This window comes from Pelophylax lessonae (assembly GCF_965119305.1).
Source record: "Pelophylax lessonae genome assembly, chromosome: 1".
Classification (NCBI taxonomy): Eukaryota; Metazoa; Chordata; class Amphibia; order Anura; family Ranidae; genus Pelophylax; species Pelophylax lessonae.
This window is the reverse complement of record NC_138768.1, coordinates 332,757,210-332,829,298: the sequence shown is the minus strand read 5'-3', so window position 1 is coordinate 332,829,298 and position 72,089 is coordinate 332,757,210. Positions and strand designations below refer to the sequence as shown.

The 72,089-nt window shown below is 43.4% G+C and overlaps 1 protein-coding gene across 2 annotated transcripts; it reads left to right on the top strand.

Moving 5' to 3' along the window:
- The first annotated feature begins 28,466 nt into the window (after window positions 1-28,466).
- Window positions 28,467-71,869, top strand: TM9SF1 (transmembrane 9 superfamily member 1). Of its 2 annotated transcripts, none has more exons than XM_082265733.1 (7): window positions 28,467-28,520; window positions 31,536-31,616; window positions 34,140-34,456; window positions 62,680-63,280; window positions 63,366-63,551; window positions 66,474-66,747; window positions 70,856-71,869. In XM_082265733.1, exons 3-7 carry the CDS (start codon window positions 34,142-34,144, stop codon window positions 71,247-71,249), a joined length of 1,770 nt encoding a protein of 589 aa, XP_082121859.1. In that variant the 5' UTR covers window positions 28,467-28,520; window positions 31,536-31,616; window positions 34,140-34,141; the 3' UTR covers window positions 71,250-71,869. The 2 variants fall into 2 exon arrangements, with proteins under 2 accessions (XP_082121859.1, XP_082121860.1); XM_082265734.1 differs by lacking the exon at window positions 28,467-28,520 and adding an exon at window positions 28,661-28,812.
- Window positions 71,870-72,089: the final 220 nt, after the last annotated feature.

Genomic DNA, 72,089 nt, shown 5'->3' with positions numbered 1-72,089 from the left:
TGATGATCACTGTTGTAAGTAATAGTGTTACCTGTCATGAATGGCTTTCATTCATGACAGCTTGCTTATGATTGGGATGTGATTCGCTACAGCTAATCACATGGTACAGGGTGCCAGTTACCGTGTGATAGCTCTGGGCCAATCGCAGCATCACAATAGTAAGCAAGCTGTCATGAATGGAAGCCATTCATGACATTTTTGCTTACATATAATCATGTGATCACTATGATTGGTCATGGCAATCGCAATACCCCAGCTGCTCACAGTGATCCGCTTTGTCCACCGAACACAGTGGTTACTGAATCGTGTCTGTGTGTGCCCCAGGGGGGGTGCACCAGTGCACATATGCTGAGCGACGTACTAGTACATTGCTTAGCCTGGTGCTGCTTCCCACCCACAGTAAATACACTGTTGGCAGACAGGAGGCAAGTGGTTAAAGTAGAAATAAAGGCAAAATGTATTTATTTTTTTCCATTTTGGATAAAGGGAGGGTTAGAACCCATGTCAGGTTTATTTTTGCCATCTGTATTCCATTGAGGAGATTTCACTTCCTGTTCATAGCCAAAACAGGAAGTCTGAGAAAATCCACCTAAAGTAAGGAAATCCCCGGTTTTAATCAGAACTAGTGTCCCCATTGGAAGATATCCCCCCACTATTCCTGTACTAAAATTTGGGATTTTAATTTCACTTGATAATGCTAAACAGGACAGCTTACAGTGTCTTGAAAAAGTATTCATACCCCTTGAAATGTTCCACATTTTGTCATGTTACAGCATAAATATATTTTATTGGGATTTTATGTTCTAGACCAGCACAAAGTGGCACATAATTGTGAAGTGGTAGAGAAATGATAAACGGTTTTCACAATTTTTTTACAAATAAAAATGGGAAAAGTGTGATGTGTATTTTTATTCAGCCCTCCTGTGTCTATGCTTTTGTAGAATCACCTTTTGCTACAATTACACCTGCAAGTCTTTGAGTATGTCTCTACCAGCTTTTGACATCTAGAGGGTAAAATGTTTGCTTATTCTTCTTTGTATAAGAGCTCAAGCTCTGCCAGATTGAAAGGAGAGCTTCTGTGAACAGTAATTTCAAGTCTTGCCACCGATTCCCAATTGGATTTAGGTCTGGACTTTGGCTGGGCCGTATTAACACATGAATATGCTTTGATCTAAACCATTCCTTTGTAGCTCTGGCTGTATGTTTAGGGTCATTGTCCTGCTGGAAGGTGAACCTCCGCCCCAGTCTTGAGTCGTTTGCAGACTCTAAAGGCCCGTACACACGATAAGAAAATCGGAAGTAAAATTTCGTCCAACGAATGATCTGCCAATTTTCAGATTGTTAGTATAGTGCTTTCAACAGCGATTTACGAATTTTTGTACGACACAAACTGGATGTGTGGGCTATAAAATTTTTATTGTACATGAACACATTCCAATGTTTGTTTAATTAGTACGAGCAAGATTATGCATGCTTGGAAACGAAAGAATACAAAAAAAAATTCAACACATGACATCACTGCTGAAGTTGAATTCTGTCATGAGAATTTTCATATGAAAGTAACCTCTTCACTTTTGATATGAAACTAGCATGCAACAAAAACGGACGAAAATTAGTCCAATAATCTGATCGTGTGTACGAGGCTTTACAGGTTTTCTTCTAAGAATTCCCTGTATTTGGCTTCATCCATCTTCCCATCAACTCTGACCAGCTTCCCTGTCCCTGCTAAAGAAAAGCATCCCCACAACATGATGCTGCCACCACCATGTTTCACAGTGGGGAAAGTGTGTTCAGGGTGATGTGCAGGGTTAGTTTTTTCCACCACACAAAGCATTTCAATTTTGGTCTCATCTGACTAAATGTTTGTGTCCTCCACATGGCTTCTCACGAACTGCAAATGGGACTTCTTATGGCTTTCTTCTTGCCACTCTTCCATAAAGGCCAGATTTGTGGATTGCATGATTAAAGGTACATACACACGATAAGAAAATCGGAAGTAAAATTTTGTCCGAAGAATGATCTGCCGATTTTCAGATCGTTGGTATAGTGCTTTCGACAGCCGATAACGAATTTTCGTACGACAACTGGATGTGCAGGCTATAACATTTTTATTGTACGTGAACGCAAAGTCCGATTTTTTTTTTTGTTTAACCACTTAAGCCCTAGAGGATTTGGCTGCTCAAAGACCAGGCCCTATTTTGCGATTCGGCACTACTTGACTTTAACGGACAATTGCGCGGATGTGCGATGCTGTACCCAAATGAAATTGACGTCCTTTTTTTCACCACAAACAGAGCTTTCTTTTGGTGGTGATCACCTGTGCGATATTTTTTTTTTTGTTTTTTTTTTTTTTTTGTTTGCGGGACTGCGACGTTGCAGTGGACAGATCGGACCCCTGACTGACACTTTTGGGAGTACCAGTGACATTACTACAGTAATCAGTGCTATAAATATGCACTGTTCCTGTCAAAATGACACTGGCAGGGAAGGGGTTAACTTTACTGGTGATCAAGGGGTTAAGTATGTCGCTAGGGGTGTGATTCTAACTGTGGGGGGGGCGTGGCTTGAGATGTAATCACAGAGACATACGATCCTACATAGCAGGATTGTATGATCTCTGCAGTTACATCAGGGAGAATGACAGGCGGCTGTGTTTACATCAGCCGTCTGCCTTTCTCCTTCTCCTCTGGAAGATCGTGATTGGCCGGCGGAGATTGGAGCCGCTGGTCAGGCAGGGAACGAGCAGGAGAATGCCGGCGTAGGTCTACAAGACGTAGCTTTGCCCAGGAGAGGCTGACTGCGGCAGTAAATAGTCGTGCGGCGGTCGGCAAGTGGTTAATTAGTACAGTTTTCGTCCTAAAAAAAAAAAATCATAAGACTAGGCATGCTCAGAAACTAAAGAATACATACAAAACAATTCAACACATGACATCACTTCTGAAGTTGAATTCTGTCGTACAAGAATTTTCATATGAAAGTAACCTCTTCATTTTCCATATCAGACTAGCATGCAACAAAAAAAACTAAACAAAATTTGTCCGATAATCTGATCGTGTGTACGAGGCTTAATAGTTGTCCTGTGGACAGATTCTCCCAACTGAGCTGTGGATCTCTGCAGCTCCTCTGGAGTTGCCAAGGGGCTCTTGGCTGCTTCTCTGATTAATGCTCTCCTTGCCCAGCCTGTATGTTTAGGTTGGACGGCCATGTCTTTGGTAGGTTTGCAGTTGTGCCATACACAGTTTTTGGATGATGGATTGAGCAGTGCTCCGTGAGATGTTCAAAGCTTGGGATATTTTTTTTAAAACCTAACCCAGCTTTAACTGCTTGCCGACCGCCGCAAGTAGATTTACTGCGGCGGTCAGCCCCTGCCAGGCAGAGTGACGTTAATTAACGTCACTAGCCTGAGAGGGTCTGGGGAGCGAGCGCGCGCCCGCGGAGGCGCGCTCCCGCGCGGTCACGCACCCCCCCGCGCGTGTGACCAGCGGACCCGATGTCCGCCGGCCACTCGGCGATCGTCGGGGGAAGAGGGAGAATGTCAGGCAGCTTGTGTAAACAAGCTGCCTGTCATTCTCATTGCTGTAAAGACACTGATTACTCGGATCTAGTATGTAGATCCGTTGATCAGTGTCCTTACAGCTAGAGCCACAGCCAATCACAGTAAGAATCACGCCCCTAGGGACACACACAGCCCCTCCCTCCCAAATAAAGTTAACCCCTTCACTGCCAGTGTATTTTTACAGTAACAGTGCATATGTATAGCACTGATTACTGTAGAAATGTCACTGGTAACCCCAAAAGTGTCAAAAATGTCAGTCAAGGGTCCGATCTGTCCGCCGCAATGTCGCAGTACCGCAAAAAAAATCGCAGATCGCCGCCATTACGCGTTAAAAAACAACAAAAATGACAAAAATCTTTCCCTTTGTTAGTAAACGCGATAACTTTTGCGCAAACCAATCAAAATACGCTTTTTGCGTTTTTTTTTTACCAAACATAGGTAGCATAAAACAAATTGGCCAAAAATGTTAAAAAATTTTGATTTTTACATTTTTTTTTTGGGGAATTTCATATAAAAAAATGTGAAAAATATTGCTATTTTTGCAAAATTGTCGCTCTTTTTTTGTTTATAGCGCGTGATCAAAAAATCGCACAGGTGATCAAATACCACCAAAAGAAAGCTCTGTTTGTGGGAAAAAAAGGACGTCAAATTCGTTTAGGTACAGCGTCGCACGACCGCGCAATTGTCCGTTAAATTCACGCAGTGCCGAATCGCAAAATACCCCCTGGTCTTTTAGCAGGAAAATCCTCCGGGGCTTAAGTGGTTAAACTTCTCCACAACTTTATCCTTGACCTGGCTGGTGTGTTCCTTGGTCTTCATGATGCTATTTGTTCAATAAGGTTCTCTAACAAACCTCTGAGGGCTTCAGAAAACATCTGTATTTATACTGAGATTAAATTACAAACAAGTGGACTCTATTAATCAGATGACTGCTGAAGGCACTAGATGTTAGTTAGGGGTATTCGAGTAAAGATGGCTGAATACAAATGTACACCACACTTTTCAGATATTTATTTGTAAAAAAAAATATGAAAACCATTCATTTTCCTTTCACTTCACTCACAATTATGTGCCACTTTCTATCGCAAACAATCCCAATAAAATACATTTACATCTTTGGTTGTAACATTATATTGTGGAAAATTCCAAGGGGTATGAATACTTTTTTTAAGGCAGAGGGTGAATCTTCGTTATGAAGTCACAGACAGCAAGAAAGACCTGACAGAAATTCTAGTCCCTCTCCACTCTATACAAAACTACACAAAAAGTTGTGCCTATATGCAAAACGTTGTTTGACTGCGTGCTTGTAAATTTGTGTAGAGTAAAGCCCCGTACACACGCACAGATCGTCGTCATACAAATGTTCGTCTTTTCTCCCCGGGATGTCGGTGTCTGTTGAAAAGTGCAAAGACAGCACAAGAATTTTGTCCGCAGACTTCAGCTGACTGCAGAAGTGATGTCATGTAATGGTTAACTTTCCCTGTGTTTTTTATTTTCTGAGCATGCCCAGTCTTGCAAATCTGCGGTCTGTCGGCTGATTTCTGTACTGACAGGCGAACAATCGTCCGTTCTGGTGTCCGCAGACAAAAATTTTCATGTTTGCAAGAAAGACTCTTGTCCGCGGATTGTGTGCAGACAGCTGTCGGAGGCACCATACTAACACGCGTACAATCGGCAGATCCTTCGTCCACCGACGTTTGTATGACGACGATCTGTGCGTGTGTACGGGGCTTAAGAAAGGCTTAATACCTCTGTCAGGGTTTTGTTTTTTACCCTATATGCTACATTAGTCACCAGAAAAAGAAAGGGGAAATTTTTCAATGAAGAACACCTGTTCCAGGAACAACTGCCTAGGAGGAGAATGACACTCACTTTAGAGATTTCCAGTTGTCTCAGGGATTGGAAATCCCCCCCCCAACTGACAGCAAAAAAAAAAAAAAAATTAGAACACCTGCCAGGTGTTTATCGCTGAATGAAACCCCTTAATGGAGATTTACCCTTTCAATTTGTCCTGTTTACCATTATCACAGAGAGTAATGCCACGTACACACGTGCAGATTATCTGAAGACTTTTGTCTTCAGATTTACCTTTTCTATGTAGTGCAAGGGCCTGCCGGATTGCAAACAAATTGAAAGTGTTTAGGTTTGACCTCATATTATATGGTTTTGGTAAGTCTGCAGACAAAAGTCTTCAGATAATCTGCACGTGTGTACGGGTCATAAAAGAAAATCTAAACATTTGGGTTTTCACTGGAAAAGTAGAGGGGGAAGTCCTCCGATTAGTACAGCCAGGGATTCCCTGACTTTAGATGGATTTCCTTTTATTTCCTGTTTTTGGCTAGGGGACCGGAATGAAGGGAAATCTCTCTAATTTTATCCTGATGCAAAATAAAAAAGAAACTCTAACAGGAGTTATAACCCTACCATACTCTATCCAAAAACGGGAATAAAAAACTTTGGTCTTTAGTTCTACTTTTATTTATTTATTTTTTATGGATCTTTAAAAAAAAAAAAAAATCGATGTCGCCTGCACAGAGTCCTGACCTCAACCTGATAGAACACCTTTGAGATGAATTGAAGTGAAGACTGCGACCCGAACCTTCTCATCCACATTAGTACCTGACCTCACAAATGCGCTCCTGGAAGAATGATCAAATATTCCTATAGACACACTCCTAAACCTTGTGGACAGCCTTCCCAGAAGAGTTGAAACTGTTATAGCTGCAAAGGGTGGGCCAACTCAATATTGAACCCTACAGACTAAGACTGGGATGCCATTAAAGTTCATGTGCTTGTAAATGCAGGTGTCCCAATACTTTTGGTAATAGTGTATTTGTGGGCTGGTTGTGGTGTGAAAATAAAAAAGGGTCCTGCCTAGTTCAGGTGCGATATACAGCTGCAAGAAAAAGTATGTGAACCCTTTGGAATGATATGGATTTCTGCACAATTTGGTCATGTGATCTGATCATCATCTAAGTCACAACAATAGACAATCACAGTCTGCTTAAACTAATAACACACAAAGAATAAAATGTTGCCATGCTTTATTGAACACACCATGTAAACATTCACAGTGCAGGTGGAAAAAGTATGTGAACCTCCTTTGGCAGCAATAACATCAACCAAACGTTTCCTGTAGTTGCAGATCAGATGTGCACAATGGTCAGGAGTAATTATCGACCATTCCTCTTTACAGAACTGTTTCAGTTCAGCAATATTCTTGGGATGTCTGGTGTGGATCACTTTCTTGAGGTCATGCCACAGCATCTCAATCGGGTTGAGGTCAGGACTCTGACTGGGCCACTTCAGAAGGTGTATTTTCTTCTGTTTAAGCCATTCTGTTGTTGATTTACTTCTATGCTTTGGGTCATTGTCCTGTTGCAACACCCATCTTCTGTTGAGCTTCAGCTGGTAGACAGATGGCCTTAAGTTCTCCTGCAAAATGTCTTGATAAACTTGGGAATTAATTTTTCCTTCGATGATACCAATCTGTCCAGGCCCTGATGCAGCAAAGCAGCCCCAAACCATGATACCCCCACCATCATACTTCACAGTTGGGATGAGGTTTTGATGTTGGTGGGCTGTGCCTCTTTTTCGCCACACATAGTGTTGTGTGTTTCTTCCAAACAACTCAACATTGGTTTCATCTGTCCACAGAATATTTTGCCAGTACTGCTGTGGAACATCCAGGTGCTCTTGTGCAAACTGTAAACGTGCAGCAATGTTTTGTTTGGGCAGCAGTGGCTTCCTCTGTGGTATCCTCCCATGAAGTCCATTCTTGTTTAGTGTTTTACGTATTGTAGATTCGCTAACAGGGATGTTAGCATTTGCCAGTGACTTTTGTAAGTCTTTAGCTGACACTCTAGGATTCTTCTTCACCTCATTGAGCAGTCTGTGCTGTGGTCTTGCAGTCATCTTTACAGGACGGTCACTCCTAGGGAGAGTAGCAGCAGTGCTGAACTTTCTCCATTCATAGACAATTTGTCTTACCATGGACTGATGAAAGGCAAGGCTTTTGGAGATACTTTTATAACCCTTTCCAGCTTTATGCAAGTCAACAATTCTTATTCGTAGGTCTTCTGAGAGCTCTTTTGTGCGAGGCATCATTCACATCAGGCAATGCTTCTTGTGAAAAGCAAACCCAGAACTGGTGTGTGTTTTTTATAGGGCAGGGCAGCTGTAACAAACACCTCCAATCTCATCTCATTGATTGGCTCCAGTTGGCTGACATCTCACTCCAATTAGCTCTTGGAGAAGTCATTAGTCTAGGGGTTCACATAATTTTTCCACCTGCACTGTGAATGTTTACATGGTGTGTTCAATAAAAACATGGCAGCATTTCATTATTTGTGTGTTATTACTTTAAGCAGACTGTGACTGTCTATTGTTGTGACTATGATGATCAGATCACATTTTATGACCAATTTGTGCAGAAATCCATATCATTCCAAAGGGTTCACATACTTTTTCTTGGAGCTGTAAGTGTCCTATTCGTATCAAAATAAGAACCGCTGAATGGTAACCGCCCTGGACTCTGCACAGAAACCAGCCCCGCATATGTGTGAACCCAACCTTAAGAAAGTGGTTTAGGGCCTGGAGGATGTGGTGTGTGATATTTGCTTCACAGAAGCATATTAAAATGTATACAGCATTTTCCCAGAAGCTACTTGACTTGTAACCACATTACTTGCTGTCTGTACAAATACAGTTGATTTTCAAGTGATGAACATGTGACAGGTAAACTATTGAGAACAAGACTGTCAAAATGTGAATTACCTAGTTGCAGGTATTTTTTTCTCTAAAACTACATTAAATATTATGCAAAATCTTCAGCATCAACCATATTTGGATTAGGATGTACTGTATAATTAATCTAAATCATTAGGTAGTTATGTGTCAAAGAGTTTCATTGTGAGGATATGACTTCCTAAGCTATCACATGTGCAATTTACACCTTCTCATCTCATAGTACAGAGCCTTAAAAAAGTACACCTTGAAATTTTCAAAATTTTGTCATGTTACAACCAAAAAAGTAAGTGTATTTTATTAGGACAACACAAAGTGGCATATAATTGTGAAGTGGAAGGAAAATGGTAAATGGTTTTCATTTTTTTTTTTTTTTTTTTTTTACAAATAAATATCTGAAAAGTGTGGCGTGCATTTGTATTCAGCCCCCTTTACTCTGATACCCTTAACTAAAATGTAGTGGAACCAATTGCCTTCAGAAGTTACCTAATTAGTAAATAGAGTCCACCTGAGTGTAATTTAATCTTGGTATAATAAATACAGCTGTTCTGTGAAGCCCCCAGAGGTTTGTTAGAGAACCATAGTGAACAAACAGCATCATGAATGCCATGAAACACACGACAGGTCAGAGATAAAGTTGTGGAGAAGTTTAAAGCAGGGTTAGGTTATAAAAGTAAATATTCCAAGCATCTCACGGAGTATGGCACAACTGCAAACCTACCAAGACATGCCCGTCCACCTAAACTGACAGGGCGGGCAAAGAGAGCATTAATCAGAGAAGCAGCCAAGAGGCCCGTGGGATCTCTGGGGGAGCTGCAGAGATCCACAGCTCAGGTGGGAGAATCTGTCCACAGGACAACTATTAGTCATGCACTCCACAAATCTGGCCTTAATGGAAGAGTGGCAAGAAGAAAGTCATTATTGAAAGAAACCTGCAAGAAGTCCTGTTTGCAGTGTGCAAGAAGCCATGTGAGGGACACAGCAAATGTGGAAGAAGGTGCCGTGAGACCAAAATTTAACTTTTTGGTCTAAAAGACAAACGTTGTGTGTGGCAGAAACCTAACACTGCACATCACCCTGAACACCCCATTCCCACTGTGAAACATGGTGGTGGCAGCATCATGTTGTGTAAACACCCGTGACCCAAAACCAGCAAACATTAGGAAAAATCCTATTGATGGCTGAAGTCACAGAACTGCTCCAGACTCTGGAGAGATTCTGACATTATTATTACAGACAGCTGGCTCAGCCGCTGAGAGCCTGAGCCAGCCTCCCACCCTCTCCCCAACCCTGTGTTCCAGTAAGCACTGGAGGGGCAGATCACAGAGTGGTGACTGACAGTCATTGCTCTGTGCTCAGAGGGGGCCCTAAAACTGAGCAATCAGTGTTTTTTTTAACATTCCCACACTTCTCCTTTAACATAATTACTGTCTTTGCTGTCACTCTTTGAAATTTTGGGTTGAGGCTCTAGCAGTGTTGCCTACCTACCAGATTGAAATTTACTGACACAACACCCAAAATGTACTGGCACAGCCAAGTTTTTACTGGCATTACCAAATGTTACAAAATTACAGTTTTAGGTGCAAATTTCAGTATTTAGGCTACAAACAAGTACAATATGAAATTAGTAATGTTATTTAAGGTAGATATTAAGGCAAAAAACATATTTCTTATTTTATTTTGGATATAGTAAGTAAATAGCTCAGAGACAGGGAAATAAATTAAAATGGGTAGGCACACACACATGAAATTGACTCTGACAGTGACACTGACAGCAGTGTGCATCAGCACAGATGATGATGTCACCTCACTGACTCAATATGTCCCCTCCTGAGTCATAATGACAGTCTCTCTTCATGCCAGGTGGCCCTTCAGTCCACTCCAGTCCAAATAGCACTGAAAGTCCCGCTCCAGGCCCGCAGACCCGCACACAAGACTCCCGCAGCTCCACTCGGCTCTCTTGCACCATGACATCACACAACACACTCGGGCACCATATCCGCCAGACCCGCTGCCCGAACACCCTGGAGCAGGTACTTGAATAGTCTCGGCTGGCTCTGGACCATCACTGCACATATGCATTTCCGAGCTAAGCGTCACAGTCATAATTTTAAGTGGCAACCTTTTCCTGTCACTGGCATTTACTGGCAGGAGAAAAGTGACAGTTTTTTACTGGTTGCCAGTAAAAATACGGCTGATCTAAGGAAAATAGTAATGTTCTAGGATGTACTTTGTACTATCAACCTGAAATTGTGCTTGTTGCTGAGCTCCAGACCTTGCTTCAGTCTTGTAGGGTAGTACAGGCTCCTATTCTGTACTGAAATTGCTCACTCTGATTTAATTGAATACTGTGAGCTTCTCCTAGTGTGCAATAAAAGCTGCAGCAAGTCAGAAAAGGCCCACCTCATATCCTGGCTAGTGGAAGACAGAAACACCACAGTTATGGCTGCAAAAGTCTGTGGTTAAGTAGCCCAGGTGAGAAAAGACACCTCATCTGAGTACTGGGGAATCTATCCAGACAATATCACCCAGTGTGACTCAGACTCAGGTTTGTTCTGCATTGTCGTATGCCCTTTGATGGCCCATGCACTAATTTGACATGAGAGGTCCCTGTACCTGGTCACAGGTAGCTAGCCCAGTTATGGCTGCTCCATCAGCAGCAGTTTCACTGAGCACAAAGGGCAAAAGGGGTTGCAATTTATAATTTTGCATTAAATTACTGTTCTAGCAGCAGGTAGAAAGTGTCAGACCATTCGTATTTTGACATTTTGATCGAGTCTGGGAACATGGAGTGGTAGAGAGATTGGTGTTGGGGATGCTAGTACCAGTGCTTTTGGTATAAATTAGGAGAATTGTTTCCCAAAACTGTTCAATAGGAGCACATGCCCAGTGTGTCATTATTCTAGGGTGACTTTGGCATCTCCAGCATAGATCAGGGAACAAAAAATAAAATTGGTGCAAAATAGTAGAATAGTGTAAATTCAGGAAATTACATGTTGTGGGGGGAGACCTGGAAGGGAAGGTCAAACGGGGTTGGTTGAGATGAAAGCTTGGTTTTGTCAAGTAATGCGCTAATAAATAATTTTATATGCTGATATGCCAACCATTGAAGATAATTGGGGAGGATACATGAGATATTTGCATGCTTAGGTGGTAATGATCCATTGCATAGGATTTCTGTCAAGCAGCAGCGAGTCATTTTTTTTCCCAAGTCATAAAGTGAGATTGTGTTAGGGCTGGAGGAAAAGCAAGGTTACCAAAGATACAAGTCAATGGTCCTATAAAAGCAAAATTTGGTCTTATCCCGAACAGTGAGGAAGTAGTTGATTCTTTCTGAATTTAGAGTGTTGTCACAGTAGGGTTTGGAGTGCAAAGCGGGCAAGAGAGACAAGGACCCATCGTTTGAAGAACTGTTTGTGAAATCAGTCCACCAAAGGATAGATGCTGTATGGTAGGGGGATATTGCTGAAGTGTTTACTACTTCTTCAAATTTCTAAAGAGAATTAGTACTGTGCAGTTCTTTAGGCACAGTATACATTTTTAGGATGCTTATTCTACCACTCTGAAAGTACAGTTTTTGGTCATAGGCTATGAGATCTGAAAGGGTTTTCTGTAGGAGGGTCAGTTTTTTTAATAAAAAATAAATGGTAAAGATCTGCAAAGATATGAGTCACCAAATATGTTAAGGACTGGAGGGAATATTTGGTGGAGGAGGGTGTTTTAGTTGTGGGAAAGGGAAGTATTAAAAATTTCAGATGTAGTTTTTGAAGTTGCTTTACATACCAAAACATTTGTACTTGTTTATGATGGGTGGCATGGTAATGTGGGGTCTGGTAACTTATGATAGGAGATCATCTGCCAATCAGGATAATTTGATATAGTGAGGACCAACACTGACAGCAGGTATTGTTTAAGGGTAATGGCTAACTGTGTCCCATTATCAAAGCATAAAGTGGTGGGGATAGGGGGAAGCCCTGGTGGGTGCCTTACTGGGTGTCATTGAGTCATTGACCTGGACTCTGCTGGAGATGGGGGAGGGGAGATAATGGGTAGCCCAGTCTTGTTCCCTGCATACTGTTGCTTGAACAGGATTGAAAGCCTTCTTAATTATGTGGGCTGTGGGGGATCAGTAAAGGGTGGTGACCCAGTTGCAGAATTTGGGAGTGAAGCCGCATTTCTGCAAGATAAAGAATAGGTATGACCATGATAGTGAGTCATGGTGAGAGTAAATTGAGTTGCATGTTGTGATACTTTGCTGCATCTGTTAGGAGGGTAATTTGACAAGCGTCCCTTGCTTGCCTGAAGATCATAAAGCCCAAATGGTGTTTTCACCTATTTTTCTTCTTTTGTTGCATCATTGCTGTGTATCCCCTGCAGTCTCTTGTGCTTTAAATGCACTCCAAAAATAGCTGCATGGCATTTCTTAGGGCAGGTTTCTGATAGTGACAACAGTGGATCATGCGTATATATTACTGTATGTGTTGAAACTGCTACATGTAGTCTCTGTTGGAAGCCTATGTAAAATGTAGCAATGCAGGATAACAACTAGGACACAGGGACAGAGTGCTATCACCCTAAAACAGATTTCCTGAACAAGGATCTTCACTGCAGGATCACCAGGAGTTATTTCAATAAAAGCTGCAGATACAAAAATATTATAAGTTACATACAGTATATTTTGAAGTGACTCTGTTGCAGACATTTTCTGTGGTGACATAGAGGTCCGTATATGGAACCACAGTACGTAGTGAAGAATCGGGCACTCGACACTCCCAGAAGTGTGCTGGATGGATATGATTCTTTGGTGGCTGTAGTGTGACAGATGCTAATGTTCCCTGCTGTACTTTGTGGTTTTATCTGCTGAACTTTACATTACCCTACAGCAGTGGTCTCCAAAATGCGGCCTGGGGGCCAGATATGGCTCTTTGCTTGCTCTTATGTGGCCCTCAGGGCACTATTTCATTAACTGATACCAACAGTGGGGCATAATTTCTCTCACTGACACCAATAAAAGGGTACAATTCCTCTCAATGATACCAACGATGGGGCACAATTCCTCCCAATGACACCAATATTAGGACACAATTCCTCCCAATGACACCAACAACGAGGCTCAGTGACACCAACGATGGGACACTAATGATGGGGCACGATTTCTCACAATGACACTAACAATGTGACCCAATGATGAGACACATTTCCCCCCAATGACACCAATAATGGGGCCCAGTGACACCAATGATTGAACACAATTCCTCCCACTCTCACCAATGATGGGGCACAATTCCTCCCACTGACACCTATGATAAGGCATTGTTTGTTACCACTGCTGTTGGGACCTTTTCTACTCCCAATGACCACAGTCTGGCCCCCCTAAAGTCTGAATGACAGTAAACTGGTCCTTTTTTTTTTTTTAGAAAGTTTGGAGACCCCTGCCTTATAGGATACAGTCAGCAGAAGAAACCACAGAGTGCAGCAAGGGACCAGGCATTTAACACACCAGGAAATGTTAAATGTAGAAGAACTTTAGTGCAGCAGAATTTGGTGATGCAGGCAGTGAGAGTGGTAAGTATAAACTGTTACTTTGCAGGGGGCAGCTAGTTTAAGGTTCTAAAAATCCTGACAGGGTAGGGCCAATGATCAATAAAATGTTACAATGGTGTTTCATTGTTCTGACATAGCTCTCTGAGCTGTGTTCTCTCAGAGTAAAGAAGTCATGCGTAAACAGAAGAAATCATGTCACTTTGACCCTTATGTAGAAAATCACCATGTATTATGACCTAAACTTTTAAGACAAAGGGCGCCAGCCAAAATAGAAAGTGACATCAGTTAACACACTTAAAAGCTGCAGGGATATGCCAAAGATGTCTCATTTGGATTACACAATTTTTGCCTTCAGCCGTTTGAAGCTATTTTAAATTTATTTTAAAAAACAAACTTTCTTGTTGGGGCAAGTAAATCAAGGTGTAAAGTGTGATAATCCACAATGGGATATTCAGTTCAAGTATACCATATTATAGAGGGTCTGTAAAAGGGAACCTGTGCCGAGAAAGTATGGAGGTTGTCAGCCCTCACTTTTCCTAAAACATGTTTGTTGCCAGGCTGTCAGACTTATTCCTCTTTCACACTTATGCGACTTGTCCTGCAACTTGAGACTGCAAAGTCGCATAGCAAGTTGTACCCCATGATTTCCAATGCTTATCATTCATATCTGTGCGACTTCATAGACCATTCACATCTGCACTACTTTGGTCTGACTTTGATGGGACTTGAGGTCCATAGACCTCATGATTACACAGGCATTGCTTCAAGTCATGTCAAAGTCGCGTAAAAGTCACAACACTTTCAGGTTGTACAAATGTGAAAGGGGCCTAAGGGCTGGTTCACACTTGTGACAACACTGAAGAAATGACACTTTGCTACAATGTAAAGTAGTGAGTGTACAGCTTGTATAACCGTGTAAATTTGCAGTCCCCTCAAAATAACTCAACACACAGTCATTAATGTGGAAGTAAGTATCCCTTTTCTAAAAAAAAAAAAAGGTTATACTCCCCGCGCCTAGGAGTTTGTAAAAGCTTGTATAACCGTGTAAATTTGCAGTCCCCTCAAAATAACTCAACACACAGTCATTAATGTGGAAGTAAGTATCCCTTTTCTAAAAAAAAAAAAAAGGTTATACTCCCCGCGCCTAGGAGTTTGTAAAATCTTATTATAAATTACCTTTAAATATGTGAAAAATATGTTTAAAATATAAATATAGTGAAAAAATATGTAAGAAATAGCAGCAGCAGTAGTATAAAAAATAGAGAGGTTTGGTACAAAATAGTCCTAATATTAGGGCTATCTACAGCGCTTGCTAAAGAATTAAATATTAACTAATAATATGTGAGTATAAATTATACATATAAAAATAAAGGCTGTCAGCACAGCCTTTGAAAACGTCACCGGATGTGACGAAACGCGCCAGGACGTGGACCGCACAACGTAAGTCACGTGACTATTGGAACGCAAGCCGGATTTACCTCTGCTCGCCACTCTGCACACTCTGCAGTGAATGTCACGGACACCAGCACTTTAGCTCCTTGCCGGAGCCTGCTACTAAAACGTTGTAAAAACCTTATTTTTTGGATTAAACCGTAATCCCAACAATATCACACTATCTGGAGTTTTTTTCTTCCTCTTTACTTCCATTGGAACGGCCCTATAAAAACGCTGGGGACAGAGACCACGGCACAGGAGAGGCTTAAAGGGAACTTACCACTAAGCGTTTTTGGTCTCAATATTATAAGATATGTGAGACCCACTTCATTTGGTAAGTTACCCAACTTATAAATTACTGCACGGGAAGAAAGTTTTGAAGCACCTGCACTTTATTAGTCACCATATCATAAACGTATTTAAGAGCACGTTGCACACCATTTTTAAGGAGAACTTATTTGCACAAAAGTTTTTTCTTCAGGAAATATTTTGTTGGACTTTCTTTTTGAATTTTATCTGATATATATATTGCACAATAGAAATTTTTTTTTTTATTGATTTATGCATGGACTTGAAATATTGACTATTGATTTGTACACTTATTGGCACATTGGCACTTTTATATGTATTATTTTTATATGTATAATTTATACTCACATATTATTAGTTAATATTTAATTCTTTAGCAAGCGCTGTAGATAGCCCTAATATTAGGACTATTTTGTACCAACACAGTCATTAATGTCTAAACCACTGGCAACAAAAGTGAGTACACCCCTAAGTGACAATGTCCATACATTATACCACGTTCTTGTACAATTTCCTTTGGATTTACCAAAATTATATAATATGAGGTCAAACCTAAACACTTTCAAGTTGTTTGCAATCAGACAAGCCCTTGCACTACATAGTTGAAGGTAAATCTAAAGGAAATTGAATAAGAAAATTGTATAATGTATGGCCAGCTTTAGTAGCTTACCTTGATTGGAACTCCAAGCTTTGTCCCAATAACTTGCAAATTAGATTTCTGTTCCCAATAATCAATCACATCCACAAAATATAATACAGTATAAATCACTCACAGCATTATCAAGATACTTCACACTTGAACCAAAATGTGGAAAAAAAAAAAGTTTCAGTTTACTTCTTTTAGGTTAAAGCCATTGATAGGTTCGCACTGCTACTACCTGTAGAAGAAAAACTTTAAATTTTTCTTTGCAGATACTGAATGCAGCTGCCAACAAACATGGATTGGTGCACTGTTTCCTCCTTTTTCATTCATTTCCAAGCATGGCAGCAGTAGCAGAGACTTGCGGAGCAGTGCGGTGCAGAAAAATGCAGACACGTTACATTTTTTTTGCACTGCTCTACCCCGCAGCTGACAGCTGTGAGGAACTGCAAATGGGGAACAAAGAAAACTATTGCTTTCTGTGTACCCTTGTGGATATAAGAAAAATGCAGCACACAAGTGATCATATGATGACGCTGTACTACACTGGCGACAGTATGACCCCTTTTAGAAGGTATTTAGTAGGGGGCATGGCAAGTTTTTTTGAAGTTGTAATTTTTTGTCACACTTTCGTGGAAAATTAACAAATAATTTTTTTTTTTTTTTTTCATACTGTCGCCAGTGTAGTACAGCGTCATCATATGATTTGTTTGGCAGTTATCAGGGATATTAACTGGTGATTGTATGTTAAAATTCAAATAATATTTTTATCCCATTTTTTATTTATTTTTTTAAAAATCCATAGTGACACTGCATTGTTTTGGGAGGAGTGATGATTGGGGATTTTTTTTTACACTGTGATTGCTTGTTACAGTGATGATCACTGTAAAAGCATCATTTGAACTGGTATGAATGGCTTTCATTCTTGACTCATTGTTTACTGTTGTGATTGGTCACAGCTATCGCATGGTACAAAGTGCCGTGATTGGCCAGGACCAAACCCAGATCACACACAGTAGTAAACATTGATGTCATGAATGGATTCCATTTATGACTGTTTTTTACTAGGTGTCACGTGATCGAACAGTGATCACGTGGTATCTGGATCAATCACAGCGGCTTGATACAGAGCACCACAACTCGAACACAGCGACTGGAGTTTGTGCTGCTGCAGGCCCCAGGGGGCAGCATGAGCATTGAAAAATACAGGTACATCGCAATGCCTGCTCAACCCACTGGCCAGCAGTTAAATTACTGTTGGGCGGTCAGCAAGCGGTTAATGCTGAAGTTTAGTGTAAATTGTTGGTCCGGAGACAGTGGACTGCATAATACACAGAGTGCTGGGCACAGGACTGCATAATACACAGAGCTCTGGGTATAGGACTGCATAATACACAGAGAGCTGGGCACAGGACTGCATAATACACAGAGCGCTGGGGACAGGACTTCATAATACACAGAGCGCTGGGCACAGGACTGCATAATACACAGAGAGCTGGGCACAGGACTGCATAAAACACAGGGACCTGAGCACAGGAGTTCATAATACACAGAGCGCTGGGCACAGGAGTTCATAATACACAGAGCGTTGGGCACAGGACTTCATAATACACAGAGCGCTGGGCACAGGAGTATATAATACACAGAGCGCTGGGCACAGGAGTTCATAATACACAGAGCGTTGGGCACAGGACTTCATAATACACAGGAAAAGAAAAAGAGAGAGAGCGCTCTAAGTGCAGACAGTCTTTATTAATAACAAGGCATAGGTGATATAAACTCACTAGAAACCAAAGTCATCGAGCTGTGTCAAGTCATGGACATCAGGAATTCCTCTGGGAGGTGCCATCCACTCGTGTGCAGCAATTCAGAAGCTTGATCGCTGATCAGAGGAGAAAAGGAAGCCGGCTACCTCCTCCAGCAGTCGGCGGTCAGCGTCTAAGGCAGCGGCTGCGATGTGCGGTGGAAGCTGGAACGCGGCCTCGTCACCAGGGAATGTATGGTGTGTGGAATATGCACGGTATGCACGGCGCGTTTCTGAGCATGCGCTGGGTCACGTACGGCCCTGCGCGCTCTTTCTTCAGGTGCTGTGAAGCCGTGTTTATTCCAGGGAATATATATGGTGCACAATAAAAGATAATTGGACACAGCCCAGGAGAAAGGGAACCTGCTAGTGATTTAAAACGACATATAGACAGGCAATACTATATAAAACTGCAATTAATCACTACATTAATATAAAACAAAAAAATTGTTGTTGTTTTTTTCATAATACACAGAGCCCTGGGCACAGGAGTTCATAATACACAGAGCGTTGGGCACAGGACTTCATAATACACAGAGCGCTGGGGACAGGACTTCTTAATACACACAGCGCTGGGCACAGGACTGCATAATACACACAGAGCTGGGCACAGGACTGAATCCGGGGACAAAATCGGGACACACTTGGTCCGAGGACAGTGTCCTCAGTCCGGGGACATCTGGTCACCCTATCCTACAATGTATATCGCCTTCTGAGTGAGAATGGAGGAGAAGCTGTAGCATGACAGGATTTTCTCCAACTATTTACAAAATGCATTGCATTGTGGGAATGTAGTAATATGATTTAGGTAAATGGTGGAGAGGGTAGAAAGGGACAGACAGTGCAACTTTTCTCACAAGCAGTCGCTGCTGTTAAACTTCACAACACTGGTAGGCAGCTATTCAGGGCTGTATCTGGCGGCTATGAAGAAGATGCAGCGGTGATGATTTTTACAGAAGCATTCACCTTCAGGACATGGTATACACAGCATTCCATATATCTAACGTGTATGGTGATAAATCCAAAAAAATACATTTATACTAAACTTCAGCTTTAAATACATAGATGTTTCTTTAGGGTCACTGCTATATAAATGCCTTAGTAGTCATACCATTATTCTCGGTAGGGGTTTCTGCTTTCTAATGTACATAGTAATAGCGCTCAAACACTAGGAAATGTGCACTATAATATTACTAGGTTAATATAACTGGATTTACTAAAAGTTTTCTAATGCCTAGAACACACGGGCTGAATGGTGGCCGGTGTTCTGTCAGATTACTGCTACTTGTCAGATCGTGTAACGGAAGTGATGTTCCGACCAAAAAATACTTACTGCGCATGCGCTATGCGCTCCACGGCGCTATACGTTCCAAACACTTCATGATCTGATGGGTAGTGGTAATCTGATAGAACACCCAGTAATTGTAGCAATAAAGTGAGCGTATATAAATAAATATAGTATATTGTATGGTGACCAGACGTCTCCGGTTTCCGGGGACAGTCCCCGGACTGAAGACACTGTCCCCGGACCAGGTCTTTCCCCGGTTTTGTCCCCCGGATTCAGTCCTGTGCCCAGCGCTCCGTGTATTATGTAGTACTGTGCCCAGCGCTTTGTGTATTATGTAGTCCTATGCCCAGCACTCTGTGTATTTTGTAGTCCTGTACCCAGCGCTCTGTGTATTATGTAGTCCTGTGCCCGGCGCTCTGTGTATTATGCAGTCCTGTGCCCAGTGCTCTGTGTATTATGAAGTCCTGTACCCAGCGCTCTGTGTACTATGTAGTCCTGTGCCCAGCGCTCTATGTATTAAGCAGTCCAGTGCCCAGTGCTTTGTGTATTATGTAGTCCTGTACCCAGCGCTAAGTGTATTATGTAGTCCTGTGCCCAGAGCTCTGTGTATTATGCAGTCCTGTGCCCAGCACTCTGTGTATTATGTAGTCCTGTGCCCAGCGCTATGTGTATTATGCAGTCCTGTGCCCAGCACTCTTTGTATTATTTAGTCCTGTGCCTTTTGGCAATAAAAAAAAATATGTCCCCGGATTTAATTTAAAAAATCTGGTCACCTTAGTATATTGACATCTGTGATGCTGTTTGATGTTACATTTTGAAAGAAGCTGGACGCCAGCAGTAGGAAGGTGGCAGAGGCCATACTGTTACTCCTGCACTTCAGCCTATTGCAAGTGAGCATAATCGCAGGATTTCAAGCTCTCGGCTCCGCCAGAAGGCACAGTGATGTCCCCCTTTCTTCTGGAAGTGAGGTGTTTTTTTTTAATGGGGAAGATTGTTTACAAATGTTTTTTTTTCCAAGTCATTTTTGTAGGGAGGGCTGGAGGGATGCAGACAAACTGTCCTTCCCTTTGGCATGGAAGATCTCCTTTTACACGGCCTTGTCCCTCAATTTGACAAAAAACTTTCTTATGTACCCACAGAGCCAGAGTTCCAATGCAACTGACTGTTAAGGGGAATGTATTTGTATGTGTTTTGTATGTATTTTGTTATACAACTTCATTTTTGAATATACAAATGAGAAATATTGGATATAAATATCATGTATCTTTTATAGCCAGACAGCAGGTGGCGCTTTAGGGAACTTTTTCCCTGCTTTGCAGTTTCTTGTAGGTCTGTCATATTTCCCAGTTGCTGGTGTTTAGATGGTTTTTGCGGCCTGTTTAATACACTCTTTATTTTTTTCAGGGTAGTGACCCTGGGGACTAGTGTGGCAGCAATTAGAAACACCATAGCTCCCAACTGTCCCTGTCCTACATTTGGAACAAAGTGCCTCTGTCCCTCATTTGTCCCTCATTTTGATCTGATCTATATAGTTGTATATAAAATGCAGTTTTTATCTTTCAAAAAGTGTTTCCCAGTGTTAAACCTGACATCCAGTTTTTCAAGACAGTATAAAGGAATAGTAGTGGTAAGAAAAGCACTTGTAGGTTTAAATATTATTATTTTTTTTGTCTAATTCTCCTTTAATTATTATTATTATTATACAGGATTTATACAGCGCCAACAGTTTGCGCAGCGCTTAACAAAATGAGGGCAGACATTACAGTTACACTACAATTTGGAACAAAAGGAATCAGAGGGCCCTGCTCGTTAGAGCTTACAATCTAAAAGGGAGGGTCAATTGATACAAAAGGCAATAGCTGTGGGGGATGAGCTGATGGAGCAAGAGAAACAGCGTTATTAGTTAGTAGCCGGGTAGGCTTCTTTAAAGAGAAGGGTTTTCAGGGATCGTCTAAAGATGTATCGATTAGGGGACAGTCAGACAGATTGGGGTAGAGAGTTCCAAAGAATGGGAGAAGCTCTGGAGAAATCCTGGAGGCGTGCATGGGAAGAGGTGACAAGCGAGCTAGAGAGCAGGATGTCTTGGGAGGACCAAAGAGAGCGGCTAGGTTGATATTTTGAGATCAGGTTAGTGATGTAGCTGGGGGCAGAGTTGTGGATGGCTTTGTAACCTATTGTTAGCACTTTGAATTTTATTCGTTGGGTGAGTGGAAGCCAATGAAGGGATTGGCAGAGAGGGTTGGAGGACACTGAACGGTTGGTAAGGTGGATAAGTCTTGCAGCAGCATTCATTATGGATTGAAGGGGGGATAATCTATGTAAGGGTAATCCAATGAGGAGGGAGTTGCAATAGTTGAGGCGAGAGATAACCAGGGCGTGAATTAAAAGCTTGGTGGTGTCATTGGTTAAAAAGGGCCGTATTCTAGCGATGTTGCGGAGGTTAAGGCGGCATGATTTGGACAGGGATTGGATGTGAGCCTGAAAGGACAGTGCAGAGTCCAGGGTTACCCCTAGCACCCTGGCATGCGTGGAAGGACTAATAGTTGTTCCATTGATTTTGACAGAGAATTTCCGGGGAAGGGGCACGTAGAGGAGGAAATATTATGAGCTCAGTTTTAGATAGATTCAGTTTGAGGAAGTGGTGTGACATCCAGGCTGATATGTCTGTTTATAGATCAGTGATGCGGGAGGAGACTGATGGGGTGAGCTGAGGGGTAGAGAGGTAGATTTGGGTGTCATCAGCATAGAAATGGTAGTGGAAGCCATGGGAGGCTATTAGCTGACCCAGGGAGGAGGTATAGATTGAGAATAGTAGCGGTCCAAGGACAGAACCTTGGGGTAAGAGGAGTTGCAGAGGAGTAAGTGGAATTGTAAGTGACACTGAAGGTGCGGTAAGATTTGAACCAATGAAGAGCACAGTCACGGAGACCGAGCAAACTGAGTTTTTTGAGAAGGAGGGGATGGTCAACAGTATCAAAGGCAGCCGAGAGGTCCAAGAGTAAAGGCCCGTACACACGTACCGATCGTCGGCCGAAAAGCTTCGGCCGACGACCGATCTGCCGATTGTAGGCTTGTTAGTATGATGCCTCCAACAGCCGACAGCGCACATTCGGCCGAAAAGAATCTGTCATGCAAGCATTAAAATTTTTGTATGCCGACACCAGAGCGGCCGATTGTTCGCCAGTCAGTACAGAATTCGGCCGACAGACCGCAGATTTGCAAGACTGGGCATGCTCAGAAAAGAAAAACACAGGGAAAGTTAACCATTACATGACATCACTTCTGCAGTCGGCTGTAGTCGGCAGACAAAATTCTTGTGCAGTCTTTTGCACTTTTCAACAGACACCGACAGCCCTGGACAAAAGACGGCCGATCTGTCGGCCGACGATCGGTACGTGTGTACGGGGCTTTAGAGTATCGAGTAGTGACCATTGGTTTTTGCTGTTAGTAAGTCATTTGTAACTTTTAGGAGAGAAGTTTCTGTGGAGTGTTGCCGGCGAAATCCAGACTGAAGGGGATCAAGGAGGTTATTCTCAATGAGGTGCTTGCTCAGGCGGTTGTAGACTAAACGTTCAAGGAGTTTGGAAGCAAAAGGGAGTAAGGAGATGGGTCTTAAGTTATTAAGATTGGAGGGGTCTAGTGAGGCTTTCTTTGGTATGGGAGTTACTAGCGCATGTTTTAGAGAGTTGGGGAAGATGCCAGTGGAGAGGGAGAGGGTGAAGATATGAGTTAAAGAGTGTAGGATAGAGTCAGAGGGTGACCATAGTATTTGAGAAGGAACAGGGTCCAGGGGGCAGGAAGTTAGGTGGGCATTAGAAAATTTTTTAGCAACTTCCTCTACAGTAGTTGGGTTAAACAAGGGAAGTATTGATTGTGCAGGAGGACAAGGTGTGTAAGGTGAGGGAGATATCTTTAGTGTAAAAATCTCTTCACGAATTGTATCGATCTTATTTTTGAAGTGATTGGCAATCTCTTGGGCAGTGAGTAAGGCAATGGAGGACGAAGTAGAGCGTTGAAGAACCACCTCCTTCCCAAGCCTATTCTGACACTTCACTCCTACATGAAAAAAATCTACTTTTATTTTGCTAGAAAATTACTTCGAACACCCAAACATTATATATTTCTTTTTAGCAGAGACCCTAGAATAAAAATAAAATATATTCATGAATAAAAATAAACCAAAACAGTAAAGTTAGCCCATTTTTTTTTTGTATAATGTGAAAGATGATGTTACGTTGAGTAAATAGATACCTAACATGTCACGCTCTACAGGTTGCCAGTTTAGAGTGGCACAGGAGGTCTGGTGCTAGAATTATTACTCTCACTTTGACGTTCACGAAAATACCTCACATGTGGTGCAATCACTATTTACATATGCATGTGGACAGTGGGAGCAACGTATGCATTTGCCTTTGTGCGTAAGCACAGTGGTGCTTTATTTATTTTTTAATTAATTATTTATTTTATACCAATTTTTTTTTTTTTTTACACTTTTTATTTAAATTTTTTTTTTATACCAACTTTATTGCTATCACAAGGGATAAACAACATCCATTGTGATAGAATCGAAAAAGCAAAAAGAGAGGCAATAGGACTTTCTGGGTACAGTAAAGCTGAGCATACACATATTCATAAAAATTATATAAATTTATTGAGCTACAATATTTTAAAATCAGAAAATTACTATGGTGAAAACACAAACAAAGTGTCTAGGAACAACAAATATAAATGGAGGAATTCTCTCATGATACCACACAGAACTCATGTGTATATATCTTGCCCAACATGTTTTGAGGTATCTTGTCCGCTTCTTCAGGGGTCTTGTGTTAACAGAGAGTTCCTATACATCTATACAGAGAGATTGCATTCAAATCTATTAAAGAAACAAATTAAATTAGAAAAAAGTATGTCAAAACAGTATATATGAATGTATCTGACCAGAACAGGGTGAGAGGCTTAACATAACATAGCGTGAAAATAGTTATACATACATAGATAGCTTGATGGTGATGTCATCCCTGTGAAAATAGGCCCCAAGTAGCCCTCATGGCTCGAAGGAAGGGGGAGGGACAGCAACCCAAAAAGAGCGGATACCACAAAATGCCTCCCAGGCGGACATGGGAGTCCTGCATGTTAAAATAAAATAAGGAATATTAACTAAATTTTTTGAATATGTATAATATTAACCACTTAAGCCCCGGAAGATTTTACCCCCTTCCTGACCAGGGGGTATTTTGCGATTCTGCACTGCGTGACTTTAACGGACAATTGCGCAGTCGTGCAACGCTGTACCTAAACAAATTTGACATCCTTTTTTTCCCCACAAACAGAGCTTTCTTTTGGTGGTATTTGATCACCTGTGCGATTTTTTGATCATGCGCTATAAACAAAAAAAGAGCGTCAATTTTGCAAAAATAAAAATATTTTTCACATTTTTTTATATGAAATTCCCAAAAAAAAAAGTAAAAATCAAACTTTTTTAACATTTTAGGCCAATTTGTTTTATGCTACCTATGTTTGGTAAAGAAAATCGCAAAAAGCATATTTTGATTGGTTTGCGCAAAAGTTATTGCGTTTACTAACTAAGGGAAAGATTTTTGTCATTTTTGTTGGGTTTTTTTTTAACGAGTAATGGCGGCGATCTGCGATTTTTCTTTGCGGGACTGCGACATTGCGGCGGACAGATCGGACCCTTGACTGACATTTTTGACACTTTTGGGGGTACCAGTGACATTACTGCAGTAATCAGTGCTATACATATGCACTGTTACTGTAAAAATGACACTGGCAGTGAAGGAGTTAACTTTATTGGAGAGGGAGGGGTTAAGTGTGTCCCTAGGGGCGTACTTCTTACTGTGATTGGCTGTGGCTACTAGTGTAAGAACAGAGATCAACGGTCCTACATAGCAGAACCGTTTGATATCCATTCTTACACAGGGGAGAATGACAGGCGGCTTTGTTTACATTAGCCACCTTCCTTTCTTCTGGTGAAGCGGAAGATCACGAGTGCCCGGCGGACACGCGCGGGGGGGGGGGGTCCGTGACCGCGCGGGAGCGTGCCTCCGGCGGCGCGCGCTCGCTTCCTAGACCCTCACAGGCTAGCGACGTAGCCCTACGTCGCTTTGCCTGTGAGGGGCTGACTGCCGACGTAAATCGTCGTGCGGCGGTCGGCAAGCGGTTAAATAGATGTATGTGTTTTTGTTTATACACATATTCACATGTGCAAACATGCATCAAAAACACTTATCAAAGTTAAAATGGTATAGATGCCATAGAGGAAGAAAGAAGAACTTTCTTCCACAATCGATGTAAAGAAATATTTTTTAAAAAATAGATATATCCTATGAGAAAAAGAAAAAATGAAAAATAATATAGGGGAAAAAAAATGAACCACTCCTAATCTGAAATAAATTCAGTGGGGTGTATATAAACAAAGATTTGAAAGGAAAAATACATTAGACATATATCAAGGTTAGAGACACCAAATAATTAAAAAAAAATATTTCTTTACATCGATTGTGGAAGAAAGTTCTTCTTTCTTCCAAGAAGTGACGTTTATCGGCTTTCCTCTATTCGCGCTGACAGGGCTCGAGTAGAGGAGAGTCAATATGCAGCTCTCCTGATGGGGGGGGGGTGTCTGCGCTGATAATCAGCGCACTGATTATCAGTGCAGACCCATCAGTGATGCCCACCTGTGATGCCAATCAGTGTCCATCAGTAATGCCTGTCAGTGTGCCTCCTCATCAGTGCTGCCTATCATTGCCCATCATTGTCACCTATCAGTGTCCATCAGTGCAGCATTTTAGTACCTCCTCATTAGTGCCGCCTCATCAGTACCTGTCAGTGAAAGAAAAAAACATACTTGTTTACAAAATTTTATAACAGAAAAAAAGAAACATTTTTTGCAACATTTTGTCTTTTTTTATTTTTAGAGCAAAGTAAAAAACTCAGTGGTGATCAAATACTACCAAATGAAAGTTCTATTTGTGGGAAAAAAAGATAAAAATGTCATATGGGTACAGTGTTGCATGACCGCGGAATTGTCATTCGACGTAAGACGGCGTTGAAAATTGGCCTGGGCAGGAAGGGGTCAAAATGCCCTGTATTGAAGTGGTTAATGGCACTGGTGATGTCAGGAGCAGTTATTCAATTCCCCCAAATGTCAGTTAGTGTCAGCTTTGCTGCAGCAATATCTCAGTCCTATTTCTAAGTCTTTAATCACTGCCATTAGTAGTATAAAAAAATTCCAGTATACTGTATATACCAAAGTTTGTAGGCGCTTTAACTCTCATGCAAACCAATCAATATACAATGTACTTATTGGAATTTTATTTTTTTAAACATGTAGCAAAATACATTTTGGACAAAGTTTATGAATACATTTTATTTATTTTTTTTACGTTTTTTTTTTTATTGGGTATGTTTTTATAGCAAAAAGTAAAAAATATTGTTTTTAAAATTTGTGGTCTTTTACCGTTTATATTGCAAAAAAAAAAGTACACTGGTGATCAAACCCGCACAGATGTCTTTCAAATCCCCTTAAAATGCAGATTTGAAGAACTCGCTCAATTTCAAACCCTTGTTCAGTGTGAACGTACCCTACACCCCTTCCCGCCTGCGTTATGGCCGAAAGGCTTATATTTCTGGGAGGGCGTCCATGGATGTCCTCCCCTGATTGCGGTGCCTGGGCACCTATTGCAAAGTGCTCTGTGATCGCTGCATCCTTAGGACACAGCTGATCACAGATCAGGGTAAAAGGCCAATCACAGGGATCCTTTGCCATTTGATCAGCTGTGCCCAATGACAGCTGATCATGATGTAAACACACACTGGTGATCGGCATTCCTTTCCTCACACTGACAGCTTGAGGAGAGCTGACAACCAGCTTGTGTGAAAGTGTCCTGATTATCAGTGCAGTCTTAATAGTGCCCATCAGTGCTGCCAATCAGTGCCACCTATGAGTACTCTTCTGTGCTGCCTATCAGTGCTGGCTATAAGTACCACCTCATCAGTGCCCATCAATGCTGCCTTATCAGAGCCCAGTAGTGCTGCCCATCAGTGCCACCTCATCAGAGCCCATTAGTTCTGCCTATCAGTGCCACCTCACAGAGCCCATAAGTGCTGCCTATCAGTGCCACCTCATCAGAGCCCATAAGTGCTGCCTATCAATGCCACCTCATCAGAGCCCATAAGTGCTGCCTATCAGTGCTACCTCACAGAGCCCATAAGCACTGCCTATCAGTGCCACCTCATCAGAGCCCATTAGTGCTGCCTATCAGTGCCACCTCACAGAGCCCATAAGTGCTGCCTATCAGTGCCACCTCACAGAGCCCATAAGTGCTGCCTATCAGTGCCACCTCATCAGAGCCCATTAGTGCTGCCTATCAGTGCCACCTCACAGAGCCCATAAGTGCTGCCTATCAGTGCCACCTCATCAGAGCCCATAAGTGCTGCCTATCAATGCCACCTCATCAGAGACCATTAGTGCTGCATATCAGTGCCACCTCACAGAGCCCATAAGTGCTGCCTATCAGTGCCACCTCACAGAGCCCATAAGCGTTGCCTATCAGTGCCACCTCATCAGAGCCCAATAGTGCTGCTTATCTGTGCGCATCAGTGCTGCCTATCAGTGCCGCCTCATCAGAGCCCATTAGCGCTGCCTATCTGTGCCCATCAGTGCTGCCTATCAGTGACACCTCATCAGTGAATTAGGAAAAATTGCCTGTTTGCAAAATTTTATAACAAACTATAAAAAAGGTTGTTTTTTTTTTTTTCAAAATTTTTGGTCTTTTTTCATTTGTTTACCAAAAAAGATCACAGTGGTGATTGAATACCACCAAAAGAAAACTCTATTTGTGTGATGTGTGTATATGTCATATGGGTACAGTGTTGCATGACTGCACAATTGCATTCAAAGTGTGAGAGTGCTGAAAGTTGAATATTAGCCTGGGCATGAAGGGGGTAAGGGTGCCCAGTAGGCAAGTAAAGTGGCTCTTTCCACAGCCTCGTACACTGCACAGATCTGAGCCATATACATCATCACTACCCTTGTCCTACTGCAATTGGCCTCTGAGAGCTTCAGCTCACTCTTGATTGGCATCTATACAGATCCGCCCACACAAGGACATGGGTGCTGACGTGTTCGAGGTGTCTAATTCAGTGCCTGAATCAGCCGTAACAACCTGAAGCTGTCGTGGCGGTAAGTGTGAGGAGAATAGGGTAACGATGGGGCGTGAGGTTGCTAAGCGCGACGTTTAGGATAAATAGTATCCGGCGCTTCCTAGACGGTAGAAGGGTTGTCATGCCCGGAACTGGCAGAAGAATGTTCCGCTGGTGACGTGAGAGGTGAAGGCCCCCAGAAACTGTCAGGGAACCCTGGAGACTGGCATCAGGCAGGATGGTGGCGGCGGCAGTGTAGAGCCCACCTGGAGGAAGGAAGCGGCAGTGTGTACCCAGCGCCCCTCACCACCCGGCTGGCAGCTGACTTTCAGGTGTGCATAGAGAGAGAGAGAGGGGGGGGGGGAGTGAGAGCACCCCGGAAGTGATCAGTACACAGACCACCTAGGTAACCTCAACTGTCACAGCTATGACACCTACACCTCTGTAATGGGCCATTCTCTATAGCCCTGGTAATATACGCACTTTCAGCATTTGCCTATTATACAGGAGGACACTGATGTATGATCTGATCAGTCTCATGACCCTGTGTGACTGTTTATGGAATGCTAATGATCACCTTGGGTGAGAAAGGTATGTGTTGTTAGAGATCTGACAGGTTAAAGGGTTTTTATCCGCCGTTCCCATCAGCATTCCCAATAAAGCAGAGTTTCTGGGTGCTGTGCCAAGAAGCTGCCCTTCAGCATAATACCACAGGAGATCTCACTCACCGGGCACATCTTCCATTTAGAGAACGTTTGGCATCGCTTTTGTTTTTGTTTTAAAAAGTGGAACTGAACCCTTCCTATCCATTATATCCAAGAAAGCTGCCATCTGTTTGATCTGCAGTTGCTATGGTGCAGCACATGGGACCCATTATGACATTTTGATGGTGAAAGCACAAGCTGCTGTGACAGTTCTATCATTCACTGCATGTCTTGAATGTAAACTATTGTTGGAAACTGTTAAATCGAAAAAGGTTTTAGTTCTGCTTTAACCACTTAAGCCCCAGAAGATTTTACCCCCTTCCTGACCAGGGGGTATTTTGCGTTTCGGCACTGGGTGACTTTAACGGACAATTGCGCGGTCGTGCGACGCTGTACCTAAACAAATTTTAGGTACAGCTCTTTTTTTCCCACAAACAGAGCTTTCTTTTGGTGGTATTTGATCACCTGTGCGATTTCTTTTTTTTTTTTGATCATGCTCTATAAACAAAAAAAGAGCGTCAATTTTGCAAAAATAACAATATTTTTCACATTTTTTTTATATGAAATTCCCCCCCCCCAAAAAAATGTAAAAATTACATTTTTTTTAACATTTTCGGCCAATTTGTTTTATGCTACATATGTTTGGTAAAAAAATCGCAAAAAGCGTATTTTGATTGGTTTGCGCAACAGTTATTGCGTTTACTAACAAAGGGAAAGATGTTTGTCTTTTTTTTTTTTAACGCGTAATGGCGGCAATCTGCGTTTTTTTTTTTTGCGGTACTGCGACATTGCGGCAGACAGATCGGACCCTTGACTGACATTTTTGACACTTTTGCACTGTTACTGTAAAATTACACTGGCAGTGAAGGGGTTAACTTTTTTTGAGAGGGAGGGGCTATGTGTGTCCCTAGGGGCGTGATTCTAACTGTGATTGGCTGTGGCTTGAGGTGTAGGAACAGTGATCAACGGTCCTACATAGTAGAACCGTATGATCACTATTTCTACACAGGGGAGAATGACAGACGGCTTGTTTACATTAGCCGCCTGCCTTTCTCCCTCTACACCGACGATCGCGAGTGACCGGCGGACCATCGGCCCCCGCTCCTGAGACCCTCACAGGCTAGCGACGTGGTACTATGTCGCTTTGCCTGTGAGGGGCTGACCGACGCAGTAAATAGTCGTGCGGCAGTCGGAAAGCGGTTAATGAATGCAAAATGTTCTCTGATTGGATGAGATGGAGAGGAGGGGCAGTGACATCACATATTTTAGTATAATTACTATTATTATTATATATTAAAATTTTTATAAAGGACTACTGGGTCCAAAATGAAAGGGGGAATAGACCAAGAATGGAAACAATGGCCAGTCAAACTGAAGGAAGGCCTGAAGATCAGAATCTGGATAGAGGGAAAAACAAAAAGAACGAATGAAAAAGAGAAAAAAATGGGAGGGCAGGGGAGGACTTTTAACAGTATTGTACCAAGAGATTATACACCAATATTATTACATTATAAACTTTTATTCATGTAGTTCATAAAATCCAAGTTCACAGACAAAAGACATACAATGTACATACAAAGAGTTATATATATATATATATCTCTGTCATCATCAAAAAAAGCATAATTGGGACGTAGGTATTTTTTTTCTATGGTTTGTAACACAATCTCTATATGAATTATTATATAGTAATTACTTTAATATACTATTGTGTAATATTTTCTGTATACTTTACTAGTAAATGTTACACAGTTTTAATAATGGTAATTTGCTGAATGGAAAAATGTGCAACCAGCTTTAGGCATGCCTGACTGGTGATTTTTATATTGAGTGGTTAAGCCATGCCTTATTAGTAATTGTATAGTAAGTGAAAGTTGTTGTGTTTTTTTTTTTTGTTTGTGTGTGTGTGTGTGTATTTTGGATACAGTCTGTTTTTTTGTTTTGTCTGGGGATTTTTTTTTTTATCTCAAAACAAACTTTATCTAACACATATAAAGTATCCAGTACAGACACCAGAACAATACAGTTAGTTGTACATTCACAGTTAATTGCTCATCACAAAAAAAAAAAAAGGAATAGGCAAACATAACAAATAAGGGCATCTTCACTGTGGGATCACAAAGCATCAACATAGCATTTTTTCAGAGATTTAGCATTTTAACAATCCAGGATATAGAAAATCACTGCACCTCCCCTGCTCTCAATGGGAGGGTTACATAACAGATGTCAATTTTAGAGTACCTCAGGTATAGCACCCGGTCCAAAACAAGATCTACCAGGGCTAGGCTGGGAACACTCAACAAAATCTGTCTGTTTTTAGCGTACTTATATATAATTTTTTTTTTTTTTAGCTGTGTCCTATTGAGAGGAGGGGGCACTTTTTGTCCTGAGAACAAACTCGGAGGTGAGAAGAAATCTCCCACAACTTGAAGGTAAGCCCTACTTTGGACAGTTGTCACTGTATCCCCATTGGAAGGATTTGCCTTTATTACTGTTTGTGACAATTGTAGGATTTAGCTTTTCTCATCATGTTCTGTCCTAGTAACAATGGTTATTAGAGCAGATAGACAGAATGAAGCCCCCACAGCAGGGGCACAGACAGCATTAAAATCTTCTGAGGTCCTAATATTCACTTCCTTTTATCTATAAAAAAAAAAACACAATTTGTTTTGGATACGCTTTTTAACCGCTTGCCGACCACCTCACGCAAATATACTGTGGCAGGGCGGCTCAGCTGTGCAAAATCATGTAGATCTATGTGATTTTGTGCACACGGCCTCAGATGATTAGGCACGGGGGGGGGGGGGGCGGGCCGCGGGAGGAGTGGCGGCGATTGAAACCCTGATCTCTCTGTGCCTGTCACAGGTTCCTGTGAATTAATGACAAGGCAGAGCGCTTTCACAGGGTGTCTCAGGGGGTGAGGGGGGATACTGCATAGCAACATGTCACACCTTAAAGCAGAAAATTTACCCATAACAACTTGATAAAAAATTATGTTCTTTAGCAAAGGACATGCTTTCCACATTATTATTTATGCTACCAAATTAGTGTGTGCTGTATATTGCCTCCAGCATTGCTCCTGTTTCTTCTTGCTGAAGGCTGACCTTTTACTGAAGCCCAGAGCCCCTGAACAGCAGTAAATCATAAAGTGGAACTAAACCCATCATTACATTCATGGAATACAGGGATTGTGAACTGTCACATTTGATTCTCCCCTCAAGCAAACTGTCAAACCATCAAATGGCTGGTGTCATAACTGATTAAATGTGCAGCACCATGGCAGTTGTAGATCAAACAGAAGCAGCTTCATTGGCTATAAAGGATAGGGGAGTTTTATTCCACTTTAAGCAGATCGACCTCTACAAACTTGGCAGTGCCTAAAAGAAAGCAACTGAGCATGTGGCAGGGGGAGGCAGTGTATTAGAGTGTATAGATTGTAAACTGTATAGACACTTTTTTTTATTGTTTTACATAGCTATACCTGCAAAAGGGGTCAGCCTAAAGGGATCGAGCAGGACTTTATTTTCTGACTAAAGTTCCATCCTATATATGGGTGTACCATGTAACATGTTGCTAAAGGTTTTTAGTTATCTTTTATACATTGTGAGATTCCTTTTTTTTTTTGTCACTGGAAATGAACTTCCTGTTGTGCCTTCAGGACAGAAACTGAAATTAAACCTTCCCAGTAGCACATTGGTATCATAAAAACAGAGATATTACTATTTCCTTGTCTATCCAAATTAATAAAATAAAATGTTTTTGGATACACTTGAACGTGACTTAAAGTGAATATAAACCCTCTCATATACCCAGTGAAGTGAACCGCTTTAGATTATACACAGGGATGAAACAAATCTCCCTACATAAGTTTTACTTGTATTTATGCTGTATTCAGCTTGCTTTATTCTTTAGAATTCTAACATTGTGTTAGAATTTTTACTTCCTCATTCAGCAGTAGGAGTGTAGTCTTGGCAAACGCTGTGTGACAGCTGATTGGAGGAAAGGTACACCCCCCCCCCTATAGGCAGAGGAAGGAAGGAATGTGCAGAGCTGTGCTGTGACCAGACAAGCTTGCTGCTAATCTATTTATAGCACCCACCCCAACACAAATTTCAGGCTGGTTTTATCTTGGTTGTCTGGGAGCTTGTCAGAAGTTCTGATAACAGCAGAAAGACACAAGACTCAGGGCTTTGGAGAGAGAGAAAGTAAACACTACAGATATGTGCCTAGGTCAAATTTCATGAATCAGGTTTACATCCACTTTAAAGCAACTTAAAGAGGTTGTAAACCAGGAAGCCGTCCTGCTTCCTGGTTCATGTCCTCTGGCTATCTGATTTAGGCACGATGACATAACTCCCGCGCATGCATGCGGGAGCCCCCATTCACGGCACGGGGCTCTGAAGGAACGGCACGGTTAGCCAGAGGGAGTGATGTCCCTGTTCCCCCTTTGCTGCCAACAAGCTCATTCTAGTGCTGGCTGCAAACAAGGACGGGAGCAAATATAAGGGGTTTTGCCCATTGCAGAGTCCCTGTAATTTTGCCTTGCATAGACAGTGTGTCTTAAAAATGAACTACACTAAAATTAACAGCTTAAATTTATTTCCTTACTGGTTTATTCAAGATTTTATATAATTTTAATGCTGCACTTTTAAAAGTTAATATTAATTTAATTTAAAAGTTAATAAAAATTTCCTACACTTCTTTTTATTTTTTTTAAATAGTTTTACCCCCTCAAAACCAGAATTTGTAGTTATTGCTACACATTACTGTTATGAAATAGTTACATTAATCTCGTATCTTTCATGCATTGTATTTATGCAATATTTTTATAGTGATCATGTGCTAGTTGTTGTTGCATTTGACTGAGAAATTATTCTATATACAGTATAAAAGGCATTTCAGATCGTAAGCTAGGATAAACACTTTTTTTTTTCTTCTTTTTCATTTCCTCCTAGACATGGATGTTCTTCATTCAATTGCTCTCCTGTGCATGTGGCTTGTAGTTCCACCACTCGTTGCAGGGGATAATCGATACAAGCAAGGCGATTCAGTAATGTTGTATGTAAACAAGGTGGGACCATACCACAACCCGCAGGAAACGTATCACTTCTACCAACTGCCAGTGTGTGCCCCCTCACAGATCCGCCACAAGAGCCTGACATTGGGAGAAGTTCTCGATGGAGACCGGATGGCAGAATCTATGTACAAGATTTCTTTTCGAGTTAATGTTGAGAGGGAACCTCTATGTGAGCTTAAACTAGCAGTTGGTCAGGTAAATCCCCCTCTTCTCTACAACATAGGCATGTGGCACCATGTACCAGGGCATGATTTCTAGGTGATGTGTTACCATAGTAAGGACTAGGGTTTTTTTTTTGTAACTTTGGACTTGGGATGTCCTACACTTTTGTGGAAGATCATGCAGTTTGTTAATCCCAGCAGTCGTTAACGATTTGCTCAAAGCAAATCTATTCCTAAATCCATGGTTGCGTGGCATTCTGGTTTTCAAGTCTTCTATCCTCAATACTGTAGAGGAAGTGGGTTCTTCTTCAGGGATCAAAGTCCCTGTGGGGTGAGGTGGTCACTTCTGATTGGCTGTCCAGTGTTGGAGTCTTCTCAAGCTCTAGAAGATTGGACATCTTGACAACGTCACAAAGAGGTGCCTGGTTGACCCTAGCACAGAGTGCTGGGATGAATCAGTGGTCGTCTTTGAGAGGTGCACCTACGGGGGATATGGCTTAGGTAGGTGAGTAAAAAAGAGTTTTAGAAAGTATTAAAAAAAAAAAAAAATAATTCTTGACGGGAGGATCTTTGTAGTATACCGTTCTGTTCCTCTTGCACTAAAGGCTCTATACATGGTATGAGTTAATACATGGAATGGTATTGTTGGAGGAAGACAGTTGTGAGAGTGTTCAGGAGGCTTTGGTGATGCTGTCATGGTTGTTTTATCAGTACTGTAATGATGTTGTATTGTACAATGGTATTGAGGCTGTTCTGGAACAAGTTTACTTTGTTTTTAATAAAGTTTTTACTGATGTATAAGAAAAAAATACATTGTGGATAGGAGGAATAGGAGGGAAATGAACTTTGCCCGTATAAGTCTTTTTAATTTACAATGAATAAGGCAAATTAGAAAGCAGAAGAACCAGCAATTTTCATTGGTTCGGCAAAGCATCAGATCCACCTCGCCTCAGTTTGAATGAAGTTGTAAACAGTTAAAGTGCAATGCTAGGTACACACAGCAGGTTGTTTTTTTGTTCAACTCAGTGGGTTGAACAAAAAATAAATAAACTTACAGATCGCCAAACTAACACATCCGATGTTACTGCGGCAATATCCCCCACTGAGCTATCATTTTCTGACAAGGGGACTGCCCCCTCCAGAACACTGAGATCAGCGCTCGCAGCCAATGGCTGTGAGCGCTGATCGGATGCTGGTTTTCTAGCATGCTTGTTCGACAGAAGCTGGTTGTGAGAGGATGAGGAGCTGTACATATGGTCCTAAAGTCGCCCAGTTCCTGCTGTCCCGACTGATTTTCGGCACGTGTGTACAAAGCTTATGTGTTGACAAAAACAGTCATTACATTTTGAATAGAATAGAGCAGGGTTAAAACTGGTCTTTCCTTCTCCCCCCCCCCCCTTTTTTTTTTTTTTTTTTTTCTTTAATTGGTCAGTGTCCACTATAAGTAGATTCTCACCCCCTCTGTTTGTCATGGTGACCATTATCCCTGAGACAGAAACTGATGGGAAATGCAAAACTTTGCATTGTGACAGTGTCTTCTAGTTTCTGAGGGAAATTAGCCTAATGGAGCACAGATGGCAAAAAATAAGCTGCCAGGGATCTTAACCCTGCCCTACCTAAAGCTAAAAAAGAAGTTTTAGCTCTATACTCTATCCTATCTATAGCTGCAATTGTGGTTAGCAAGCTTTTTTCTGTGTTGGATCACAATATTCATTAATCAAAATCTAACCATTTCCTTTGAGGTTGGAATCTGTTGTGGTTCTTCTTTACTTTGGCCACAGGTTAATTAACACATTCTCTTATAATGTGAGTTTTTGGTCTATAGAAATAATTTTGTAATGACTATAACAGGGTTTCTCAACCCATGGTTCCATAGAACTCTAGGGTTCCTTCAGAGGTTTCTACCGGTAGCTTGAGCATTGAGCAATTTCTGCCCCTCAGATAATTCCCACTGACACCATTGATCTTTTTAGTTATTTGTAAGAGGGTAATTCTTCCCAATGACCACAAGTGTAAGGAGCATTCTTCCCACTGACCATCACACTAATGCACCATGAGTTGTAGACTTAGTAATTATTTGCAGGGGTCCCTGAGATCGGAATGTTATTTTACGGGTTCCTGTGTGTTGAGAAAGGCTGGACTATATAACGTGGATATTTGGAGGTCTTGTGAATTTGAATCTGTAAACGTGTTCGGTTCTGCTGTGTATCAAAGAAGCCTATTTTGTTTTCTGTTTCCATGGTCTACAATGTTTGTTACACAGCCAAGAGCATAACTGAAATGCTGTATGTACTTGAAAGGAAGCTTTAATCTAGCACTGTTGTTAACGTTTTTTTTTTTTTTTTTTTTATCCAGAAGAATACTTAGTTAACATTGAGCCAGTGCAGTACAGCCATTAGATTAGATTCATAAAAATTTACATACAGGCAACTTCAGCAGCACCATGTCACCATGCATATGCACGTAAATGTGAGTTCTGTGTATTTAATTAGTAACCATACCCCCATTCCTGGCACCATTGTATATATCTATCAACAAGAATAATATATTACTCCGAAGATCTACCGTGCACTGTCGGGCCCCTTTCACACGCGCTTTCTGATCCAGTCCGCCTGTTATTTTTTTAGGCGGACCTGATCAGATGCTCCATGTACCTCTACGCAGCAGCAGATGTCAGCGGAGACCTCTCCACTGACACCCGCTGCTATCTGATCCGATCCTGTCTGTGAAATCCGGACGGATGGAAACCCTATTTTCCATCTGTCTGGCGAGAGAGTGGGGCTCTGACAGCTCTGTCACTGCAAAGTAAGCCGAGACAGCTGTCATCTGCCTGCTCAGCGGGGATCGCCGGATCGATCCCCGCTGAGTCCACCGAGCGCACTGCTCATGTAAAAGGACCTTCACTGCGTGTCTCAACTGCATGTAATATAAAAAAGCATGAAGTCTGGTAGATTAAATTTATTCTTCAGCTCTGCGAAGGGAAGTAGTGAGCCATTGCCAAAGATTTGGCTAAGGTAAAGCACGCCATAACCTCTCCATTTAGCACCGTGTTGTAGCTTCACTAGCTCCGGTAGTTCCCATTTGACATGATAGTGCTTTACTCTGTGTATCCCGTAACCCCCTGAAGATATTTAGCCTTATTGCACACGTTTTGAATAAGATTGTACTTCGAGTATAATTTATGTGGTTTAGCCAGCGCTTGAGCTTCCAGAGCCAGGGGGAGAGACTTCAACTGTACCGTATGTAGCATCACATAGTGCGATGATCCACAGGAACATGGAACTTGTTCGTCTACCCCTTGCAGTGTTACAATAAGTTCTTGCAATTGGGCAGAAATATAGTAAAGTCAGGGATTAGGTAAGGCCAGTCCACCAGCACATCCCTAGGGAGCTGTAAATTTTCAAGCTTTATTTTAGGGGTCCGATTGTTCCATATTACAGTACGAAATATTGAGTTCACAATTCTAAATGTGGGATCACCTTTGGGGAGTTATGAAGGAAGTAGAGTAATTGGGGCATGAGTATCATTTTGATTAAATTTACTTTCCCCGCAACAGACATACGAAGGGAGATCCAAGTTTTAATACGATCTCTAAATCATTGGAACAGTGGGGATAAATTAATCTGACTATAATCCAGAATATTGGGTGTTACTTGTACCCCTAGATATTTAAAGGAGGAGGCAATTGGGGTAGGGCTATCCAAGTCATCTCGACCTGAAACATTGTCATCAATCTGCATCAAGACTGAATTGGACAAATTGATTTTAAGTCCCAAGTAGTTCCCAAACTCCGTAATGTTAACATTGTTAAAGTTGGTGTAACTACCTCATTTATATGTTAATTATTTCTGCATAGAAAACTGGCTAATGTTAGATTTTTTTCTTTTTGCATTTACAGTATTTTATGGTCTATGTAGGTATGGGGCAAGGTTCTTGACTTGTTTGGTATAAAGCCACTTTAAAGTTGGTATAAAGCCAGTTTAAAGTTGATGTTTTACTGAGAATAAATTTAACTTTAAAAGCCTTTTACTGGTTACCAGTTTAGAATTAAACAGGAGGTCTGGTGCTTTTGCTATCATGTTCATTGGCGATACCGCACGTGTGTGGTGCGAGCACTGTTACCTATAGACCCCTTCCCGTCGCATGTAAAAGCGATCCAGCGGCTAATTTGCCGTCAAGATTGCTTTTACCAACAAGAGAATCTCTGGCCAGGAAAAAAGATAAGAGGATGATTCCTGTAGCTGCACACATCATCCTGGTATAACCACTGCAACTCAAGGGATGTAAGGGGACGTCCTTGGGCGGTGAGTGGTTAGCTTGTTAATTCTGCCATAAATAAACTTGTTCTAGGGTGACAACTGTAGTGAGCAGCATTGTCACCTTAGGACAGGGTGTTAGGACTAAATAACACTGTTTTAGGACTACAAAACACCCCCACTTTTTCTCCACAACAAGGGGAGGTGTTTTCTATTCCACCGAGGTGGCAGGGAACAATGCTAGCTGATAATGGCAGAGAGTGCAGGAAGTTATCAGCTTACAAGATTTCTAGCTAGATGAACAGCTAATTTTTTGCTTTTGCTGGGAAAGATATAGACTGCTTGTAATTGTATATTTAGCAGAACAAAAGAGCGCACACATAGGAACAATTTTATTGTTAGAGTTTACTGTACATACACTTTGGAGATTGTAGCAGGAATCCTTTTTGAAGGAATCTTTATGTATGGCCAGAAGGGAAAGGACTTTTCAATATAAGGTCTCCTGCAACAGGTAGACTTTCAAAGCTGGCAGCGTTGTTTAAAAGCGGGGGATACAATGGGAATTTGAATCTCCTCTTTTGTGTATAAAATGCTATTTTCACAGGTTTGAGCTGGCATTGGCAAAATAACACAAATTGTCTTCTAAAGTAAGGTTGGATTCAGAGGTATTTAGGTCCACATATAAGTAATCAATAAACTAGGTTATATCTGTGATGAAGGTAAAATAGGAACTAATTGGTAAATTAACCTTCAGTATGGTTTGGGTTGATTCTCTAGCTAATTTATTTACCACAAGATAAGTTAACTACTATAATCTGAGTCCAAGCTTGACAGAAATTTAAATGGGAAAGAGAGGTAGTCTATAGCAGAGTGGATTTGATTTAAATCAAGTAGATTTAAGTCCTAATTTAAATCGCTAGTAAAAAGGCTTGATTTAAATCATTATTTTTAAAGAGCAACTGTCATCTCTGACCTGCAGCGGCTCTTCCTCTGACCCTCTGTTGACTCACTGACAGTCCCATTCTCTTTAATGGTGATGTGGCAGTGACACAACAAGGGGAGGTACTTGACGGCAGCAGGTGAATGGATGCCCGCCAACAGGGCTGCCATGACATGAAATGACAAGTGCTCTTTAAATGGTCTGAGCGAAAAAAAAGAACATAGCAGATTCCTCCTTTCCCATCAATTGATGTGGATGAAGAAATCTCTGCCAAGAAAAGTGTTTAAAAACATATAGTGAAGCATAGGGGAGATCCACCCTCTGTGTCCACCCCATACCCTATGCTTCGCCATATATTCTCCTTTTTTTTGTTTTTTTAACTGTGGTGGTGAAATCACCTCCTACATCGCTTCAATCATTGATTTACATATGAGAGCAAACGCTGTTGCTGTCAGAATAAACAAATCAGTCCTGCAGCTGATGGGTGTACCTGCAAAGCAAACAATGGTTAACAATAAAACACAGTAACAAAACAAACATTACATTATAATACCATACAGTACAGTAAGGGTCCTTTCACACGGCCGCTCCGTGTGTCCGCAAATCATCCTATTTTTTTTGCGGATGATTTGCGGACATAATGTAAGTGAATGGCACTGCGGATGTCAGCGGAATACCATCCGCTGACATCCGATTTTCCTCCTTTCAGTTCTGTTCCCTTTTTTTCGAATGGAACAGAACCCTATTTTTTCATCCGTGTAAAAAATGGAAAGGAAGGAAAATCGGATGTCAGCGGTGTCATCCGCTGACATCCGCAGTGCCATATACTTACATTATGTCCGCATATCATCCGCAAACGGATGGGATGATATGCGGGCACACGGAGCGGATGACACAAATGTCATCCGCTCCGTGAAAAAAAAAAAAAGTCCAGCAGCGGACTAAAGCAGCGGAGCGGCCGTGTGAAAGGACCCTAAAACAGTAGAATGGTGCTATCTGCAAAGCAAACTATGGTTACAATAAAACATTACAGTATAGCAGTATATTATAAAGTACAGTAAAACAGTAAGAACAGAAAATTAACTCAATAAAACGACAACTATTTTTTTTTTTTGTAACTGTTAAAAACTTTAAGCGTTCCAGGCTAGGGTCTCTCAAAATGGGATAGCCATCTAACATCTTTCAAGACCCAGTGTGAAAGTGTGCCCTAGACTGTGCTGTGCTGTACCCTATACTAATACTCTACTAGTGTGTGGTAGCGATGGAAACAGTCCCCGATGCAGAGATCAGGTTGGCCAGTAAAGGAGGGACAAAAAAAAGCTGGTGTCACGCCTATACCCGCGTTTTCTACAGACATCACATCTTCTTTGGGGTGCTCCTTGGGTAGGGGTACCAGGGTGAACATCTGGCTCATTGCATCTGAATTGTGAATTTGGGCCACAGCACCTTCTGGATATAGAAGGGCGGTGATGATCTCTTCCTGGAATTTTAGGAAGGATTCAATTCTTCCTGACACTTTGTATAGCATATAAGCCCTCAGCAGAGCCAATTGGAATAAGTATACAGACACTTTCTTGTTCCAGCATCTGGCCTTATGGACAAATAAGTACGGCGCCATCGTCTGGTCTTGAAGTCCACCCCTCCCATGTTAAGGTTGTATTCATGGACACAGAGGGGCTTCTCAACACCAGTCGCGTTGCAATTTGGACTGTCGTATCTGCGTGAATAGAGGACAACGAAAACCTTCTTTGTGTCCCTCCACTTCACTGCAAGAAATTTATTACACTTCAAGCAGGCTATCTCACCCCCATCTAAGTCTGGAATCTACAAGCCGTTGGGGGAAGCCCCTGCGATTAGGTCACATTGTGCCACATGCGCCAATTCCAGAATCAAAAAGGTGACTAAAAAGTGTTACTCTTGTGTGATTATTTTTACACGTATAAATGGTACCCCTTTCCGAATAAGGGTGACACCAAGTCCCAAACAATCTTGCCGCTGCTTTTTATGTAGTCTGAGCAGTTGGGGGGGGCTCCACATTGCTATCTTTTCCCTCGTAAACCTGGAAACTACATGTATAGCCTGTTGCCCTGTCACAGAGCTTATACATCTTGACCCCATATCTGGCACGCTTGCTGGGGAGAAAGTGTTTGAAAACAAGGCAGCCAGAAACTTTAATCAGGGACTCATAAAATTTTTAGTTGAAGTGATGTTGTGAAGCTGGTCATATCCAGGGTCACCCCAAGGACGACAGAGTTCATTGTCATTGAAATTCATGAACCGCAAGATTTGCGCATATCTAGTCCTTGCCATGGCAGCAGAGAACACAGACATATGATGAATTGGGTCAGTGGACCAATATGACCGCAACTCACTCTTTTTAGTAATGCCCATGATAAGGGATAGGCCCAGAAAGGTTTTACATTTGGAAACAGTGATACGTTTCCATGCAAATTCTCTGGCAAGTGTAAAATTTGGATTTGCGGTGATAAATTGATCGCTATATAAATTGTTTTGGTCCATAATAGATCTGTACAGATTTTCCGTGAAAAACCGCTCATAAATATCAAGGGTAGTAAAATTGTTTCCACCTGAATTCCAGGTTGACCAGTGAATGGGGGAAGTACGGGCACTGCAGAAGTGGTGGGCTCCCAATCAGGATTTGCAAGCGCATCAGGAAGGGCTCTATGGCCTGTCTTCGAATTATTGGAGGCTGGTGAACACTACTTGTGTTAGCCATCGCACCTGCTTGAACTGCACTTATGGAACTCGCCACGTTACTTCAGTGCTGGTTTGACTTCGACCAGGATGTACTACGCCGCTGGTGCTTGCCAGTTCACCAGAAGGTTGAGCTGCACTAGTACTGACACTCCTGCTATATTCGAGAACCCTGCGATTGTTGCACCTCCGCACCAGAAGAACAGGGTCGGGTACGCCTGACCTTAGCAGGGACCACTCCATCATCAGAGCTATCTGTCAGGGTGCCGCTGCTCTCGACAGGTTCGTTTACTGAGCCTGATTCTAACAGGCTTCCCCATCGCTCTCATCTGTCATGCTCCGCATTGTGTAGGCCCCTTCACTAGTGTACCTCTGTTTGGACATTTTGCCCAATAAATTTATAGGTACCTAGTGTGACTCACAGGTAAAAAAGCACCTGGTTGTCATGAACTGTTTAAACCGCTACCAAAAAATGTAACTGCTAGTGCTAGCAGAGATCAGGCCTGACTCTGCTAAGGCTGTGGTTTAGTGTGCTGTGTAGTGGAAGTGATCGTAACCTGCTGATATTGCACTTCTTGGGGGCTGGGCAGGGGGGGGGGCTAAACACAGGTGCTGGCAGGTGTCGGGGCTGATCCTGCTAACTCTTCATTTTGGGAAGACTATACTAAACTTTTGGGGAAACTAATATAGTTCTGATCTGGTCAAAGATATTCATCCGTTCAGAAACTATACTAGTAATGGAGGTGTTTAGTGTGTGTGTGTCACTGCCAATCAAAGGGTTAAAATTCATTACTAAATATGCGGCGGGCAGTCTGACACTGTCCTGGATTGACGTTAACTGATTTCACCTGTGACTCTAATACAGTGATCAGAAAAAAGATCTGTACACTATAATAGTGACACTGTGACAGGGCAATGAAGAGGTTGACTGGGGGTGATCAGGGGGTTAAATCTTTATTAGGGGATATATGGCAAATACCCTAAACTTATCTGGGACTGATGCGAACTACCACTAACTGCCTCTCACACTAACTTGCGTCACAAGTGAAACTAATACAGTGATCAGTATATTATCTGTATGCTGTATATAGTGATAATGTGGCAGGGAGTGAAAGGGTTAACTGGGGGTGATCAGGGGGTGACAAATGTGCCAGTGTAGTGCTTGTGTAATCGCATGTCTGATGTTCTGTCCTTTCACGCTGGAACCGAAAAGGGCTCCAGGAGATGAGCTTGCATCATTTTCTGTGCCTGTGTTTACATTACACAGGCACAGGACATTCTGCAATTGGCCAGAACAAAATCATTGGCCTGGACCTGATGACTGACTGGTTCTTAACCGAATCAGCAGATCGCGGGGATGGAGGACGCGCGTCCCCTATCCCCGCACGCAACTGACGTACAGCTACAGTAAAACTGCGGCGGGTGGTTGGCAACTGGTTAAATAAAAAAAAAAAAAAAAATCTGATTGCCACCCCCACCCCCTCTGGTCTGTAGTGCATAGTACATGCATTTCTTGAATAAAGGTTTCAGCAAACTCCAGACAACAATCCATCCTACCCCTCCTACTAAATTAGCTATGAGGGTTTGCAATGCTGCCAGGGAGGGGGAGTGGGGTTTCAGACATTTGTTAAGTCTATCTAAACCCTAATATCAGTCCTTGGGTGTGGTGACTGCATTATTATCCTTTGTCCTCCTTAGGTTGTCACTTGGTAATACACTTTCTGTCTTGGGGTGTCAACACTCACTCACTGCACTATATCTATGGAGGAGCAGCTTTGCCACCTTGACCTGCTCTTGATTCGATATATAAACAGCCGTCTTCATCCTATTAGGCTTTACATTGCATTGGGATGTTCTGTAGTTCAGTGATCGTTGGGAAAGCAGATACAATTGTTTGAGTTATCAGTTCTTTACACAGGAAGTTACAAGGACACTGGAATTTTTGCAAAATCAGCAGGCGTTTTTCTGTGCTAGCAAAAAATGTAGAGAGCCTGAATAAACAACATTGATGCGTCCACTACATCTCAGCACTGTTAGTTGAAGTAAATTACATTAGTGGATTTAAATATCCTTTAAAATTTTCAAGCTCATGATCCATAAACAAAGCACTTATACAGATAACCGGTGTGTTAGGTTGCTACATGGTAACTGGTTTTGCTTGTTTGAAACTGTTCACAGAAGCTGGTTGAGTACATTAACAAGGATCATAGGCACTCCTTTTGCAAATACTGCCACACTATTTTATCAGGCCTGTCATCAGTCTTAATTTGATGACTCTCCTCTTAATGGCCCTTTTTAAAGCGTTAGTATACTCATGTTTTTACTTTTACCTACAGGTAAGCCTATAATAAGGCTTACCTGTAGGTACAATTAATATCTGCAAGGTTTAGGAGACATTTGCCCTGCATGCAGCCGCTGACGCTAGCGGCGCATGCGCTCTGAAGGTCCGGCAGACCTTCAGAGTTCCTTGCCGGGCACTTGCGCGCGGGAGTGATGTCATCGCGGCTCCGGCCACTCATAGCACCGGAGCCGCCAAACAAACCCGGAAGAGACGCAAAGGGAGCATGACCGCTCCCACAGCGGTGTCCGGGGGTCCGTGTTGGGGCTTCGTTTTAAGGCAAGTATGCGATGCATACTAGCTCATTATGCCTTTGTCTTGCAGGGTTTGTCTTTTTTTGTTTTGTTTTTTTCGGCAGTATACAACCGCTTTAAATTAATCAGTCATGTTGGAAAACCAGCATTTGATCAGCGCTTGCAGCCAATGGCAGCAGTGCTTATCAGTGTATTCTGAAAAGTGGAGAGTCCCCACTGTCAGAATACAATAGTTCAACGGGGGACATCAATGCAGGGATCTGTCAGTTTTTTTTTGTTTTTTTAGTTCAACCTGCTGTTGAAAAAAACAAAAAATGTAAATCTGCATACATCACTTTAGACAATCTCCAAAATAAAAATAAAAACACAATCCCAAAACATTACTATTCAACAGTTTTATGACCCTTCTCATCTCTGTGACTCCTAGTCTAGTCAGACTCCCCCCCCCCCCCCCCCCCTCCTAGTCCATAGCCCACTCCTTTCCTTATCTCACCAACTATCCAAGTTTAATTACCATTGATGTGTATATGTGTGTGTGTGTGGTTTTTTTTTTTTTTTTTTATTTCCTCACCCAATGGGTAACTCCACTTTCGGGGGGGGGGGGGGGGGGCGGAGAACATAAAAAAAATATATAGTGTATACAATTCAAGACATATTGTAATTGAACGTTATTAAAAATTACCTTTTAATTTTCAATCTGCAGCGCTGTCATTTTCTGTAAAATGCATGAGATATGGAATCCTGGAGGCGTTCTGTACACAGATGGTGTACAGAACACCTCCTGAAAAATGTAATTTCTCTTTCGTTCATTGATGGACACGGCTCTATATCTTCTTGACCCTTCAGTTATGCTGCCCCCTACAGGAGAAAAAAAGATTGACTACGCCTATAGGGCAGTCCCAGGAGGTATACTCCCACTTCCTGCTATAGGTCTTCAGTTTTTTTTCTTTCTAGTCAGGAGTAAGGACCTAGTTCCTTGCTGGGATCTCTGGTCCTGGCATTTTTTCCAACGGAATGTTTTCTTTTTAATATTTTCTGTTCCTGTGAGAACTACAATCAATTTGGTTCCCGTGAGAACTACAATTGACTGCCGTACTGGCCAGCGAGCGCGACCTGACCTTAGTTCTGCGCTAAGTTGGCCGCGACATAGCCCAACTGGACAGGGGCTGGCGAGTTAAACGCCTCGCAAGGATGTATAGCCCTGGTCACAACCCTGGTCACAACCTGTGTTGCAGCGTGCCTCTGGCCCGCCGCCCCCCCCATTCCAAGATAGTGTGGTGGTCTGCCTGGAGTGGTGCCCACCCAGTTCCATGGTCGGGTGAGTAGTTTCCCCCTCTCCCTTGGTGGTCTTTCGGGGTGAACGTGTGCCCCTCCCTGGCATGGTCGGACCCCCGGGTTCCCCTCCATCCCCCCAGCCTCTCTAAACAGTCACGTGGGTCTTTTGGGCTGGGGGGGAGCGGATGTTTTATCATCCACAGGTACGCGCCTTACGTGGCCGGATCGGGCTGAAAATTTAGGCCACAGCTTTGCGGCCTACTCGCGGCTGACTACCCAAGCTGTCCGTGTGACTGACCAAGCTGTCCGAGTGACTGATCAAGCTGTCCGAGCTGCTGATCAAGCTGACAGAGCTGCCGGTGGGCACGCACCTCACTCGGCCGGGTTGGGCCAAAAAATTTAGGCTGCAGCTTTGCAGCCTATACGTGGATGACTGACCAAGCTGTCCAAGCTGCTGGCCAAGCTGACCGAGCTGCTGACCAAGTTGATAGAGCTGCTGACGGGCATCCATCGCCCGCTGCCCTGGGTGGTCAGCTCTGCTAGGGCTTGCGGCTGGGCGCCCTCAAAACTTTAGGCCACGGTTTAGGGCCTACTGGGCTATGTGGCTGCTTTGGGTGCCGTCGTTGGGGGGTGGCCTCGGTGAGTTTAGCTGAGGCTCCCAAATATCTCCTTATGTCCTATTATGTCCTCTATGGAGGACGACCTTCTTGCTTTTTTTCGGCATTTAATAGGTGGTCCTTTTTCTCAACCTTTTGGCCGGCATCTCCTTGCGGGACTGAGGTCGGCGGCCTCCCCTGCTTATGTTTTCAGGGTGAGCTTAGTATAATGCGACCTACTGGGCCTGCGTCCACGCACTTTGAGCGCTCTCCCAGTGAGGATGATTCCTCTTTTACTGCATATGCGCATGAAAAGGCGCTGGTGGATACACTGATTGTATCGGTGCGGGAAACCTTAAATATGGAGATGCAGCCGCTGCTGCGTTGGAGGCGCAGGTCCCCTTGGGGCCCACAGATCCTCTTAAGTGGCAAAGGTATTCCCTCTTTTCCTCGCCTACTGTGACCAAATTGTCGCAAATCAGTGAAGTTTCAAACGCAATATGGTGGTGCCTAAGGGTTTCGATAGACGGTATCCCTTGAGGAGTCTCATGGGCAGTCCTACCTGTGGTGGACTCTCAGGTCTCCTCCAAGCTGAATAAATCCCTGAAGAAATCCACCATAATTCTGGAGGAGAAGTCTCCAGTTTTTAAAAGATCCTTTTTACAGGAGAGCTGAGACTTTGGTCCGCCACATGTTTACTGGGGCCGGTTCCGTCCTTAGGCCGGTGTTTACCATAACTTTGGTGTCACTGACTGTCCTGAGTGGGCAAAGCTTTTGCACCAGGATCTGGAGGGGGAACAGCTTCCACCTGCCTTTGCGGAGCTGGTGGACTATTTGGTCCAGGGGGTTGCAGTTTCTCTGTGATACCTTTCTGGATGCAGCTCCCTTAGTCTCTGGGCTGTCTGTAACAGCGATGATCTTTCAGCGCATGATATTGCTAATATACTGGTCTGAGAACTAGACTTTCCTGGAGGCCTTATGTGTACTTCCCTTTGTGGGAAATCACCTGTTTGGAGCCTCCCTGGAAGGACCTCCTCCGGAGGGTCTATTAGGACCTTGTCTTTTATGCTGTCTTTCCTGACCTGCAGACAAGCCCTCTTCTGCCTGAAGGGGTGCCATCACCCGTATTTGGGGTGGGGGAGGGCGTCTCTGCTTCCTTCTGGACCAGTGGACCTCCCTGATTCAAGACAAGTGGGTCCACAAGCTGATTCGGCCCGGCTACAAGATGGAGTTTTTAAGCTTCTCTTTCAGAGAGGTTCTTCCAACCTGCGTTTTATCCCCAGACTGCCACGAGGTCTCTTCTAGGCAGTGCAAAACTTGACACTACAAGGGGTGGTTGTTCCGGTCTCAGAATCTGAACCTTTGTTCATGGGTTTTATTCAAACATGTTTGCAGGTCCCAGGAAGGAAAACGAGGTATGTCCAATCTTGGACCTCAAGCTCTGAACCGCTTTGTGCGGCGGGTACAGATGTTTCAAATGGAGTCCATTCGTACGGTAGTGGTATCCCAGTATCAGGGGGATCTTCTGGCCTCTATTGATTATTGACGCTTACCTTCATATTTCGGCATATGTCGGTCATTCCGCTCCCTCCACTTGCTGTGAAAAAACAATAGATTAGCTGGCGCTCTAGATAAATACAGAGGGGTTGGTGTGACCAGTGTATGGCGGGCCATGCACTGTTACTTACAGTCACTAAAATAACAACAGTGCATCTAAGTGCAAAACATACTGTAAAGGTATGAAAGTCCATAACAAAGGGCTGGCTCCATGGCACAGGGAAGTCAGGCTCTGTGGAAAGGGTTAAAAGAAAGACACACGCTGCGTTCCAGTCTGACACGCGGAAGCAAGCTGATCCCAGAAGACAACGGCCGGCTTTGTTTGTCCTCCTGTTCCATCTACCAGCTTCCATCTGCTTTCTGCTCCCGGACACTGGACTTCATCACGCGGCGATACGCTGCGTTCCAGTCTGACACGCGGAAGCAAGCTGATCCCGGAAGACAACAGCCGGCTATGTTTGTCCTCCTGTTCCATCTACCAGCTTCCATCTGCTTTCTACTCCCGGACACTGGACTTTGGACTCCATCTCCCGGCACCAGTTTTGAGCCTTACACCATGTACCCCATGTGAGTTTTTACATCTGTGTGCACCCCTGGATTAAACATACTGCACTTAGAGGCACTCCGTCTGTTTCTTTCTTTTATCCACTTTCTGTCGGCAAGGAGCATTATTAGGAGGTCTCATCTCAGCCCATCGGATTTTCACAAGTGTTGGCCCAGGTGTTGGCCTTGTTGCGCCAGCGGGGGATTGCGGTACTGGAGTACCTGGATGATCTTTTTCTGTGAGCAGAGTCTCTGACTGCTCTGATGGACAACCGGGAGATTACTGTGCGGACTGCAGGAGTAATGGCTCTGGTTCCGCCCACTTAGTTGGGACTATCTGGGTCTGTTCTGGACTCGGCCTCAGCCAGGGTGTTCCTCACATGGGACGAGTTCCAAAATCTGTCCACACAAGACCTCTGCAAAGAGAGATTCTTGTCATGTGGGGCAAGAATCCACAGTCTCTAGACAATCTGATCCTGTTGAGCCCGGGGTACGTGAGGGTCCCTGATTCGGTGGCTTCGCTCTCCGGCGCTTCGGCAGAGTAAATCTTCCTTCCCCTGTACTGGACGGTGGTCACCACGGATGCCAGCCTATCCGAGTGGGGTGGTGTTTTTTTGGCACAGATTGTGCTCAGGGGGTCTGGACTCTGGAAGAATCCAGACTACCGATCAATATACTGGACATTTCCTTTTGGAGGTATTTTCATCAGTCGTGTCTCCGGTGGGGAACTCCCGAGTTGGTCCTGTTGACCTCTCGTTTCAACAGGTAGGTGCTTGGCTAAGTGGCACAGTCTCGGGATCCTCTGGCCGATGCCACAGATGCACTGGTGGCTCTTTTGGGGCCAGTATCGTCTGATACACGTCTTTCCTTTTCTAGAACTTCTGCCAAGACTCCTGCGTAGGCTCGAGGCAGAAGAGATTACGGTCATTCTAGTGGCTCCAGACTGGCCTCACCAGATATGATACGGTTGGTTGTCTATGTTCCTTGGAGATTTCCTCTTAGAGGAGATCTAATGGCTCAAGGGCCAATCTTCCATCTTGCTTTCTTGCATTCGCTGGCTTTAATGGCTTGGCTGTCAGAAGCCAGGTGCTGAAGGCTAGAGGGTTGTCCCACAGAGTGATTCCCACACTGCTGCAAGCTATTAAACTTACTTCTAGGTAGAGTAACCATCGCATTTGAAGGGCGTATTCTTGGGATTCACCCCTGCTCCTTTTCAGTGACTCTGAGTTTGGCTTCTACCAACGAGGTGTTTGAGCAGCTCCTGGCCTCGGGTACCATCAAGAGCCAGGTTTGGCCTTCGCGATTTTGCTTTCATCAATGGCTACGCTTCTGTGGTTTGCACCTTTTGTTCAGGGGGTTCACCACTTGGCTCCCCTAGTGCGTTCTCCATTGTCTTTGTGGGATCTCAACTTGGTACTGTCAGGTCTTCAGTAACCGCCGTTGGAACATATTTGCGAGATTCCTCTTCTTACAATGTCCCAGAAGGTAGCCTTCTTGGTGGCATTTTCTTCTGCACGGAGGGTGTTAGAGCTGGCAGCTTGTCTTGACGGTCACCTTACTTGGTGGTTCACGGAGATAAAGTGGTGCTTCGTCCCTGCCAGTCATTCCTTTTTAAGGTCATCTCTGGTTTCCATTTAATTAAAGACATTGTGTTGCTTTCCTTGTGTCCTAAGCCTAAGCACCCTAAAGAGATTGCCTTACATTCTTTGGCTGTGGTTTGGGCAATCAGGGTGTACCTGGCAGCGACTGAGTCATTCCGTGAATCGGATTCCCTATTTGTCCTTACGGATGGTCGGATGGCGGCCAGAGTTTCCGCTGTTGGGATGGCCCTACGGCACATGGTTTGGCTGAAGAGCTGGTCGGCTGACAAAGCTTCCAAGAAAGCCATGACTGATCTCCCTTTTCTGGGAGAGCGTTTGGCGACTCACTGGATAAGTTGATCAAGGGTCTGACTGGCAGGAAAAGTACTCTTCTTCCCCAATCCCCCAAAGGTAAAACACCCCATGCTAAGCAGGTTCCTTCCTTTACTGCTCATAAATGGGTTTTTTTAGTGCCCCCACGGTGCAAGAGAAAGGTAAGTCGTTCAGAGCTTCTGGAGTGTCTAAGAAGCACTGGGACAAGTCCAAGACCAGTCAGTCCGGTGCTGCGGACAAGTCCTCTTCAGCATGAAGGGGCACCCTCACTCGTTTCTGGGGTGGGGGAACATCTGCCCTTCTTTCAGGAACCCTGGACTTCCTTCGTTCAGGACAAATGGGTTTGCAAACTGATTTGTTCTGGGTACAAAATTGAATTTTGGTCCCGGCCGGGGGATAGGTTTTTCAAGTCTCCAGAGCATTTGAAAGATCTTCAGGAAGCTGTGCATGACCTCCTGTCTCAAGGAGTGATTGTGCCTGTTCCTCCGCAGGAACGCTCTCAAGGTTTCTATTCAAACCTGTTCACAGTGCCCAGAAAGGAGGGCAAGGTGCGTCCAATCCTCGATCTCAAGGCTCTGAACCGCTTTGTGCGGGTGCAGAAGTTTTGAATGGAGTTCATTCGGTCGGTGGAGGCATCCTTGATTTTCTGGCCTCCATCAATACCAAAGATGCGTATCTGCACATCCCTATATTCAAGGGACATCAGCGATTCCTCCGCTTTGCGGTGGCAGAGGGGCATTGTCAATTTGTGGCGTTACCCTTTGGTCTCGCCTCCGCTCCCAGAGTTTTTACAAAGGTCCTGGCCCCTGTGCTGGTCTTGGTACGTCGGAGAGGAATTTCAATTTTGTGATATCGGGACGATCTCCTGTTGCAAGCAGACTCTCATTCGGATCTGTTGGACAACATCTCTATTACTGTTCAGACCCTTCAAGAATTCGGGTGGACGATCAATTTCAAGAAATCTGCTCTATCCCCATCCGTACGGGTCACTTATCTGGGGCTGACTCTCGACTCCACTCTTGCGAGGGTCTGTCTCCCCTTGGGAAAACTTCAGAAGTTGCAAAGGGCAATCAGGTTGCTGATGGAAACTGATCAGTCCTCCTTCGGGCCTGCATGAGGGCCCTGGGTCTGATGGTGTCAACCTTCGAAGTGGTCCTGTTTGCTCAGTCTCATTCCAGGCATCTGCAGAAAGAGATTCTGGCAAAATGGAACAGGGGCCCTCGGTCATTGGACCAGAAGATTTGTTTGAGTCATCTCACAAAGTCAACTCTATCCTGGTGGATCCAGTCGCCTGCCTTGTTTCAGGGCAAGTCCTACCTGCCGCTTTTCTGGATGGTGGTCACCACGGATGCCAGCTTGTCAGGCTGGGGTGGAGTGCTGTGGAAGATCTGTGCCCAGGGGACTTGCACGTCAGAAGAGTCCTCCTTGCCAATCAACACTCTGGAGCTAAGAGAGACCAAGCTTTGCCTGTTCCACTAGACGAGCCGGCTACGCGGCTCTCCGGTTTGGATAGTCGGACAATGCCACGGCTGTGGCTTACATCAATCATCTAGGGGGCACCAAGAGTGTCCTGGTAGCCAAGGAGGTGGCCGAGATTCTGGTCTGTTCCAGCTCTTTCCACAGTTCACATGCCGGGAGTGGAGAATTGGCAAACGAATTACCTGAGTCGTCAGGTGGTTGGCTCAAGGGAATGGTCCCTTCATCTGGAGGTGTTTCACCTCCTGTGTGTTCGGTGGGGGACTCCAGAGGTGGATCTGTTTGCGTCTCTCTTCAACAAAAAAGTCCAGAGGTTTGTGGCCAGGTCTCGGGATCCTCTTGCCGATGTCAAAGATGCTCCTGGGGGCTCCTTGGAGCCAGTATCGGCTGATTTATGCCTTCCGTCCGCTCGTACTCCTGCCGAGGTTTCTTCGCCGGGTGGCGGTGGCAGGCATTCCGGTCGTTCTGGTGGCACCAGACTGGCCTCGGCGGACTTGATACACAGACCTGGTAAAATTGGTCGTAGATCCTTCATAGAGACTTCCTCTGTGGGAAGATCTGCTGTCTCAGGGACCGATCCTCCATCCTGCTTTATGGTCGCTGGCTTTAACGGCTTGGCTGTTGAAAGCAAGGTGTTGAGGGATAGAGGCCTTTCTGACTCGGTGATTTCCTACCCTCTTGAAGGCCAGGAAGTCAACATTTAGGAAGATCTATCTGTGACGAACGCCCTTTTGCTGGGACGTTCGCCACAGGCTACTGGAGGAGTGTGGAGGCCAGCCTCCTGCCCACGGACTAAGGGCCCTGGCTTCTAGGGGAGCGCGGCTCTGTGTGGGGGTGTATGCTGGGGGACCCTTGGAGTACTGTTACTTTGAATTCAAGTCCCTGTCACCCCAAGCGACACAGACTGTAGGCCTAAGCTGAGCTGCCTACAACCAACAATGAGAGACTAAACAGATGCTAATGACATAAGACTCAGCTATGGTATACTGGGGGGGGTGTGAATGGACACTTATAATAAGGTGTGTTGAAAATGGAGACGGGCAGTCTGCGAGCCTATGTCTTCTGTTTAGGATCTGTTTAGTGTGCTCACACTGCTAGGAATGCGTATTTGGCTATGTTTTGGGCTTGTTGTTTGTTGAGTCAATTATGATAATGCTAATCCTGTCTGAGCCTATTGTTTCTATCCAGATGGCCAGGTATGTTAATTATGTTCTGTATACAATGCATTTGCATGATGTTATCAAGCACCTAAGACTGTATATATTGGAAGTGAGTTGTTGGAAAAAGAGTCTTTGTTTTTACCCTTCATCGAGCTTAGGCTGATGTTTGGGGGGGGGGGATTGGGGGCCATAGTCACTGCATCACGTGGGATTCGGGAGACCTCAGATGGAAATACTTGGTCGAAGTATTGGGGGTCCATTACACTATCATCATACGTGGAAATCTTACATTTCACGGTGTGAACCTCTGCAGCTGCACCCTCGCTTGTTTTCTATAGCTAGGGTTTTGGCCTTTTTACAAACAGGGGTTGAGCAGCACCTGGCGTTGGGCACTATCAAGGGTCAGGTGTCGGCCTTGGCTATTTACTTCCAACGTCCATTGGCTACTAAAAACCTGATTTGCACTTTTATTCAGGGGGTGCGTCATCTGGCGCCTCTGAGATCTCCGTTACCTCTGTGGGATCTTGATCTGGTTTTGTCTGTTCTTCAAAAGCCTCCTTTTGAGAACATTAGGGAGATTTCTCTGCTTTCATTGTCAGAAGGTTGCCTTCCTAGTGGTTATTACTTCTGCTCGCAGAGTATCTGAGTTAGCGGCGCTGTCCTGTCGTTCACCTTATTTGGTGGTCCACAGGGATAAAGTGGTTCTCCGACCTAATCTGTCTTTTCTCCCTAAGGTGGTGTCGGATTTTCATCTTAATGAAGACATTGTGTTGCCTTCTTTATGTCCTAAGCCTAAGCATCCCAAAGAATTTGCCTTGCACTCTTTGGATGTGGTTCGGATGATAAGAGTTTCTGACGGTTACTGACGGTTACTGAGTCCTTAGAAAATCAGACTCTCGAATGGTCCTCCCAAAGGTTTGGCTGCATCTACTGCGACCATTTTCGAGGTGGATCAGGCAGACCGTTGTTCAGGCTTATTCACTCAAGGGTCAGGTTCCTCCTTTCCCTGTGAAGGTGCATTCTACTAGAGCGCTGTGTGCCTTTTGGGCTTTTCGCCATCAGGCCTCTGTTGTACAAGTTTGTAAGGCAGGGACTTGGTCGTCTGTGCACACCTTTACAAAATTCTACGAGGTGGATTTGTTGGCATCTTCGGATGCCTCTTTTTAGGCGCAAGGTTTTGCAGACTGCTGTTTCGTAAGAGAATGTTTTTGTTTTTCTTAGGGGCATCTCTACCTGGGTGAGCTCCTGTTGTTGGTTGAGCTTCATGTTACCCAGTGCGCTTCATGTTACCCAGTGCGCGATGTTTAGCATTTGGAGTTTACGTTACTTTCTGGTTGAGTTCTTCCCACCCCTCATGCCTACACTGCTTTGGGACGTCCCATTCAGCTAATGAAGATGGAGGCTGTCGATGGACAATGGAGAAAACAAGATTTTTGTAAGATCTTACCGTAAAATCTTTTTCTCTGAAGTCCATTGACAGACGCAGCACCCGCCCCTCTGATATGGAGATGGACTTCTGAGAAAAAGATTTTAAGGTAAAATCTTACAAAAATCTTGTTTTTCCTGCTTGTGTGATTGGTTTACTGATTTTCCCAGAAGTCTACACTAAGATACAGATCAGAGTTTTGTCATCCCCTGCAACAAAAATGTAATTTCTCTTTCGTTCAGACACAGCTTCAATTCCTTAGACCATTGAGTATTATGCTCTCTCTCTCTTCAGGAGTAGGACTAGTTGGAAACCTTTTTGTTTACGCCCCTGGGGGGCAGTCCCATAGGGTATACCATCACTTCCTGCTGTAGAACTCCAGTTTTTTCTGCCTAGTCAGGAGTAAGGACCTGGCTCTCTGCTGGGATCTGTGGTCCTGGCATTTTTTCTTATTTAAATGGAATTTTTTACTTTTTTCTTTATTGTTTTTGTTCCTGTGTGAATTACAATCAACTGATCCTGTGAGATCTACAATCAACAGCTGGATATCCTAGATCATTACGGTCTTCCCAGTCCGGCCTACGAGCGTGACCCAATTATTAGCTCCGCGCTAGGTTGGCTGTGTCATAGCCCCACTGGATGGGGGCTGACCAGCGAGTGAAACACCTGGTGAGATTGCATAGCCCTGGTCACGACAACAGTCACGACCAAAGTCACAGTGTACCTCAGGCCGCGGCACCCCCATTCCGATATGGTGCGGTGGACTGCTGGGAGTGGTGCCCACCTGGTGACCATGGTATGGTGAGTAGTGTCCCCCCTCCTTTCCTGCGGATATGCTGGGGTGGTCGAGCCCCCCCTGGGATGGCCCCCCCTCCTGTGTCCTTCCACCCCCTTGTGCTTGCCCCTTCTCCTTTAGCGGGGCCCCCCCCCCGGTCCCCTTTTTTGGGGGCATGGGTGAAATTGGGTATGGGGGCTGCATGGTGCTGGGCTGGAGGAGCGGTGGGTGATGCCGCTGTTGGCCCCCTGTATGGGGTGTCCGTACCTGGGTGCTTGCAGGGGGGGGGGTCTCCTGGGGTCTGTGAACTTTTCCCTGGGGTCCAGGGTCCCATGCAGCGCCGTGCGGTGCCGCCATTTTGCCGTGGTCTCTGTATTCCCGGCTGTGGCGGTCATGTTTGTGCAGTCTGGCGGCCATATTTTTTGTTTCCCCGTAGTTTCAATGGCGGCCATTTTCCTGTAGTCTGATGCAGTGCTGAGGCTGCAGGGGCCTCTAGTGTCAAGTAAGCATTTCCTCTTCCCCTTCCTGTAGTGTGGCAGATGGTTTTGGCAATTGGGTGGTGAGTCTCTGAGGTTATATATAGCCTAACTCTGGTGTATACAGTGCCGAGGGTGCGCTGATTCTTGTGGTGCTCCAGCGATGCACAGGGGGAGGGGCCTCCTGTTTTTGGAAAAAAATAAAAAACCTCTTTGCTGAGCAGTGTGGCTCCGTTTAACCCTTTATGGTCATGGAGCCTATGGAGCACGTTTCACCACCCGATCCATTCCTAGAAGTTGCAGGACCCTCTGGGTCTTAGTCTGCCCTGGGGGCCATGATGGCAGCCCTGCAGTTGCTAGTAGCCAAAGTAGATATGACCCTGCAAAGGAGACCTGGCAAGAAGCGCCCCCCACCTTTACCTGTATCATCTGCTTCCTCAGATTCTGAGGTGGATTTGGCCGCCGCGGACGAGAGTCAGCCCACTGGGTCTGCGTCTACGCACGCTAAGTGCTGTAATAGTGAGTCCTCCTCCTCTGCAGCCACGCATGAAAAAGTGCTAATGGAGGCTCTGATTGTATCAGTGTGAGAAACTTTAAAGTTGGAGGACTCCGCTACTGCTGAGTCAGGGACGCCAGTGCAATTTGGCACCAGCAAATCTTCCAAGGTGACCAAGGAGTTTCCCTTTCCTGCCTATTTTGACGAGATTGTTACTAGTCAGTGGGGTTCCCCCAAAACGCATTGGTTGGTATTCCTAAGCGTTTTGCTAGGAGATATCCCTTTTGAGGAGTCTCTACTGAAGAAACTAAAAGTTCCACCGTTGGTGCACTCTCAGGTTTCCAGGCTAAATAAGGCCACACTTTTGCCGGTGGAAGATTCCCCCGTCTTTAAAGGACCCCGTGGACAGAACAGCTGAGGCTCTGGTCCGGTACCTTTTCAACATGGCAGGTTCAATTTTAAGACTGGTGTTTGCTATCACCTTGGTATCCCAGACCTTAACGGAATGGGCTAAGATTTTTTGCCAGGATTTGGAGGGGAGTCAACACCCTTCTGAGCTGTTGGGCCTGGTGGATCAGTTGATCCAAGGGTTACAGTATATTTGTGATGCATCCCTGGATGCGGCCCCCGTGGCCTGCAGGGTTTCTGTAACGGCAGTGATCTTTCGCCGCATGATCTGGTTGAAGTACTGGTCAGCTGACCAGACTTCTAAAAAAGTACTGATATTCCTTTTGTAGGTGACCGTGTGTTTGGTGCCTCTATGGAAGATATCATTAAAGCGGAGTTCCAGCCCCAAAATCGAAAAACTTGATTTTGGGCTATCCGCTTGCTTAGGACAACCTGAAAGAGAAATGGATAATGCCGATTTTTTTTTTTTTTTTTTTTTATTTATTTTTTTTTATTTTTGGTCACTTACCTTATTATAGAAGAAAATATACTCACCTTCCTTCCACTTCCTCCCTCTGCGGCCGCGGCCCGCGCCGTCACTTCCGGTTTGCGATGATTCCTGGGAGCTGAACGTCATCGCTCCCAGGAATCGATGCGCCTGCACCGGCCCCGCTCGTCACTTCCGGTGCAGGCGCGGCATTCACTGCTAAACAGCTTCTGGGCATGCCCAGAAGCTGTGCAGGAATGCCGCGCCTGCATCAGAAGTGACGCGCGGGGCCAGTGCAGTGCATTGTGGGACTCCGACGTCACGGAAGAGGACACGAAGAGGGACGCTGCGGCTTCAGCTGCCCACACCTGAGATGGCAGTGCTGGAGAAGAAATTTTCAAGGAAGTCCTTGGTTCACACTTTTGTACAGGGAGTTTGCCATCTGACTCCTCCGGTGCGATCCCTGGGATCTCAATTTGGTTTTCTCGGTGCTTTAAAGTCCTCCCTTTGAAAATATTTGAGAAATTCCTCTGCTCACTCTGTCGCAGAAGGTGGTTTTCTTAGTAGCTATTACTTCCACACGTCGCGTGTTGGAGTTGGCTGCGTTGTTGTCCTGTCGGTCGCCTTACTTTGTGATTCATAGGGACAAATTGGTGTTGGGATCCTGTCAGGCGTTCCTTCCTAAGGTTGTCTCGAGGTTTCATTTGAATGAAGACATTGTGTTACCATCCCTATGTCCTAAGCCGAAACATCCTAAGGAACTTGCCTTGCATTATTTAGATGTGGTAAGGGCGATTCGGGTGTATCTGGCAGTGACTGAACCGATTAGGAAATCTGAATCTTTGTTTGTTTTTATGGATGGACCTCGTGAGGGGCAGGCTGCATCTGCTACGACCATTTTTAACCACTTAAGCCCTGGAGGATTTGGCTGCTCAAAGACCAGGCCCTATTTTGCAATTTGGCACTGCGTGACTTTAACAGACAATTGCGCGGTCGTGCGATGCTGTACCCAAATTAAATTGACGTCCTTTTTTTCCCACAAACAGAGCTTTCTTTTGGTGGTATTTGATCACCTGTGCGATTTTTATTTTTTGCGCTATAAACAATAAAAGAGCGTCCATTTTGAAAAAATAACAATATTTTTCACATTTTTTATATGAAAAAAAAAAGTAAAAATCAAAATTTTCTAACATTTTAGGCCAATTTCTTTTCTGCTACATATTTTTGGTAAAAAAGATCACAATAAGTGTATTTTGATTGGTTTGCGCAAAAGTTATTGCCTTTAATAACTAAGTGGAAGATTTATGTCATTTTTATTGTTTTTTTTTTTTTAACTAGTAATGGCGGCGATCTGCGATTTTTTTTTTTTTTTTTTTTTTTTGCGGGACTGCAACATTGCGGTGGACAGATTGGACCCCTGACAAACATTTTTGACACTTTTGGGGGGACCAGTGACATTACTACAGTATACGGTGCTATACATATGCACTTGTACTGTAAAAATGACACTGGCAGGGAAGGGGTTAACTTTATTAGTGATCAAGGGGTTAAGTGTGTCCCTAGGAGCGTGATTCTAACTGTAAAGGGGCGTGGCTTGTGATGTAACCACAGAGACATACGATCCTACATAGCAGGATTGAATGATCTCTGCAGTTACACCAGGGAGAATGACAGGCGGCTTTGTTTACATCACCCGCCTGCCTTTCTCCCTCTCCAGCGGGAGATCGCGAGTGGCCAGCAGACATCGGAGCCGCCGGTCACACATGCGGGGAAGGCCATGAACGAGCGGGGACGGGAGCGCGGGGACGGGAGCGCGCCTCCGGCGGCGTGCGCCCGTCCCCTGCAGGCTCCTGGGCGAGCGACGTAGTACTACGTCGCTTTTCCCAGGAGGGGCTGACTGCCGCAGTAAATATACTGTGGGCAGTCGGCAAGTGGTTAAGTGGATCAGGCAGACGGTGGTGCAGGCCTCCTCCATTAAGGGTCAGGTTCCTCCTTTCCCTGTTAAAGTGCATTCTACGAGGGCGCTTAGTGCCTCCCGTCAGGCGTCAGTGGTTCAGGTGTGCAAGGCGGCTAAGTGGTCGTTTGTACACACAATCACAAAATTTTATAAGGTGGATGTACTTGAATCTTCGGATGTGGTGTTTGGCGGCAAAGTTCTGCAGGCTGTGGTTGCGGAAGCTTCTGCTTCTTGAGTGAAAATTTTTCTTGGTGGTGAGCTCCAGTTGTTCCTAGTTGAGCTCCTGTTGTTACCTGGTTGGCTATGTTTAGCCTTGTTGGGAATTCTGCATTTGCTGTGTTTTTTTTTTTCCCCACCCCTCATGTTGACACTGCTTTGGGACATCCCAATGGCCTGAAGAATTGAAGCTGTGTCTGTCAGTGAACGAAAGAGAAAACAACTGGATTTTTGTCTTAACCGTAAAATCCTTTTCTCTGAGGTTAAATGACAGACGCAGCACCCGCCCCTCTTTTGGGGTTGAGTTATTTGTTCTTCTGACACTGCTTGTTACAAACTGGAGTCCTACAGCAGGAAGTGATGGTATACCCTCTGGGACTGCCCCAGGGGCGTAACCAAAAAGGTTTCCACCTAGTTCTACTCCTGAAGAGAGACAGCATAATACCCAATGGTCTGAAGAATTGAAGCTGTGTCTGTCAGTGAACCTCAGAGAAAATGATTTTACAGTAAAACAAAAATCCAGTTTTTTGGTGAGATACTTCCAAAGTGAAATCCCGTCTAAAGAGATGGAGACTCTGCCAATTTCTGCATTCGAGCCCTGCAGGTCCAGCAGCTGATTGATAAGTATGAAATCGCTCCTACTAGATTCATTTTCCACATAGACACACATGCAAACAAACGGCTATTTCTTCATTAAAATCATTCTGAACATAAGTGAAGTTACTCTTTAACATTCTGCTAAAACTTTGTGTATTCGCACTGCTTGGACCTTGAAGAAAGGGGTACAACTCGAAAGCTTGTCCTGAAAAATTGGATGTTCATGCAAATAAAGTATCATGGACAGTAAGTAGTAGTAGTAGTAGTTTTTGTTAAATATTGTCAAAATACAATACAATACAACAGTTACATTGGGCCACCTTGTGTCCTACCTGGAAAACCCAGGGATCACTAAAAAATCTGCAAAATCTGGTGCAGCTCTGCATAGTAGCCCATCAGTTTCTAACTTCAGCTTGTTCACTTAACCTTTAAAAAAAAATCCTGGAAGTTGATTTGGTTTCTATGCAGAGCTGCACCAAATTTTGCACTCTCCAGTTTTAATAAATCAACCCCACTGTTACTACAGTGATCACCGCTAGCTCCGGGGGGGGGGGGGGGGGGGTCATACCGAGCAGCTGCCTTGCACGGGCATCATTAAGTTCACACCTGAACGTTTTGCACCTCGTAAAACACTCCTCTCTGAAGTTCCAAAATGCCCAACAAACAAAATCCCATTCATTTCAATGGCCTCTGTTCACATCTGAGCGTTTTGTAGCCTGAAGCAAAACACCTGAAGCTTAACAAAGTACATGAGCTTTTTTGTTGACAGATTACAAGTGTTTTTGGTCACAAGTCAATGCCTGCTTCCAAACGCCTGCAAAAGAACGCCTGAAAACTATACGCTTAGTTGTGAATGGAGCCTTTGAGAAAACTTTGCATTTTCTCAATCAATGCAAAGTATACTCTGTTTTGACAAGGTGGGGAGGCAGGGAGGGGATGTCACATGCATACTTAGCATAGTTCCAAATTGGATCAGTGTACCTCTGCAAAAATATGCATACCTAAGCTTCATATTTAAAAGAGAAGTATGGCCAAAGCTCTTTTTGTCACACTTCCCATGTGGGTCACAGGAGTGCACTTACATTTGCTCTCCTGTGACCCAGAGTCGGCTGGAAGCAGGCTAAAATCCGATGTTGGCTGATTTCACAGAGCCGCTTTGGTGTCTTAAGAGGATCGCAGCAGCAATGTTGGGATCCACCTGGATTCCTGACTGGCAGCTGGCTCAGTCTCTCAGCGCAGCAGCTCCCATCCCTTCTCCAGCCTGGAGCTCCAGTGAGCACTGGAAGGGCAAAACAAAGAGCGGTGATTTGATTTTCACCATTCTCTGCTCAAAGCAGGCTCGAGAGCTGAGTGATCAGCGGTCACATGATCTCTCAGTTCTCAGGCGTAGAGGCGGCAGGGGACAGCTTCAGCATTGCACCAATACTGCATACGGTAGGTAAGTTTGTATTTTTAGAATCCCTTTTTTTTTTTTTTTTTTTTTTTAAGAATCCCTCACTTCTCCTTTTTAAAGTGTTTCTAAAGGTTTAAGGTTTTTTTTACCTTCATGCATTCTATGCATGAAGGTAAAAAACCCTCTGTGTCCGGCAGTTCCCCCAGCGTCCCCCAAAACTTACCTGGGCCCTATCTCGATCCAGAGATGTACACGAGAGCCTCAGTTCTCCAGGGACTCCCCCCTCCTAATTGGCTGCGACAGCAGCAGGGTATGTGCCACTCAGTCAGTGAGCCAATGGAAGGGAGGTGGTGGGGCCGAGCCGTGGCTCTGTGTGTGAATAGACACGTAGAGCCGTGGCTTCGGAACGAGCCTGCTTGGTTGCCTCCATTGCAAGCTCCATTGCTGTGGGGGCACTCAGCAGGAGGAAGGGGCCAGGAGCGCCAACAAGGGACCCGAGAAGAGTCGGATCGGGCTGCTCTGTGCGAAACCACTGCACAGATCAGGTGAGTATGACATGGTGGTTGGGTTTTTTTTTTTTTTTTAAAGAAAGCCTTCATTATCACTTTAAGGTTTAGGTTTCCTCAGAAGTATAGCTAATTAGAAGTACAAGTAATGTCCGCTGTCGTTCACCCTTCCAACCCAAGATTTATGTTTGGTAGGTCTTTCTTGAGTGGGTCATTTACTTCAGGATATGAGGTAAACCGTCTTTGTATACAAATATTGAAGAAAAACTTGACTGAATGAAGTTTGCTTGGTATGAATTTCAATCTTCCTGTACCACATCAACCGATTTACATATGTCGTTATCTGTGGCCTAGAATTTTGTTAACATTTTAAAATAAAAGGAACTCCTTCTCTGGGTACCATACCCCTACCCATTTACAGTACATATATTATTCTTACTTTGTCCTATGTAAATTGATGTTCGATGTATGGAAATGTTCTTTTTGTCTTATGGTGTTCTGTTTTGTTCCTTTTTAAGGTAGAGGAACTTCGTCAAGCCATTGAAGAACTTTACTATTTCGAGTTTGTGCTGGATGACATACCGATCCGTGGCTTTGTAGGCTACATGGAGGAAAGTGGCTTCTTGCCACACACTCATAAAATTGGCTTGTGGTCTCACTTGGACTTCAACATTGAGTATAATGAGGACCGTATAATATTTGCCAATGTTAGTGTTCGAGATGTGAAGCCTTTTAGCTTAGATGATGTCAGAGAGCCTCTTAGCTTGACCCACACATATAGTGTACGTTGGTTCCCAACCACTGTGACTTATGAAAGGCGTGGGGACCGTCTCAGGGACACCAGTTTCTTTCCAAAAAGTCTGGAGATTCATTGGCTCTCTATCATTAATTCCATGGTATTAGTCTTTTTGCTTTTGGGTTTTGTGGTGATCATTCTCATGCGTGTTCTCAAAAGTGATCTGGCAAGGTACAATCTAGATGAGGAAGGGACGGATGACATGGAACAAGGTGACAATGGATGGAAGATCATTCACACAGATGTTTTCCGCTTCCCCCCACATAGAAGTCTATTGTGTGCCATACTTGGAGTAGGTTCCCAATTCCTTGCACTTGGAACAGGTAATAGCTGAAGGCATTCAAATCGCATTTTTTTTAAATGTTTTTTTCTTTTTTCAGCCATTAACGAATACCTCTTTTCCCATAGGTATCATAGTAATGGTTCTTCTGGGAATGTTTAATGTGCACAGACATGGTGCTATAAATTCTGCTGCTATACTACTTTACGCACTCACTTGCTGTATTTCTGGCTATGTGTCCAGTAATTTCTATAGACAGCTGGGTGGAGATCGTTGGGTTTGGAACATAGTACTTACTACCAGCCTTTTTTCAGGTAAAACACTTTCATATATTTTTGTTAATGTACTCTTATATAGCAACATATAGTAACATTGCCATACAAGCACTAACAGTGGCTATGAGCTTGCAATAGACTTAAACAACGTGCCATCCTCAAGAGAAAAGAACATGCTACTGATCCCAGATAAGCTGTTGAGACAGGTTTCCAGCTTACCCGATTGCTAATATCACCAGATATGTGAGGGCTGCTGATTGCCCTAACTAAATTTTTATGTCTGTAGGCCATTTGATTCACTTGATTCACTGAGCTGCACATGGACCACTCATTGGGCTCTCTTCTATTGGCTGTTTTCTTTTTGAGAATTGCTTCTCTTGGTGATTTTTAAACCACCTATTTTTTTTATTTTATAAACTCTTTTAACCTTAATGACGTTAGTCATTAATATGTACTTTTTAAAGCCCCATCTCAGTGCTGGCTGGTGCAGAAAGCTGGACATCCACTTCACACAAGTAGAGAAATGGTATGAACTATTGTTCTTGCCTATAGAAGGGAGGAACACTAGTTCGTACGTGCTTTTGTACTTGCTTTAAAACTTTATTCACAGAGCTCTTAACAATCCATCAGATTAGCCACTTGCTGACCAGAATTTTTTTTGACATTTGTTGTTTACAAGTATAAATCAGTATTTTTTGCTAGAAAATTACTTAGAACCCCCTAACCTAATATAAATGTATATATATATATATATATATATATATAATGGGCAGATAACAATTCCCAGCATTCTTCAAATAGTTAGCAGTGGTCGCATGGGATAACATCTGAGGGTCTAGCTCCTAATTCCTTAAAAGCGTTGTGTCCTGGGCATGGACTGTAGGTTTTTCTGAACGCTTTTGCATAAACGTATCCCTTATACACGGAGGTGGAAGATATACAATATTTCACAAAAGTGAGTACACCCTTCAAATTTTTTGTAAATATTTTATTATATCTTTTTATGTGACAACACTGAAGAAATGATACTTTGCTACAATGTAAAGTAGTGAGTGTACAGCTTGTATAACAGTGTAAATTTGCTGTCCCCTAAAAACAACTCCACGCACAGCCATTAATGTCTAAACCACTGGCAACAAAAGTGAGTACACCCCTAAGTTAAAATGTCCATACTGGGCCCAATTAGCCATTTTCCCTCTCCGGTGTCATGTGACTCGTTAGTGTTACAAGGTCTAAGTTGTGAATGGGGAGCAGGTGTGTAAAATTTGGTGTTATCGCTCTCACTCTCTCATACTGGTCACTGGAAGTTCAACATGGCACCTCATGGCAAATAACTCTTTGAGGATCTGAAAAAAAGAATTGTTGCTTTACCTAAAGATGGCCTAGGCTATAGGAAGATTGCCAAGACCCTGAAACTGAGCTGCATCATGGTGGCCAAGACCATACAGCAGTTCAACAGGACAGGTTCTACTCAGAACAGGCCTCGCCATGGTTGACCAAAGAAGTTGAGTGCACGTGCTCAGCGCCATATCCAGAGGTTGTCTTTGTGAAATAGATGTATGAGTACTGCAAGCTTTGCTGCAGAGGTTGAAGGGGTGTGGGGGGGGGGGGGGTCAGTGCTCAGACCATACACCGCAAACTGCATCAAATTGGTCTACATGGCTGTCATCACAGAAGAAAGCCTCTTCTAAAGATGATGCACAAGAAAGCCTGAAAACAGTTTGCTGAAGACAAGCAAACTAAGGACATGGATTACTGAAACCATGTCCTGTGGTCTGATGAGACCAAGATAAACTTCTTTGGTTCAGATGGTGTCAAGCTTGCGTGGCAACAACTAGGTGAGGAGTACAAAGACAAGTGTGTCTTGCCTATAGTCAAGCATTGTGGTGGGAGTGTCATGGTCAGGGGCTGCATGAGTGCTGCTGGCACTGGGGAGCTACATTTAATTGAGGGAACCATGAATGCCAACATGTACTGTGACATACTGAAGCAGAGCATGATCCCTTCCTTTCAGAGATTGGGCCGCAGGGCAGTATTCCAACATGATAACGATCCCGAACAACCCTCCAAGATGACCACTGCCTTGCTAAAGAGGCTAAGGGTAAAGGTGATGGATTGGCCAAGCATGTCTCCAGACCTAAACCCTATTGAGCGTCTGTGGGGCATCCTCAAACAGAAGGTGGAGGGGCGCAAGGTCTCTAACATCCACCAGCTCTGTGATGTCGTCATGGAGGAGTGGAAGAGGACTCCAGTGGCAACCTGTGAAGCTCTGGTGAACTCCATGCCCAAGAGGGTTAAAGCAGTGCTGGAAAATAATGGTGGCCACACAAAATATTGACACTTTGGGCCCAATTTGGACATTGTCACATAGGGGTGTACTCACTTTTGTTGCCTGTGGTTTAGACATAAAGGGCTGTGTGATGAGTTATTTTGAGGGGACAGCAAATTTACACAGTTATACAAGCTGTACACTCACTACTTTACATTGTAGCAAAGCGTCATTTCTTGAGTGTTGTCACACGAAAAGGTATATTAAAATATTTACAAAAATGTGAGGGGTGTACTCACTTTTGTGAGATACTGTGTAATAAATATATATAGTTAGATAGATTCATATTATGTTAGGGGGTTCTAAGTAATTTTCTAGCAAAAAATATATTTATCGTGTGTGTGTATATACTTTTGTATTCTGAATAAGACCATAGACACTTGATGTACAGTTTTTATTTTGCTTGTGTCTATGGTACATGATAAAAGGACTCCAAGCTATTTATATCACATTGGTTTTACAATTGCCAAAAAAATAGATGTAATAAAATCAAGGACATTTTGGGAATTCAAACAGCCCACCAACATATATAAACGTCTTAAATAAAACAACTGAATTGTAATAAATGTTTATTATGTACGTTTTGCTTGTGATATCCCATTTTAAAACAAATTTTTACATTCCTATTTCAGCTCCATTTTTTCTCACTTGGAGTGTTGTAAATTCAGTTCACTGGGCCAATGGCTCAACGCAAGCTCTTCCAGCAACCACAATCCTCTTGTTGCTTACTGTGTGGCTTCTGGTTGGATTCCCTCTCACTGTAATTGGAGGTATCTTTGGTAAAAATAGTGCAGGAAACTTTGAGGCTCCGTGTCGGACCAAGAACATTGCTCGAGAAATCCCTCGCCAACCTTGGTATAAGTCAGCGCCAGTCCACATGGCTATTGGAGGCTTCCTACCTTTTAGGTATTTATGCAGAATTGTACTTTGCGATGCCTTATTAAGTGGAGAATAATAATTGGGCTTAAAATGTCTGTCGGGGGACAAAAAGAAATTACATGAAATATTCTGATTCCTCCCTTCAAGAGTTTGATTGACAACAGCAGGAGCCTATGGCTCTGCTGCCTTCAATTTTTTTATGCCAAACTAGGTGTTTGTTTTTTTTTTTTTTTTTACCTTTTATGCAGAGAATGCATTCATTTTAAAAACTGTTAAGACTTTAGTCCTGTTTTTTTAGGGTTAAATTTGGGTAGCGAGAGTAAGGCCACAATAAATTGGGGCCAGCTATAGTGCTTGCTTTAAATTAACTAAAACTGGACAATGGCTTGCCAGTACCAAAGGGTTTTAAGATTGGTAGGCCTTAAATATATACAGTGCCTTGCGAAAGTATTCGCCCCCCCCTTGAACTTTTCGACCTATTGCCACATTTCAGGCTTCAAACGTAAAGATATAAAACTGTAATTTTTTGTGAAGACTCAACAACAAGTGGGACACAATCATGAAGTAGAACGAAATTTATTGGATATTTCAAACTTTGTTAACAAATAAAAAACTGAGAAATTGGGCGTGCAAAATTATTCAGCCTCTTTACTTTCAGTGCAGCAAACTCTCTCCAGAAGTTCAGTGAGGATCTCTAAATGATCAAATGTTGACCTAAATGACTAATGATGATTTATAGAATCCACCTGTGTGTAATCAAGTCTCCGTATAAATGCACCTGCACTGTGATAGTCTCAGAGGTCTGTTTAATCACTTTACCACCGGAGGATTTTGCTGTCTTACGTCCAGGCCACTTTTTGCGATTCGGCGCTGTGCGACTTTAACTGACAATTGCGCAGTCGTGCGACGCCGTACCCAAACAAAATTTATGTCCTTTTTTTCCCACAAACATAGCTTTCTTTTGGTGGTATTTGATCACCTGTGCGATTTTTACTTTTTGCGCTATAAACAAAAAAAGAGCGTTTTATTTTGAAAAAATAACAATATTTTTAACATTTTTTTTATATGAAATTCCCCCCAAATTAAATGTAAAAATCAAATTTTTTTTAAATTTTTGGCCAATTTTTTTCTGCTACCTATGTTTGGTAAAAAAAAAATCACAATAAGCGTATTTTGATTGGTTTGTGCAAAAGTTATTGCATTTACTAACTAAGGGAAAGATTTCTGTCATTTTTGGTGTTTTTGTTTTTTTTTTTAACGAGTAATGGCGGCGATCTGCGTTTTTTTTTTTTGTTTTTGTTTTTTTTTTTTGCGGGACTGCGACATTGCGGCGGACAGATCGGACCCTTGAATGACATTTGACACTTTTGGGGGTACTAGTGACATTACTACAGTAATCAGTGCTATAAATATGCACTGTTACTGTAAAAATGACACTGGCAGGGAAGGGGTTAATTTTATTGGAGAGGGAGGGGTTTATGTATGCCTGGTGCTTACTGACGTGTGTGGGGGGAGGTGACTGAGTGACACAAGGACAGATCGCATGTTCAGCTATGCTGAACCATGCTATCTGACCCTGCCTGTCACTTAGGAGATCCGCCCGCTCTGTTTACACAAGCGGGCGGATCTCCAAACTTGATTCCCCGACGATCGGGGAAGAGCAGCGGCGATCGCTGCCGATCCTCCCCTGGCCCTACTCCCGTTGTGACTGAAAACAGCGGGAGCGCGCCGCCTACAGGGGGAGGAGTCCAGCGACGTAGGTCTACGTCGCTGGACGGGATCGTGCCACATTGCCGCAGTAGTGTCAATGTGGGCGGTCGTAAAGTGGTTAAAGTGCAGAGAGCATCATGAAGAACAAGGAACACACCAGGCAGGTCCGAGATACTGTTGTGAAAAAGTTTAAAGCCGGATTTGGATACAAAAAGATTTCCCAAGCTTTAAACATCCCAAGGAGCACTGTGCAAGCGATAATATTGAAATGGAAGGAGTATCAGACCACTGCAAATCTACGAAGACCTGGCCATCCCTCTAAACTTTCAGCTCATACAAGGAGAAGACTGATCAGAGATGCAGCCAAGAGGCCCATGATCACTCTGGATGAACTGCAGAGATCTACAGCTGAGGTGGGAGACTCTGTCCATAGGACAACAGTCAGTCGTATACTGCACAAATCTGGCCTTTATGGAAGAGTGGCAAGAAGAAAGCCATTTCTTAAAGATATCAATAAAAAGTGTTGTTTAAAGTTTGCCACAAGCCACCTGGGAGACACACCAAACATGTGGAAGAAGGTGCTCTGGTCAGATGAAACCAAAACCGAACTTTTTGGCAACAATGCAAAACGTTATGTTTGGCGTAAAAGCAACACAGCTCATCACCCTGAACACACCATCCCCACTGTCAAACATGGTGGTGGCAGCATCATGGTTTGGGCCTGCTTTTCTTCAGCAGGGACAGGGAAGATGGTTAAAATTGATGGGAAGATGGATGGAGCCAAATACAGGACCATTCTGGAAGAAAACCTGATCTGCAAAAGACCTGAGACTGGGACCGAGATTTGTCTTCCAACAAGACAATGATCCAAAACATAAAGAAAAATCTACAATGGAATGGTTCACAAATAAACATATCCAGGTGTTAGAATGGCCAAGTCAAAGTCCAGACCTTAATCCAATCGAGAATCTGTGGAAAGAACTGAAAACTGCTGTTAACAAACGCTCTCCATCCAACCTCACTGAGCTCGAGCTGTTTTGCAAGGAGGAATGGGCAAAAATTTCAGTCTCTCGATGTGTTAAACTGATAGAGACATACCCCAAGCGACTTACAGCTGTAATCGCAGCAAAAGGTGGCGCTACAAAGTATTAACTTAAGGGGGCTGAATAATTTTGCACGCCCAATTTTTCAGTTTTTTATTTGTTAAATTTTGAAATATCCAATAAATTTCGTTCCACTTCATGATTGTGCCCCACTTGTTGTTGTTGTTGTTGTTGTTGTTGTTGTTTCTTCACAAACATTTACAGTTTTATATCTTTATGTTTGAAGCTTGAAATGTGGCAAAAGTTTGAAAAGTTCAAGGGGGCTGAATACTTTCGCAAGGCACTGTATGATGTATTAAAGTGCTTGGTGCTAATACCTTAATAGAGTAGTGTGCAAGGATAAATATATATGCGTATAACACAGTGTGTGATAAATAACAGAAAATCTTAAAATACTTGAGGTAGATGTCACAATAAAATCATAAAGAATAAATATTTAGATTTAATGCAATATTAACGGTGAGGAAGGTGCTAAATATAGGTGATTAAATCAATCAGGTAAAATTTCAAAGCAGAAAAATATATATGTTTTCAATAAAATTCATGAATTAATTCATAAGTGACTCAAGTGCAAATGTGCAAGTAGAAAAAGTCCATAAATAAAAGTTCATAAGTGACTCAGGTGAAAATGCAGGTAAATCATGAGTGCCAAAGTAAAAAGTGCAATTGCTCTGTGTTGAATCCTCCAATGATCCAATGCTGGTACTTTTGGTGTCAACGTGGGGGATAATAGAAGAACACACTCACCAGATGATGTGGGTCTTATATACCTTATGGTATTAAGACCTGTATACGCTTTATAGCCACCAGGGCCAAAGAAGACACTGCTGGGCTTTGTGGTACCACAGTACTCGGGATTCCCTCTCCTTGATAGCCTCGATCCACAGGGTCCGGTCAGGGTATGCAGGGTAAAAAAAAGCTCCAGATAGTTAGTTTATTACCGTAAAAACTAAGTTTAATAAAGTTGGTAGGTGTACAGTACATGAAAAAAGTAAAAAACCACCAGCCGAAATGGTGCCTGTGAGTGGAGATCGGTGAATACCGGCTTGCCTTCCACTCAGGCATCCGTGACGTAAGCAGCGTGCGTTCCACCTTACGCGCGTTTCGTCAATGCGTATGGCGTCTTCTGTAGCAGCTGCACTTTCAAACATTTATTAAATTATTACGGTTTTTTTCGTTGGAATATACCTACCCATAGGCGCGAGTGATATACATTTTTTAGTATATTAATTCACAAATTTGGGTAGCGCTTACAAATGCACGTTAATTCATAAACAGTTGTGTTTTTGTTTCTTTGCCATTAATTGTGTGTTTCTTTACAGTGCAATCTCTGTGGAGCTGTATTACATCTTTGCTACTGTCTGGGGTCGAGAGCAGTACACTTTGTATGGGATTCTTTTCATCGTATTTGCCATTCTACTGAGTGTAGGCGCCTGTATTTCTGTGGCATTGACATACTTCCAGTTGTCAGGTGAAGATTATCGATGGTGGTGGCGATCAATTCTAAGCACAGGATCCACTGGAGCATTTATCTTTCTGTACTCCGTCTTTTACTACTGGCGTCGATCTAACATGTCAGGGGTGGTTCAAAGTGTTGAATTCTTTGGTTACTCCTTCCTAACAGCATATGTTTTCTTTCTTATGCTTGGAACTGTCAGCTTCACAGCATCACTTCGGTTTATCCGTTATATATATGTAAACCTGAAGATGGACTAAAATCATGAGCCAGGCACCTAACTTGTGCCATAAATGCTATATGTGGAATAATGGACCAACCACAGAGGAAGAGGCTGAAGATCCTGTACCTGCAGCTCCAAAGGCCACTCCGATACAGATTGATGCAAGTGGAGCATGGGGATATAAAATTACAGAGATACCTACCTAAAAGGAGGAATATGCAGCAGTGAGACTGGAGATGCAAGTAAACCAAGCAATAAACAGTTTCTAAATATTCCATGAAACCTCAGTAAAGGACAGCTGTCTCACTGGTGATTGTTTAATTCCACTGATGCCCATCTCTTATACTGCTAAAATTGTCTTTCTGCAAAGGCTCTTTGCTATAATTTTTGGTCTCTCACTGTTGCTGCAAATTAAGTTCTTAGTCTGGAAATGCCATTTTTTAACATAAGGGAAAGTTTTGGTTGCCTTTTAAAATTATTGAAAGACTCCTCACTGTGGCTTGAACACTTGTTCTGGTCTGTTAGTTTTGTAAGATGGTCTTGTGGGCTTTAGCCTGTTTCCTTTCAGACAGTCTGCTGCACTCTACCGGACTTCTGTAAAAATATATATATTTATATCTTTGATTTCCTTTTTACAAAATAAAAAAAAAATTTAAAAAATTGTTTGAAAATAACTTTACTGAAATAAGCTTTTGCACACGGCCGTTGATTAAGGTGCCTGCTAGCCAAAGCTCCAGCATAATTTAGCACAGTGGCATATTGCAGAATTTATTATGTGCGGTTATATGCATGTAGCCCCGGCGGTTACGTGCGTATAGCTGCACACAGTATATTCTTCAATATATGTCAATAGACTAAATTACGCTGGGGCTGGGGC

What these genes read in the sequence shown, in the direction of transcription:
- TM9SF1 (XM_082265733.1), top strand. Translation starts at nt 34,142, where the DNA reads ATGGATGTTCTTCATTCAATTGCTCTCCTGTGCATGTGGCTTGTAGTT. An exon ending in TACTACCAGCCTTTTTTCAG is followed by an intron (nt 63,552 to 66,473) that starts GTAAAACACTTT and finishes TTCCTATTTCAG; the next exon opens with CTCCATTTTTTCTCACTTGG. An exon ending in GGAGGCTTCCTACCTTTTAG is followed by an intron (nt 66,748 to 70,855) that starts GTATTTATGCAG and finishes GTTTCTTTACAG; the next exon opens with TGCAATCTCTGTGGAGCTGT.